Here is a 72,089-nt window from a genome sequence, read left to right as displayed (position 1 = left end):
GAGGTGATAGAATTGTGTCCCTCCTCTTCCTCCTCAGACAATTCCCCATCTTCCATCTCTAAAACAGATTGGGATTGGAAGCCCGTCACATCCTACTCATCTGAGGAATTTCCTGGGTATATTATTCTCCTTTCTTTGGTGTGTTCCTATGGCCACTAGAGGTTGCATGCCTCTCTGCACTGAGATGTGCTTGCTGTAAAATGGCGGTTTCCCACTTAGCGCCTTTTTTAGCCTTGTGCTTGCACGCAAAATGTTTCGGGGAAAATTTACCATGCCCCAACTGCAGTATGGCCAACTCGATGGATAAAGGTGATACCAGAGGAGGTGGTGATGATTCCCTGCCGTTGTGGCACTGGCCTGGCCTTTCCTCTCCCTTCCCTAGTGGTGGAAGGCAAGCTCGCTTAATCTGAGGTAGTCATTGACTGGGTCTGGATGGAGGCCTATACTTGCTGTCTCGAAATGGTGGTTGCCTGAAGCAAAGCTATCAAGCTAGTGAGCTCTGGGAGCAATAGTTCTCCTGCCAGGGGAACATTCAGCCCTCACTCTGTGGCTGTATCCCCTACTGCTCGCACCTGATTTTGGTATTGGTTTTTGCAGTGGCGCATCTTGCTGTACAGAGACAAGGGATATCTCTCCTCCAACTGCACTTTCTACAGAAAACAAAATGTAACAATTGGATCTCCATAAACAAATGCACTAAAAGAAATTGCTTTCCAACTAACCAATATTGAGTTAGTCAAGCTTAAAAACAATAAATCAAATGCTGTTTCAGATCTTGACTATAGGCCCTTTCACTTTATGTATTTGTTCACAGCATTTATACACATTCATAGTATTAGGATTTCACTTAAAATTGCCATGGCAAAATTCTGAGAATCCTGGAATTTGCAGTTTAGGGACGAGCCTTTAGACTTCTCACCCAGACAGTTCTAGTGCCTCTTACCCAGTTACAAAACCCAGGATTTCACAGAAAGCAGCCATGGCATTTAAGGTACAGTATAGGGTCCGATTAGTAGGAAGGCTGATCCTTGCTGTGACCTTTAATTGTGTGGTGTATGAAAAGGCCCTAACTTTCTGCAGACTCAGATGATATCCATGACACTTACTTGCAAATGGAGCTCTTTATCCAGCTGACTGATTCCTTGGGCAAGCTTTGCTAATTGTTCAGCTATAACAGCTTGATGAATCGATTGTGAAGTGTATGCCTTTACGTCAAAGTCTTCCCGTAAAAAATCTGCATAGCATTCTGAAAGAGGGATAAAATTAAACATTTAGTTTTCTTTTCTTCCATTACTATCAGACATGCAATGTGCTTTTCTGATCTTTGCACAAAATGAAAACCTCCACAGAACCAAACCAGATGAACCACAGTATTTCCCTAATACATCTATACTTTAGGGAGTGCATCTACACTGTAGAGATAATAATAATAATATTACCACAGCCCTTAAAACTGCCATGGCTTCATTTTACAGAATGTGATTTGTAGTTTGGTGAGGGCAATTTGGAATGTGTAGTTTGGTGAGAGTCAGTATGGCATAATGCTTTGAGTGTTGGGCTGTGACTTTGGGGACCAAGGTTTGATTTCTGGCTCAGTCATAGAAACCCCCTGGGTGACCTTGGGCAAGTCGCACTCTCTCAGCCTCAGAGGAAGGCAGTGGCAAATCCTCTGAACAAATCTTGCCAAGAAAACCCCTTAATAATCCACCTTAGAGAAGTTGGAAATCACTTGAAGGTAGCACACAAAAACAACAAGGCACCAGCACTCTTTGGTGTTCTAAAAGACTTTGTAAAACTACACACCCCAGGATCCCATAGGATGGAGCTACAGCACCTAAAGTAGTGTCAAACTACATTATTCCTACAGTGTAGATACACCCAAAGAGAATAACAATAATTTTCAACTAACTAAGGGGAACTAAGGGGGTCAGCCTTTAAAACAACTATTCTTATCCACCAAGGACAAGTAAAAACATGTCACAGATGGCAACAGAGAGTCCCTGACGAACCTCATGGATGATATAATCAATCTCTATCCGCCCGACCCCCATTTATCTTAGAAGAGGATCAAAGAATCATAGAGTTGGAAAAGACCCCAAGGGCCATCCAGTCCAACCCCATTCTGCCATGCAGGAACTCCCAATCAAAGCACCCCCAACAGATGCCCATCCAGCCTCTGTTTAAAGACCTCCAAAGATGGAGACTCCTCTATACTCCAAGGTAGTATGCCCCACTATCAAACAGCCCTTACTGCCAGGAGGTTCCTCCTAATGTTTAAGTGGAATCTCTTTTCCTGGAGCTTGCATCCATTGTTCCGGGTCCTAGTCTCTGGAGCAGCAGAAAACAAGTTTGCTCCCTCCTCAATATGACATCCCTTCAAGTATTTAAACAAGGCTATCATATCACCTCTTAACCTTCTCTCCTCCAGGCTAAACATCCCCAGCTCCCTAAGTCTCTCCTTTTAGGATCAGAGTGAGGACTGGTTTCCTTAACGAAGAGAGGTGTTTAAAGAGCATAAATAGTCTAGTTTTGAGACCCATTTTAAGTGCCATGGCTCAAGGCTAGGGGATTCTGGGCATTGCAGTTTGTTGTGGCACCTTGTGCCACAACAAACTGCAATGCCCAGAATCCCCTAGCCTTGAGCCATGGCACTTAAAATGGGTCTCAAAACTAGACTATTGCTACAAGGGTGGAACTATTGGGGAGAAAGGGAGTGACTCCAGAATTGTGCCTCCATGTCCTTCTCCATCTCCCCACACACCCCTCCCTGCCTTCCCTTTTACCGTCTCCCAGCAACTCCCCCATGGCTGGCTCCTGGGGGGCTGCCCTGCTTCCAGCCTCAGTGCCTCTCTTCCCTTCCATGCTGGCACTTAGTGGAGGAGAGACCAGTGACGTCATAACCCCGCGACAGCGCCGCCATTGCCCTGCTGCTGGCCGCTCTCTCCAGGGCAGCAACCATAGAGACATGTGTTCCACTGTAGAGCCCCTGCAGCTAGGCACCCCTTTAAGCACTGTGCTAGTCCCATCCTGGGATGTGTAGTTTTGGAAGGTCTTCCTCCTCCTCTGCCACAAAACTATCCATCCCAGGATCCTGTAGCTAATGTTACAGTGTTTAAAGTGGTGTCTATAGTGTAAAGAGAGGCACCCTGGTGTTGTGGTTTGAGTCTTGGGACTCTGAACCTGGAGACCTGGGTTTGAATCCCTCCTCAGCCCTATAAACCCACTGGATGACCTTGGGAGAGTCACACTCTCTCAGCCTTAGTGATCTAGATTAACTCTCAGCCTTAGTGATCTAGATTAACACACCTCTGTCTTTGAATTCTGCCTGAGATTTACTCTGTTCATCCATCTAAATAAAAAAAAGTTTCTGGTTTGGCTTTGTTTTTTGGAAAACAGATCTCTACTGAACATCTAAGAGCATACAAACACACACATATATGATTACATATCAGTGCTAACATCTGCTGTTTTTCCAAATCTCAGTGTCTTCCAATATCCACATAACATACATTTCCTCTTACTTTAACCTCCCATATTCCTTCTATATGAGAGGGAAAATGAGGAAGGAAAGGGAGTTGGGGAAAGAGTATAGAAAAATCATGGCTTTTATTTAAACTGTAGGAAACTAAAGCCATGAAGCACAAACGACTAAAAGACATTTAAAAACCAAAACCTAGTTGTGTGCAGAGTAAACAGTAACTTCCTCTGCTTCCTCATAGTGATAGGAGTTGAATTTTTCCAGCCAGTAGCTTTTTATTTTCAAAATGGAATAGAGATAAGAGTAATATTTCTTATATCTAGGGTTTAGGCATTCTCCTTCGGAAATAAACAAGGTGCTGCTCTAAGGAGATTACTATAGTGTTGCTATTTCGTTTTTACTGCTCTAGCTGCCTCCTGTTGCATTCTGGGTTTTGTAGTTCAGTGAGGCCTAGGATCTCTCTGGCTGAGAATTCTAAATGCTCCTCCCTAAACTGCAAATCCCAGAAAGCAACAGGGGGAAGCCAGAGCAGTAAAAGTGGAATAGCAGCACTATAATAAGAGAGTAGTGCTGTAATCTTCCAAGGCTGCATCTACACTGCAGGAATAATCCTGGTTTGACATCACTTTTAACTCCCATGGCTCAGTGCTATGGAATTCTGGGAGTTTGTTGAGACACCAGAGCAGAGCTGCACCCTTTGCATCCCATATTTGAAAAAAACAAACAGCAACATCAGGGTGTAACTGTGGAGTGAGGTGGCTACTCCTCCCCATATGAATTCTCCCCCCAGATGAAATTCAGTTCTCAAATTTCTAGTTTTTACATTGTAGAAATAATGCGGTTTGACACCATTTTAGGTGATGTTGTTGTTATTGTTTGCCTTCAAGTCATTTCTGATTTATGGTGACTCTATCATGGGGTTTTCTTGGCAGATGTTTTGAGAAGGGAGTTGCCATTGTCATCTGAGGCTGAGAGAGTGTGACTTGTCAGAGGTCACCTACTGCGTTTACATTGCCAAGCTGAGATTCAAACCCTCATCTCCAGAGTAATAGTACATTGCTCAAACCACTGCACTACACTGGCTCTATTTCAAGTGCAGTAGCTCCATCCTGTGGAATCCTGGGATTTGTAGGTTTACAAGCTCTTTAGCCAAAGAGTGTGGTACCTCACAAAACTACAAGATTCTGTAGGATGGACCACAGTTAAACCGGAGTCAAGCTGCATTACTTGAAAAGGGGATCGTTTTCAGACACATTAATCTGAAATTAACCCACACAGAAAGTGGCCAAATCTTGTGGGACAGTTTTCAGATGGATTGAGCATTTATCCAAAATTAACCCGTACAGAAAGTGAACAAATCCCTCCAAAGCGGGATCATTTTCAGGCACATCAGGGGCATTAATAATTAATCCAATATTAACCCGCAGAGAAAATGGACAAAATCAGCCGCTTTTTATTTTCAGGGTTTTCCTGAAAGTAAAAAGTGTCCGATTTTGTCCACTTTCTTTGCGGGTTAAAGTTGGATTAATGCTCAATGCCCCCAATGTGTCTGAAAACGATCCCAATTTTGCGGGATATTCCCAGAATTTAAATCCAGTTTCTGCATGGGATTTGGGCAATTATACTCCCGTGTGATAAACTCCTATGTGAATGTTTCTGATAGAAAAGGGCATATAAGTACTGTGCTTCCAGATCCAGCCTGAGCAAGACCATTAAAAACCACCCAATTTTGTTTCAAAATTGTTACTCCCAACCCTGAGGATCGTTTCTGAGGAAATTTAACAAGGGTTAATTTACACCATGATTGTGTTTTGAACATTGGCAATTACAAAAATATGGGGCCTCCCAAAATTAAAGGCCTCCTGAATGGAGTACATTAGGATTGTTTTCTGAATATTATCCCTCTCTGATGATTTGTCACCTAATAGAGGATCGGTGCTGAATACTGTAGCATGAACTGAGAATTCATGCCACCGTGGAATTTTAAATGATTAAGCCTCCCTCAAAAGAAATATTACACTATATGGAGAAATTTGCTCTATGTTGGGTTTTATGATTGTTTAATTTTGCAGGTTTGCTATATTTTAAATGTTAGACAGAATTCTGTTGGTGAATTACAGTGGCATCATTGCAACTCACCCTTTTTTGTCTTTGCAGAGGTTGGGAATCTATTCCAACTGTGCAACAACCAAAATCAAACCCCCCCCAAAAAAAATCTTGTAAGCACCACAGCCCCCACCCTTAAAAAACACATATCAGTGTCTCTGTTGTCAGAGAGTGGGAGGATCAACAAAGACATAGGACTTTATCACATTGGGAAAAGCGGGGGTTTAAACAGACATTATCCCGTAAAATGCACATGATCCCGGTGAAGATTTTCACACAATGTCGCGATTAAAGAGGACTTATCCTGGCAATAACCAGGTAATAGCCAGTAACAAATCATTCATGGGGAAATTACGTGAATGATTTATTGCTGGTTATTACTTGGTTATTGCCGAGATAAATCCTCTTTAATCATGATGTGTGTGAAAATCCTCACTGTGATTGCGTGATTTTAACAGAATAATGTCCGTTTAAACCCCCTCTTTCCCCGCGTGTAATAGTCTATAATCTACAAGGACCTCCCAAAGACCACCACCCCACACTGAGCTCTCCATGAATGGCTGTTACTGTGAATCCACCTAGAGGATCATAGCTGGATGTATCTCAACGTATTCCCCTTTCTCCACAACATGAAAATGTTCATGGTGCTGTTTGCAAAGTGGAGATATTTTTTTTAGAAGGTAGCACTGTAGGATTCAAGCCATTGTTTTAAACCTGATCACATATCTCCTTTTTTGTATGTGACTTAAAGAATTATCATTTTAATAAACTACAAAGTAAAACAAAAAGCACTGTGGGAGTTAAGGGATAACTATGGCTTTCCAAATTGGATTCTTATTGTATATTATTACAAAATATATAATTTTCTTCTATATTCAAGATTGGTGGGTTTTTTTAACAAAATAAATTCTTAGATGAAAATGAAAGATTAGAAATATAAAGAATTTTGGCAAACTTCATTTTGCAAATCTTTATTTTATAAAACTGATATTGTGAAGTTATGGAGAAACATACAAACAGTATCCCCTCGACATTCATTCTGTTAATGAATCTACCCAAATACCCATGATATCTTTTTTATATATATAATAAGGCACTAGTAAGACTAATAGTCTTTATCAGGTACACAAATGTCAGATCTTCCAAGAAAGCAATGGGTTTGGTGTGCAATAATTGATTTTATGGATGTATTTATAGTTAATATAAATACCATTCATATATTTTATCAATATTTTTATGTTCACAATGTCAAGATATTGTTTTTTCACTGAAGAATATAGTTTCTTTCTGTATAAAGTATTGCATTCCTATTAGTCATAAATAGTGTTGCCCTTCTGGCAGTAGCACCTAGAGGTACCCCTGAGAAATAAAGAAGTCACATTCGCGTTGGCAGTGTACAAAGAGTCTAGATTATCCTTGCAAGTCGTAACAAGTTCATTCTTTTTTTTCTTTTCTTCTCTCTCTTTCTTCCTCTTTACTTACTTGCTGGTTATATATGTGAAAGTAACACTGAGTGAGAAAGACAGTTACACATGTCTCCTTCTTCAGAAGCTAATCCGCATTTCTGCTGTAGTTATGATGAAATTGCTTTCCATTTTGCCAGGTTTGATTTGCCGGGTTTTGATTTTTGAGCAGGTTTATTAAATAATTTTAATCAGACATAATATGCAAACAGAGAAATTAGCATCAGACACATCTGTAGTATAAGTTAAATGTTTCTTTCTGGTGGAAAGTAAAACTGCTTCAAATAGCGTATGTTTGCCACAGAGTTCACAAATGTGATAATTTCAGTAGCCTTTCCTCATGAAGCAAGCCTTCGCATGGCCTAGTAAAAGAAAGTTTTAAAAGAAATGAAAAAAATTATTTCTGAAATTAAAACTCTTTATTTCAAAATCTTTGCAATTATGTCTTTATACAGTCAAGATAGCATGTTTTGATAAAAGTACACCCCTATTAGAACCACATATAAATAATGTATCAATTGGTATGATTTCCCCCAGAAAATCCTATTGAGTTTACTCTGATGAAAGTGCTGCTGTGTTGTTAGAGATCCTATTAAACCTTTTTAAAGTCTGTGGTTTGTAGATAAGCCTGGAATTACTTCAGCAGATGATTCATAGAAGTTACTGGAATATGTTGACCCACTGAGAAAAAATGGGCTATCTGAGAGACAGTGTAAGGCAGGAGCAATTTCCCTATATCAAAATTTCGTATTTGAGTAATGCATTTCTGTGAAGTGGGAAATCATTCAAGGTTATCCAGTCTGTTTGCAAATTAAACCTTGTACATTTTATATAATTTTAAAAAAAGAATTTAAAATTTAGGTATTTTAAACAAAATTACAGTGTATACTCATGTATAAGTCTAGACATTTTAGTCAAGAAATTGACCCAAAAAAAAAAATGGGTCAACTTATCCATGGATAAATATAACTGCTTCACTTTAACTCTTATCAAAAAAGGAATCATCCCCTTCTCTGAGTAGAGTTATAAAAAGTGAGACCTTAAAGGCTCGACAGATGGGGAGAAAGTGGCAGTGAGACGCCACCCCTTTCTGCCCCAAACAGAGGCCTCAGCAACCAAACGATGCGGCCTCCATGAGGCATAAAAATAACTTGCCATTGGAGACCATGCTCACACTGATGATGTACGTGCTGAACGACACCGTTTGGATGCTGCACCGTGCATACATCAACATGGTGGCCCCCGTGTGGATGGGGGCAAGCCATGATGGCGCTTGGACAGCGTGGTAGGGCCCGGGAGCGTGCGGACACTCCACTCTTCCAAGCCCTAAAATCAGCCCCAGGTCGGCACATAGCACCAGTCTGTACCAGGCCTTAGCCTGTCCCAAGAGTCCCTAAAAGAAGCATTGACCCTCTCTACTCTCTGCACCACTTTGACCTTTTTGAATGCCTGGGAAAATGACAGTGGTGGCAGCTCTTAGGTACTTTCCCTCAAATGAGTGCTGAGAGGAACTGGGGTTTAAAGGATTTGAATAAGACAGTTGTGTATGTCAACTTTTCTGAGTTAAAATCAGGCAAAATTATCAAATTAAAATTGAAGGCTATAATCATTACTAGCATTCAGTCACCACTTCATTCTTTTTGACGTGTGCATTTTTTTAGACCGTTTGTGCTTGGTCACCTGCCCCAACCATCACAAAGCCACCGTTTACTGTAGTTCTCTCCTCATCCATCCAGCCTTTAGGGTGAGCACAAACAGTTATGTCTACCATAGTTTTCTAAACTCTCTGGCATCATTTTCCCTTGCTTCATCCTTTACACCTTTGGTTACATGCCCCTATGTTTTACCCTTGACTTATCCATGGGTCATATCAAAATCCATAATTTTGGCCCTAAAACCTGTCCTGAACTTATGCATGAGGTCAACTTATAGTTGAGTTTATATGGTAAACCATACCTCTTCCTGAACATCAAGTTCTTCATGATGGGGTGTTTCTATTAATTCCATTGGTTCCTTTGACTCCTGCATCAGTGAAATCTGAACAAAATGGTTAAACATTGTTATAATTCTGTATACAGAAAGTGTACCATACTGCAGTAGTTGATAATGTATTGTTAAAGAGCCAAGTGTAATTATTGAGTTGTTTTTAATTGCAACTCTACTGTTACTCATTCTAAATATTAATTAAATAACTGTTGATATATGATATATATGGATAGATATTCTAATCCAAATAAAACCAATGATACTTTCAACTCTACTGTTACTCATTCTAAATATTAATTAAATAACTGTTGATATGATATATATATGGATAAATATATAGCCATAAATCTTATTGCTAATCCCAACTACAGTAGCCCCACTGAAGCAAAGGGATATGTTTCAGTGTTTCAAAATTCAGTGAATCTACTTGCAGCTAAAACTACCAATTGGATTTAGGCCACAGATTAGAAAATGTGACAAAAGGTGTGTCAAAATTATAAATTGTAATTACTTATCAGGCATCTAAAAAGAAAATTTTAGTACTGATGGAGGCTCTGTGTGTGTTTCCATCTTCAGAAGATGTACAACTTTATAACTTTCTACAAACAAGGTTGCATGATTTTTATTACTGCCAATTTACTTTTCCTACTGCCAGATCCTGGTCCAGATCCTACACTGTCACAAAGAATCCTCCAGTCTAAAGAAATCAGTGAGTAGGATGCACTAGGAAGGAGGGCTTGAGAAAGCATTGTTCAGTAAATGAAACTACTAAGTGGGGTAGAAGTTAGGCTTCAAGCTGTTATAAGCAAGTGAATAAAAACAAAACAATATTTGTGTCCCTACCTTTTCAAATATAGGGTCCTGGATGTCTCTGTGCATGATCTGATTCTGTATGTGGAGTACAGCATCATGGACAGTCAGGAAAAACATTTCTTTTTTAATATTATCATCAAAAAAGGCACAGTGTTCCAGTGTTTTGATAATGTGGTCTGAAGAGGGGGGAAATAAAGCAACATTTTAAAAATAGCAAAAACAATATGCACACAGACACACTACAGTTTATTAAGGCCAAAAGCAGACGGAGGAGAAAAGCTGGCTCACCCCGGGATTTCCCAAGTCACACTGAGAACCCACTGTACTGCCAGCTCCCACAGTGGGCCAACAATTGACACATGGTCCACACCATTCCCTTCCCGCTGCTTGGACAGACCTGCCATAACGAAGCAATCGCAGCTGTACTGTGCCATTATTTTTTCTGTTCTGCTGCAAACACATACATGAGTGTATGGATGCGCCATCAGTAGCAGCCAATCGTCTTCCTTGTCCTGCCCAAATGGCAGCCCACTGGATGGCCCACATGGCCATTTGCTCAACTGCATGATCCATTGACTGCCCATACGGCTCATCAATGTGCCCAGTGACACATTGGCACAGCACGCACCTGTCCAGCCATGACTCCCTCCCATAAATATTCCCTTTCCCCTATGGCCTCTTGTTGGACCAGCCAGTTTGTTAATGTTTTTAATGTTATTAAATCTAGTTTATTGTTAGTAATACATGTGGAAGATGGTTATGTTTCTATTCCATGAATGGTAAAAGCAACCTGAAAATCTTTTTAACTGGACATAACAAGAATGTCCACACTAAGGATTTGGTTTGTACTCCACTTTCTCCCATGCACTTTCTCTTCAGTTCTGAATGTGATCTGTTGTCCATTAGGGGTAGATATATATTTACCTAGGTGCGATGCAATGTATACTTTCACATCAATCCTCTCAAACTCCTTGAGGATCTGAAAAGAAAAGAATTGGGTTTATCTGAAATGTATTCTTAACCTACCTACCCTTTTTAATTTTTAATTTTTTTCAAATGTAAATTATATTACTGAAGTCACTACATCCATTTTGCTGAATTTAAACCTAGTGTAAAATCCTGTCTAAATGTATGATTTAAATTAACGTAAATAGGAAATATAAAAATACTAAATATAAATATACTGGCTTTGCTTTAATCATGAATAAATGTCTATTCTGGTTGAAATAGAGGGTATGGATTACTCTAGATATTCAGTTCACTTCTTGTTTGAAAAAAGAACTTTCCTAGAGCTAAAATGGTATTTTTTGCCTAAGAAGCAAAAAAATTGCAAAATTGTCCCTCATACTCTCTAGGATGTATAGGAAGCCACTTTGGGCAACTCAAAATTAACCTAGAGAACTAATGCAGATTTTTTGGCAGGGGACATGCTAGACATGCCGCTATTAATGTTAGACTCTCAAACTGTGGGGCAGGACACCTGGGGGGCATGAGAGTGGCTCAAGGGGGGGGGGCAAAATAAGGCTCTGATCCCCTCTCCTTTTCCTCTTCTTCTCAGTTTTTTTCTCCTGGAAGGGGGGAGTGAAATGCAAGAGGGGTGTTTGGAACCTCTGCCTTGGAAAGGATGAGAAGGAGGATAAGGAGAGCTATTTCCTTATAAAATGTTAAAATATGAATATACATGGACATGTGAATGAGAATCTGTACTCTAAACAAACAAAGTATTTTTATTCATATACTAAGTTGGGAGAGGCATGATGTCCCAAAGTAGATGTAAAGGGGAGTCACAAGGGTAAAAAAAAAATGTGAACCACCATTTTAGAAGGATTTAGTCTTCCATTTCCCTGACCCTCCCTGCAGTCTCAATCCCAGTCAAACACCTGCAGTTGGGAAGAAAAGGTTCCACTGCTGCAAATGGAGGTTTGATCTCCAATGTCAATGAAAACCATGGAAGAGAATTGCAATCCAGATTAAACTCCTATACCCCTTATCATGTCCCTAGTCAGCTTTAATGGTACAGTGGAACCTTGTTGTGCAATGGGGTTTGGTTCCAGCACCCCCCGTGAATAACAAAATCTGTGGATGCTCAAGTCTCATTAAATACAATGGCATAATAAAATAATGTCCCTTATATAAAATGAAAAATCAAGGTTTGCTAATTGGAATTTATACTTTTTTGGAATATTCTCAAGATGTGGATGCTTGAATCCGTGGATAAAAAATCCATGGATAAGAAGAGCAAACTGTATTAACAAGAGAGAAATAGCACATTAATTTACTGCTTACATGAAGAATATTACATGTACCATAACTTCCATTTCAGAGTGCTAATAGAAAGGCATTTCAATGTTTACTATATATTTTGACTGAAGTGCATGCATGCTTTTGTTGTCCATCAATTACAGGATTCCATAAATGCTGGCTAGATTTGTTCTCACTATGGCTATGGTGAAATAGGCTTACCGTTTTTATTACTCTCACTGCTACTACATCCAAAAAGGATACCGCTCCAAAATCAAAAATTAAACTGTGAAGAGGCACTTTGGGGACATTGACTTTGACTGGGAGTTCTGAATTCCAGTCCACTTGGATTTCTACTTCCTTAGTTGGAATGTCAAAATCAGTAGGATCTTCTGGGTCCTCATCAGGTTCAAAAGCTTCATTGGTAGTACCAAAATCACTGATGATACCATTCTAATCAGAACATAGACATAATATATTCAGTTTATTAGTTATTAACCAAGAAATAAAGTTGTGAATTTTTTCTGATGATAAAATGTTTTTAATAAGCTTTCTGGAAACTAACCTTTCATATTTTATCTGTGCCCTGATTTCACACGCACTAACTTCATTAGAAATAAGATTAAGGCCAATTGTTCAGTTGTCTAATAGTGCAATTTAGGCACATAGCACAGAAAATATAAATATATGAAGTGCATATAAGAAATACATTTACTGTAATATATTTAATTCTATTAGGCAGAAAGAAAAGGGATCGGGGCCTCAAATTACACTGAGTGTAAGTTTTATGAGCTTGCATAAGCAGTTATCCAATGTTTCCTTATGCACTCTCTGCAGTTAATATGAGTTTTCGGAACCAGTTGCTCCATGCTTACTATATTATCTCCTTCCAACTTTTCCAGCCCTTGCAAAGACTTCTTTCTGGCTCTTCTGTCCAAACTCTATCTTGTCTTGAAAGGAAGATGAAGCTCACACAAATATGTGTGATATAAAGTTTTCCTTCAGAAAATCTCTTTGACTGTCACAGACAGATAATCTTCCTCTTACAGCACTACTTTTTAATACAAGCAATGAAAAATGCTAGTATATATATTATCCTAACCATATAGTACACTACAGACATGTACAAAATTCTGATTTGTCACTTCCTGATCAGATTTTCTGTATGCTACAAGCAGTAGTAATATATTGCTACATACTTCATTGTAAAAGAAAATAAAATTAGATGTGGATCTCATGTATACAGTATGTATTGAAATAAAAGTGTTTCTCAAAGGTGAGTAGAATAGAAACGGGAAACTGATACATTACCTTTGTTGCCCTTAATTTTCCCTTCTTGATCAGTTTTTGTATCTTTCGCAGAGCTTTAAGCCTTTTGTTATAGACCCGCATGGCATCAAATCCAACCTGCAGATAATAGATTTGAAAAAAGGTATTCTACTATTGGTTTTCCAGGTTTCTGCAAGAAGAAACATACTGGCCATAGTCAGTTAATATCAATGGGATTGAGTCCACTGTCATTTATTTATAATACTGTAATCATATTCTTTCTTCCATCATGGAATTCAAGGATGCATAGATGGAGTTCTCAGGCAATTTCCCATCCAGGGACTGGTGAGAAGCACATTTGGCAGACTTCACTGCCTCCTGTGCCTGGGGGTTGCACACTATTGTAGATTGTAGATAGTATAAACCACAAATATTCTGAAATATCATAAATTACTCACAGTTGATTTGAGACTGCTTCTCAAGCCATCAATGTTAGCATAAAAAATAGGACTTGAAAATCTGAGAATCTTCACTCCTTCTGGTTCAGTAACCTATTGTGAAAATCATTTTCAGTTGAAATAAGCATGAATTTTGTGGATGTTCTTGCCATTCTGTCTATTATGGATTGCTAAACCAGCTCTCTTCCCATCTTGATCCTGTTTAGCCACCCTGATTGATACACAAATCTTTTTCACTTGATGTCTTCCCTGACAGCTCTTATGTCCACAAGTCTCCCATTTCAGTTATATACTTAAAACAGTTACCTTCCTCTCACTCTAAGATTAAATACAGGGTGAGGTATAACACAGTCAGAAAAGCTATTGTCATTTATCTCATAGAATTCACATGACAGAGACTCAGAATAGCAATTCTTTCAGAATGCATTTACTGATGCAGCAAAGGCATGTAGAAATGAATTAATTGTAGCTAATGAATTAATTGTAGCTACTTCAATAATGGGTTCTTATAACAGAAACTAAAAAAATCATAGCACTGTGGCATGCTTCATGCTGCAGTTAATTCCACTCTGGCCAAAATGTCTTCTTTGTGACCGTTGTAAAAAACTAAGAAATTAGCCTATAGACAATTTTGCCCTTCAAATGCATTTCAGCCAACTTTGGATGAAACCTTAATGCAATACTCTGTGTGTGTGTTTGTGTGAAATATTAACTTGTTGTAAAGTCTTACATGTTTGTATTCTTTGATGCTTTTATATAGGTCTGTCCCAGGAATGCTGCCAAGGCTACCCCAGGAGGGACTGGCAAAAAAACCAAAAGGACATAATTGGTTAAAGTACAAGTACAATCTTAAATTATACAGAACAATTTGTTACAAGCCAGTGTTAGCTGAGCTGTGATTAATCTTACGACCTGTGAACCAGATAATAAAGAACAGAGAAGGCTAATTGGTTTCTATTGTGCTAATTGTCAAGAGATTAATTCAGAAGCAGAATGGTCCTTAAACTTGCTTGATTGGAGGACCACTAATCTAAGTTGCTTGTTCTTTGTGGCCCACCGCATTCGCTTATCTTGTGGTCAGCCATGAGAAAAGATATTTGAAATACCTCAGCATTAAAGGTTAACTTTTGCCTTCTGTATTTATGATATAAGTCATACATACAAAGCAGGGAGAATCATCCATTCGTTCCTTGACCCTTTTTCATCTCAGTGTATTAGTTTATGCACATAACAGAATCAATGAATAAAGTTTTCCCTAGACTGTCTTGTTCCCTTCCAGACTAGAATTCTGCCTCATAAAAAAGTAGGATGTCAGGCTGAACATCTTTATTTCTGGCACATTACTTTTCTGTATGTAAATAAATGGAAGAAATGTGTACGTAACGTATGTCTGTATCTAAGCATCAGAGCATGTAGTTCATAAAAGTACTGTTTCTAAGCTCTGGTAAATATGGGGGGGGGGGGAGATGCAATTCTAAGGTCCAAATGGATTAACCCATATAAATCTTTCCAAAGAAACAGAGGGATGACTGTGATTCAACTGAACACCTGTACAATTCCATTGTGAACATGTCAGAGCTGGCCTAGCTGAAGAAGCCTTATGTTTTTCATTTTAAACTGAGAAGTGGAATGCCTATATATGATACAATAGAAACATCAGAGAAACATCTGATGCTTCAACATTATTCTCTCTCTCTCTCTCTCTCTCTCTCTCTTGTGATAGCAAGGAATCCCCAGAACAACTATTGGACTAGTTATGTTTAAATATTAACCACAAAACTGATTATACTGATCACAATCAGGGGTGAGTCTAGTACTCATTATTATACTCTGGCTCTCAATATTAGTTTATTGTGATTTTAAGTGTTTTAAAATGTGGTGGTCTCATTTTATCCAAAGCCAGCATGGTTTATTGGCTTGAATGACTCATAATGGATATAATTACAGGCTGATGCGGTCATGAAGTAATTGTGGCTCTGCATGTTCATATAATAGGAGAACCCTAAAACCTTGAGTGAATCCTTTAATTTTATTTATGTATTTTACTGGCATGTAAAAATTCAGAAACTGACTTGTGTCTGTGATACTTACAATTGAACCCTCAATACAACAGTTAGCAACGCAAACACCAGTCCAGCAAGTAATCCCAAATCCAGTCCAAGGATAATGGATGCTATACATGTGAATACCCAGATCATCTGGAAAATGAGTAACAAGAAAAGGAGAAACTGTTTGATGGGTCTCACAGAATGTAGCCTTATTCCTACTGAGATGGTAAACATGTGCCTGACTGAGGTGTACTGCTCCTTACAGCAGCAGATCTGCCTATGATTAAAATCTCTTTCATAGGCTTGGCAGAACCAGGAGGAATGGTCAGATGGTTGCCCCCAGCCCTCTTGAGACTGCCTTTCCTCTTCTATTAATCATGCACATGGCTCTTCCCATTGTTAGAGGTAACCAACACAACAAGCATATTGTTTTATTACTATGGTTATTATAGTATAAAAATATACTTAAAGTTGAAAAATGGCAAGCAAAACCCCCAAACCTCCCCAATGTCTCCCAACATTTTATAAGTAACAAATAATTATTTATCTCACTAAAAATCCAACAAGTTTAAAGGCAGTTACACCACTGTTCAAAATTAATATCACTGTCCCACACCATTACCCCTCAAAGTAAGAAGAAATGTTATTTCAAAGTGGTGGTAGTAACACTACTTTCTCCTCTTTCAAACTTGTTTGCGGGGAGGCCCTATCCAGACTGAGCTTTATCACACTAGCGAGATCCCACAAGAAAATGGGAGTTAAATGAGAGTTCAGTTAAATTCAAATTTAAAAAGAACTTGCTAATTTGGAAAGTTTATCGCACTAATTGCTGCTAAAACAAAATAATGTGAAGTTAATCTGCAGTTAGAGTGGAGGAAACCAGTAGCTTTTTAAAATTGGTTTGTTCCCAATTTAAAAAGCTGCTGGTTTCCTCTGTTTTAACTGCAGATTAATTTTACATTATTTCATGTTAATTGTGACGTTGTGTGATAAACTTTGGGCATTTCTGGGTTATCTTCACATTATATCGTGTTTAACTCCTGTTTTCCCACAGGATCTCACTAGTGTGATAAACTCCTCTGACAGAAGACATTTATAGGACAAAAAAGAGGATTTGAGATTGCTGTCACTGATTGTATGGAGGAGTGGCCCACACTTGAGGACAAAGATAAGCCTGAACCTGCCCTTTTCTACAAAAACAAAACAGAAAAATCCCGTCATGTACAAATCTAGCATGTTGCAAAATGAATTCTAATCTAGCCATCTTCCTAGCATGCTACTTTCAATGTGCAAAGAGGTGCAGTGGCATCACTAGAATCGGCGTCACCCAGTGTGGTAACTCATGGTGTCACCCCCCCGACTGACGTCCTCCCATCCCACACCATACAAAAGTAATGTATTTTGTACTAATGTTACTTATAAATCATAATTCCCATATTTCAATGAATGTAATGGCAATAGATGTGAGATAAACAACTAAAAAAGTAAAACTATGCTTTTAAATTGTAATATCATAAGCACAACCTAAATGTATTTACATGTACATTATTTCATGTTGTTAAAATTAAAATTTATTAATATGTGTTGTTTTTAAATAAAAATTTTAAATAATTTTTTAAAATTTAAAATATAAAATAAAAAATCAGTTATTTTTAAATTTTAAAACCGCCACAATCATATCAGCTGTCCACCTAAACTTTCACATTTTGCAAACAAAATAAGTGCCAAGTACACTGGAAGGCCACATTAGAAAAAGCCAGAATATGTCCATCATTTCAACAAAGCAACAAGAAACTCTTTTTGACACCTCTATTTCTTGGATCTTCAGTGGTCAGAAACTTTCTCTAATAATCAATAATGATAGCCTTGTAGATGGCTGAACTTGTTCAGTACAACAGATTACTTCCCCGCACCCAGTTACCTGAGGATCTCATCTATTATTTATTAAATGAAATGAAAGGGAGATGATAGGGTTGAGCTAATTTAAAATATCAATAATCTGCAGATTTATGAATAAAAACATTAAAGAACTCACAGCATCTGCCTTGCTTTGCCTCCACAAGCGAGGGACATCAAATATTTGCATGAACATCCCTTTCAAGTTGGCAATAACCACAGCGGCCAAGACAGACTGCAAACAGAGAAAGAGGCATAAACTGCATTATTCAAGGAGGAAAGCTCCAAAGTACTGTATGCATATTTGTATGTCACCCCATTTGGGAGAAGAGAGACAGGAAGAGAAAAGAGGTTTTTTTTCTTTATGAGCAAGAAATCTAAGTAGGCAGTGAAAAATGAAGTGACCTCAGTACTGTGAAAAACAACAACGATAACAATAACAACAGTACCTTTTGCAAAGGTTCCAGCAGTTTTCCTAAAGCAACAATGGCAATGAGTACAATTGCAGCTGAAATAATTCCAGCAATCTGAAAAAGAGATGTATTGGATAATAAAGGGGAAAAGTTAAAAACCTGCATTAGACTATTTTCAGTGTAGACAAACTCATCAGAAGCAACTTGTATAAAACCCAAGTAGCACAGTGTTAATTTAAAAATGTGTGGATATTTTAATTAGCTTTCAAGTGGCTGGGGCATATTCTTATGTGCTTTTTAATTCTCTGCCTGTTGAAAACACAACAAAGATATACTGTCCAATTTCCCTTGAGAGGCATTTCCACATTTGGGTGCTGCTACAGAATATGCCCTGTCTCGTAATAATAATAATAATAATAATAATAATAATAATAATAATAATAATTATTATTATTATTATTATTATTTATTTCTATTTACCGCCTCTGCCTACAGATTGAGGTGGGATCACAACAAAATTACATACAATCATACAAATTCCAACCATTAAAGTTCTCTTAAAATAACCCTCCTATAACACAATAACACAATATAATACAATACAATATCCACTGATATAAATTCTCAAGGTGGTGGGACACACAACAGAACCTCCTCTGCAGATTACAAATTCCAGGCAAGGTCACATATATCCTGGCTCCTGGTCACATAGAGCACTATAGATCAAAGCCAGGAATGTGTTTCCTACCTACCTGTCTACCTACTTGCAATTGTCCCCCCCCCCCTTTTTTTTTTTTTTTTTTTTTTTTTTTTTTTTTTTTTTTTGGCAATGATTACTGAATAGGAAGGTATTAATGTGGTCTGAGCACTCCTTTCAAAAGCCCAGGTCCACACTTGGTCTTGTCCCTGTTGTAAGCTTATACAATACACAATTGTTACTCTCAACTAGAGTAGCATACCCTCCAACTGCCCCAGTTTGGGAGGGACAGCCCCAGTTAATCTTCTGCTGCCCTACTTTCTCAGCTGCCTTTAAACTGTTCCAGTTTCTCTCTCCTTCTCCCACTTTCATTCTTTCTCTTCAGTTTATTTCAATTTCTACATAATTTACACTGAATTAACTCAGCAGGCAGAAAAGAAGAGGAGGAAATACAGTCTTGCCCTAAACTCAGTGCATAAATTCCAGGTTTACTATGCTTAAAACTGTAGTTTTGTGTTCATCCTCTTTTCTAACTTTTGCCTCTTGTTTCCTGACCATATCCTTTTCTTCCCACTCTGATGTGGCCTCATATGTCCCAGTTTTTATCTGTGAAATACTGGACAGTATGAAGTAGATCTAATGAACCAGTAGGAATCTGGTAAGTTGGGACATATTTGCCTTCCATTGAGTGAACAGCTCTATTCTAGTCAAGATAAACAATTGGTTTGAGGTCTCAGATTTTGAATTTTTAGTAAAACATTCACATTACTACCTCAAAATCTCTCTTGATGTAGAGCTCTGACATATAGGTTACTGCAAACACAAAATAGGCTCCAATAGATATGTCTCTCTCTGTGTGTGTAAGTGCCTTCAAGTTAACTCTTTACATATAGAGAAACTATTGCATTTTCTTGGGCAAAGAATAGTCACAGGTAGTTTGCCATTGCCTTCCCCTGAAATATAGCTTACAGCACCTAGTATTCTTTGGCAGTCCCTCATCCAAATACTAACCAGGCTTGACCCTGCAAGCAGTCCTACATGACATGAAAAGAAACAGCCACTTCAAATTAGAGATTCTGGCTGCTGTTAAGAGTACCAGAATAACAGGAAAGATAATGGTGGCTGGGGAATTCTTGGAGTTATAGTGCCAAAAGAGTAATTTTTCCAAGCTCTGCATAGCCAGATATAAGCCAAGAGGCACAATGCAGCAAGTTTTCCTGTGAAGGCCCTATTTACATGAATTAAGACAGCTCCAGTTTATTTAAACAAGGCTTGCCAATGATAACTTTCTGGTTGGTTGTTCCCCATATTATTCAGTGCACCTTGGGTGCTATTTTGATTTTCTACAAACATGGCTCAGTAGATTTTGACCTTTTCAGTCAGTTCATAGGAGGTTGCTTTTGTTCTCTCTTCCATCCTCTGACAATTGCTTGCATATTACAAATGGGGCATCTGGGTCATTATCTCTCAAAACTACATTTTATTTCATAGATCAATGCATGCTATTTTGGTGTGGATCAGGTGATGGTGTGCAACAGGAATAGGGGACATGGTTCTCTGGAAGCTGTTGGGTTGTAACTTCTTCTTCTTTGTTGTTTTCGGTCTTGTTAATAGCTAACAAGTCAGACTCAGATTATGGTGACCCTATGAATGCGAGACCTCCAAGATGCCCTGTTATCAACAGCCTTGCTCAGGTCTTTCACACTCAGGGCTGTAGATTTCTTGAGTTTACTTATCTGGAATGTAGTCTTCCTCTTTTCCTACTACCTTCTACCTTAGTAAAAATTAATGCCTTTTCTAGTGAGTCATGTCTTTTCATGGTATGGCCAAAGCACAATAGTCTAGTTTAGTCATCTAGGGAGAGTTCAGGCTTGATTTGCTTTGGGACGCATTCATTTGTCTTTTTAGCTGTCCACAGTATCCATAGAACTCTTCTCCAGCACCACATTTCAAATGAGTTGACTTTCTTCCTACCAGATTTCACCACAGTCCAGCTTTCACAACCATACATAAAAGCTGGAAATACAGTGGCATGGATAATGCTAACTTCAGTATTCAGTAATAGATCTTGGCATGTTAGGATCTTGTCTACTTCCTTTGCAACTGCCCTTCCAAGTCCTGGTCTTCTTTTGAATTCTTGACAGCAGTTTCTATTCTCATTAATGACTGAGCTAAGGTACAGAAAATCTTTAACTATTTCCATGACATCATTATCTACTTTAAAGTTATATAAGTTGTCGGTGGTCACTGTTTTTACTTTCTTATTGTTCAACTGTAAATCTGCCTTTGCACTTTCTTCCTTGACTTTCTTCAATAATTCTTCCAAATCTTTGCTATTTCCTGCTAGTAGTATGATGCCATCTGCCTATTTTAAATTGTTGATGTTCCTTCCTCCAATTTTTATGCCTCCTGAGTCTAATCCAGCTTTACGTATGATACATTCAACATACAAGTTAAACAAACAGGTTAATAAAATACAGCCTTGTCTGATGAAACCATTCTTTTTCTCTGTATTGTATCCTGATGCCTCTTGTCCTGAGTACAGGTTACACATCAGGACAGTCAAATATTGTGGCACATCTATTCCTTTAAGAGCGATACATAGTTTTTCATGATCAACACAATCAAAGGCTCTGATATAATCTGAAAAGCACAGGCTGATTTTCTTTTGAAATTCTTTGATGTTCTACATTATCCATTGTATTTTTGCAATATGATCCCTGGTGCCTCTTCCTTTTTCAAACCCAGTTGGACATCTGGCATTTCTCATTTCATATATGTTAAAATTATTTGTTGTAGAAATAAATGTAAGCATCACTTTGTTTGCATGGGAGATTAATGCAATATGCCTGTGGTTACTGCAATCCCTTTTTGGGGGACTGGAATATATGGTCCACAAAAATCTGTGGGGCATTATTTTGTTTTCTATATTTATTGACAGATTTTAGTTAGAACTAGTGCAGATTCTGTCTCTGTAGTGTTTTCTGAAACCCATGTCATTTGGAAATAATTCTATTTCTCCATCTTCTAACCTGATGGTAACCTCTTGGCCTTAGTAGAGGTTATGCAACAGGGCAACCAAATGTTGTGTTGCATCCATATCTTTTAAAACAATTCATAGTTTTTCAGGATCTACAGAATCAAAGGCTTTGCTATAATCTATAAAGCACAGACTGATTCTCTTCTGAAATTCTTTGGTGCACTCCATCATCCAATGTATGTTTGAAACTTCTATCCTCCCTTGTAATTGCCTTGGCCAGCTGGGGCAATGAGAGCTGCAGTCCAATAGTATTGGGAGGATTACATATCCCTCACACTGATCTTTTTTCAGCAGCATACTTTTACATTATTTTTGTTTGTTTGTTTGTTTGTTTGATATCCTTCATAGGACCCAAGACAGCTAATCAATAAAATAAATAAATAGATAGATAGATAGATAGATACATTTCTTCTTAAAAGTAATGTTGACAGAGGTCCAATAAACACTGCAGAAATAATCCAGTTTGAGACTGCTTCAATTTTTATGGCTCAGTGCTAGGGAATTCTGGGAACTGTAGCTTTATGAGATATTGAGCCTTCTCCATCAAAGAGCTCTGATGCTACAATAAACTACAATTCTTAGGATTCCCTAGCACTAAGACAGGGCGCTTAAAGCGGTCTCAAACTGGATTATTTCTGCAGTGTATTTTGGACCAGAGACTAACACATTAAAATCAGCTAAATGATGGATTAAAATGTAAAATTGATAACAAAAAGGACAATTTAATTACATTTATTTCTTAATGAATGTGACTGACTCAGTCTGAATAGTGTATTCCTATTAACGTTTCTCCAGAATTAAATTCTTAAGAGTCAAGTAATTTTACATTACTCGGTTAATTTTTAAATCAAAGCCTAGTTTTCTTGGATTTTTAAAAAATCTAATTTAAGGACATGCAGTTACAAGGAGTAACAGCAGCTTGGAAGAGTGGTGATCTTCTTTGTATCCAGAAGGGCCTATTTTGTTTTATACTGAATGACAGAGGCTTCTCATCTGTTCCAGAAAACTAAATTTCAAAGTTCTTAATTCTGAGACATTTGCTGTAATCCATGTGAAAATCATTAAACTAAAGGAAATGGCAGGATGAGGGGATAGGAATACAAGGGAGGGAGAAAGAGCTTTTTGCAAGTGAATGAGAAATGGGGTTTTCAAAAATGCATGCAGCTGTTTCTTTTCTCCAAACTGAAAACAGAGGCATGAGAGGATAGGATTTTTCACCTTTTTCTGCTAAGGCTTTTAGTATAGAAATATAATGTGAATATAAAGACAAACATAAAATGAACATGCTTAAAAGTCTCCCTTTCAATTTAATTGTAATTGAATTTGATTTTTTAAAAAACTCATTAACAATTGATTTGATATGTTACTGTTAACACTAGGTTTCCCATTTCTAAGAAGTAAGTTTTGTTGAGTTCAGCAGGGCTCTGGTATTGCAGCCATAGGCAGGCTGATGGAATAAAACCGTTCTCTATGAATGCAACAGTTATGTCCACTGGACCTTATGTTAGTACTGGAAATATGAACTCTAATCCAGTCAAACTGCAGTTGTAAATAAAGAGGTACGTAACATGGGAAGACTAAACAGAACTAACAGCTCAATCTCATATATCTGTAAATCTCGTTGTGTATAATAAGGGATCTTCCTCCTCAATATGGGAGTTTAAAAATGCAGTCCAAAAGGGTGATAGGAAAGAGGTAACGCCTATCCTTTCTTAAGAGATTCAAATAATGGAGTTGTTACTGCCTGATAAGTGATAGTACTTAGTGAGGAAGTTTTATCTCTTTTTAAGTTTCTCACTCGTTAGATTTTAGGCCAAACAAGAAATAACCTAATTAGATTTGAGCCCTTTTGCCCCAAAATGTCAGCAACAACATTGGTTATAGGGAGATTTCACAGAAAGGCTGTATGAGTGATCTTTTAATTCTTGGCTAAGTGAGTTACCTGGGTTTTTCCACCAGTGCTTTCCTGGACTGCTGTGCGAGACAGAGCAGTAGTTGCAGCAAAACATGAAAAAGCTCCTGAAAAAAGATTACTGATCCCAAAGGCAATAAACTCCTAGAAGATTAGAAATTGGTGTGATAAAAAAAATTAAAAATGCAACAAGTAAATTATATATTACATATAAATAAATACTATTTCCTCAGAGAAGTTCTGCAAGAAATTTTTAAAGCTGAATAAAAGAAGGAACTGTGGCTGGGCAGTGAATGTGATCTCAAGTAAAAAAAATCCTATGAAACAAATTTTATTTTAAGAGTATACATAGAATAGACTAGGAGCACATCACGATTGTCCAAGAAAGTCCCAGATTTTGTTCCTGCCTTTTCTGATTTTATTTTGGAGAGCCATACACATTTTATTCATCCCAGAATATTTTCTGTTGGATCTCAGTACTATCAGACACATTTTATACCCGCTCCCTAGGCCAGTTTATTTTAACTGCCATTTAAAATTAGAAAGAACAAGAACAAAATCTAGGACTTCTTGGATGCACTCCAAATTAAACCATATTAAAACAAACTGTACTTACTTATTCTCAAAATAATGAGCAATGTTTACTTTATTCCTCTCTCCCCAAAAACCTTACTCACTCATTGCTTCTTCTTTATCCAGCATCAGTTTACACTTACTTGTCATTCCGTCATTATCATCAACAATAATACTGTTAGAAACCTGTGTAGTTCTAGTCTATTTCTAGGTCTAACATCCTCCACAACCAGATCATCACCACATATTACAGTCACATTACCATAATTATGAAAGCAAGCAATGTTTAGTGTGTAAGACACACAATCATAATGCTTTACACATACAATACATTGCATTTTAGAATATTGTATTAACTATAAGAACAATCCCTTGTAGCAGTACCTGGCAATCTTAGCTTGTTATATTCACTGTTTCTTTTCTTACAAACATGAAACACAAATTTGGGATTGATGATTCCAAAAACAGCCACCCTTTTTGTTTCCTTGCTGTCCTTGTACTATTTAGTTTGGGAAATACATGATATGATACATAATCCCCTCAGCAACCAATCAATAAAACAGAATTGGGAAATGAGACTCACAGAAATGGTATCATGCAATATATTTCCTTAACTTCATATATTGTATGTACAGCGCTGTGTAAATTTACAGCGCTTTATAAATAAAGGTTAATAATAATAATAATAATAATAATAATAGTGAAGTGGTAGAGGAAGGGCTCAACACAGGTCTATTTACTATTGTTACTGGCAGCATAAAACGATTGTTCTTACGTCTAGTTGTGCCCTTGCTTTGAAATGGTTTAGTTTTTGCTTGAAACAAATGACTACACTGACTCTTTCCTGTCTCAGTACATGAACTATGTGACCTCAGATACAAGCATTCATATGACAGCTGACAAGCAGTATAATGCATGCTTGTCTCCATAGATATAATATTTAATTTACACCACTGTTGTTCAGAAAGAGCTTAGTCACACATACCTGGTTTCCATCAATAGCATAGTCATATTTGGTTGCATACACTTTACCTACGGACACAGCTATTGCATAAGCAACAATAGCAATGGAAAAGGCTGATGCTATCATGTCTCCAAACATGCTCACATCTGGAGGTGCAGGAGGCAGAAATCTTTAAAAGAAATTTAAGAACAGTATGAATTTACATGAGTTTGCATGTTTTCAGTAAATGCTATAGATATCGGCATTCTGAGCAAATTATTATTCTGTTCTTTTAGAGCATGTTCGTTCTTCACAATATAGGTGAAAAGTGTATTCAGTAGCCTTTCTCCCTGTGTTTATTTTTTGTTATTGCGAAAATCCCATTTTTTAATTTAGTGGGAGATAATGGAAGACAATAGTCACTTTTTGCCTTAAAAAATCCAGACAATGCACATGCTTTACTGTTTTATAATAGGAGCAGCATGATTTTAACTGTTCACCTAACACTCAGGCCTATCTAGCCTGACCTGCATGTGTTTGCCATATCATCTAAAACACAGTGTGGAAATATGTTGACTCCTATATGAAAACACTCAATAGCAATATCCCCACCCCCAAACTGCCAAATCTGCCTCCAACGGGCTTACTTCATACATAATATTACGCCAACACTATGTACATACTGTATATGTATAGGAAAATACATGACAGAATGGAATCTGGGTCTGTTCTCTCATTTACAGTCATTGGGCAAATCTGCCAAATGGCATTTTCCAACACATTGTTGTTGTTATGTGCTTTCAAGTCAAACCTAACTTGTAGTGACCTTATCATAGGGTTTCCTTGGCAAGATTTAATCAAAGGGTTGCACCCTTCTTCTAAGGGTGAGAGGGTGAAATTTGCCCAAGGTCACCCAGGGGATTTCTATAACTGAGCGGAGATTCAAACCCTGATCTCCTGAGTCCTTGTCTAATGCTCAGACCACTATACCACACTAGTTCTGTTTTTGCCCACCCTCACGAATGCTCATGTAGATAAACTATAATTAGTCAAATGGTCTTACTAGCAAAGCAGATTCTGCCATGGAAGCTCCTGATCCACCTGCAGAACCCTTGTTTGGTTTTCATTAATACCAGCTAGCATGAAGCCCTTGGATAAGTCATTCTGGGGTGTGTGGTGGCAGAAACAAGTCATATTAGAATCCATGGGATCTCAGGTTTCTCCATTGCCCCTGACATGATCCAGACCTGTCAGCTACCTCTATCTAGAGCTGACATAACTAATTTCTCCCCATTGCTTTCAGTAAATACAATCAACTGGAGAATCAAGCTGAATGATTCCAGATAAATCTGAACCTTGCTGGCACAAGCCAACACTATTTGGGATGCTGCAAAGGATCTACTACCCCATTCCTTCCTAGCCCCTGTTAGGATTGCTTTATGAACCATGCATTAGAACTTAAAATGTGGCTCTGCTCATCCATTTATTTTAATTAAGAGCATATACATAACAATCAATACTTACCCACTAGGAATACTTTTAACAATGCCTGCATTGTATTTTTTCTCCAGATCAGCTCCATATGAAATGCCAGTGGCTATTATTGTCTGGAATAAAAATAATTAACACTACGGATACAGAAGACAGGCATTGTCCTTCTGCCAGTTTGCTCCCTTGAGTTGCTTAAAGTTGTTGGCTTACCACAATCACTTCTATGGGAATAGGAACAGGGATCTTGTGTCTGAATCTATCATTTATTTCTTTTACCACCATACAGATGAAAATGGTCAGCAGCCCAGCAATAAGATCAGCAATGTTGGTCATTCCAATATTTTGAAATATTTCTATAAGGGTCTAAAAGGGGAAAATAAAAGAAATAGAAAAGACGATCTTTTCAAAGACACATACGTAAATATTGATATAGATAAGCTCAGAAAGTAATCTCTGCCCATTTATTGAGTTTATACTGCAGTCACATAGATTAGCCTAGTCCAACTTGGTGCCCTTCAACTATCCCTAACCAGCATTCAGGAAGTATATGAATAATAATCTAAAACAGGCAACAGGTGAGGAAAGCACAACAGAACCATTGGGCTCAAATAACAGGAAAAGGGATTTGGACCAAATCCTGTTTAGACATTTGCAGTATGCTAACTTGGGAGGGTTTTGGCCTTATTTTATAAACAACCAATTGCTTTCCAATGTTCAGACCTTTAACATATAAATAATTTTGCAGCTATGAATTCCAAAAAAAGAACCATTCACACACACACACACACAAAAAAGGTTTTGAGAAATCCCAAGATTTGTAAGCACAGTGTTTTTAAGGGAAGATGTCTATAAGGCAGAGAATCCCCAAACACCTCAGTGAAGATTGACAATGCTCTGTGGACACAGAATGCTAGTTGATTGTTGGGAAGATGGAAATGTAAAATAAAGGAGAGGGAAGGGAATTGAATATCTTGTAAGGGGCACAGCTACCTGCTTGAAATAGGAGCATTTCACTGCAATATTGTTAAGGGTTCCTCTTTTTCTAATAGTGAATTTGAGTGCTGAGTTATCATAACTTTATAGATAAAATGGGGCTATTGACAAGAGGTAATTAGGAGAATGTTTAGGGGAACCCCAAGGTTTACAGAAGTTGGAAAATATTTAGGGGAAATCCATGGGGGTGGCTCAACAAATAGTCCAATGAAGACTGGGCATGCTCAATGGCCACACACTGCTGACTGATAATTAGTTGGATGAGTCAGGACTCAGAAATGGAATGGAGTCATCCTCCTTTTCCAGGATATGCCCTACATTTCCACTTTCTATCCAGGAGGAGTTCCAAACTGTCCTCCATTTTGAGAATGACTAAATAGCATCTATGAGTATTTTCAGCTTTTATTTTGTGGTGCCTTGTTTCCATTGAGGTCAGGACATCTGGACACTCCAAATGGAGCATCCCCCCCAAAAAAGCCATGATTGGCTGGCTGGAACAATGAAAAGGAGCACTCCATGCTGCAACATTTTCTTGCAGGTTCCAATGACATATAAAATGATACACAAAGACACATGTAATTCATTTAATGTAAAATTAAGTTTCTTTGGGGCAATTCATATTATCTGAAGTTGTAGGTTGTTTGCTTTGTCTGACTTTGGCTGTATCTGCACTGCAGAAATAAACCAGTTTGACACTGCTTTCATGGGAGGGGTGGGAACATCAGTCAACTGCTTCCTGATTGACAGGTGAACAGAACCCTGTTGATTGTGGCAACTTCTGTATGTGCAGGGATTGTGAATATATAACAGCCATGGTTGTGCAACTGCCATTGAAGATTCCAATTTATATCTTTTAAATACAAAAGAGGCATTTGCACGTAGGGTTTTTGTTTTGTTTTAAAAGTAGTATTGTTGTTGTCATCATTGTGTTTTATTATTTATTATTTTATTTTTTAAAAAAGCTTTATTAATAATAAAACAGAAAAAATATTATTTTAATATAAAAGGGTTGCGTGACAGCCTAAGTTTTGTAATTTTGGCTTCCAGGGAGATTTCTAGCTTGATCTGTTCTAGGAGCCAATTGTTTTGTCTTTTTGGCTGTCCACAGTATCCTCAGCACTCTTCCCCAGCACCACATCTCAAATGATTTGATTTTGTTCCTATCTTGTTTCTTAACTGTCCAGCTCTCACATCCATACATGGTAATAGGGAATACAATGGCTTGTATAATTCTAACTTTCATGCTCAGTTGTATATCATTGCATTTTAGGATTGTTTCTAGTTCTTTCATTCACTCACCATTCTTAATCTCCAGTTAACAACAACAACAACAACAACAACAACATATATATATATATAATTTCATTGACTAGGGTGGATTTGCCTTGGGTCTAAACTGCACTGCAAAAATAATGCAGTTTGATACTGCTTTAACTGCCATAGCTTGGTGCTGTGGAATCCTGAGATTTGTACATTTGTTGTGGCACCAGAGCTCTCTGACAGAGAAGGCCAAATATTTCACAAAACTCCCAGAATTCCATAACACTAAGACATGGCAGTTAAAGTGATGACAAACTACGCTATTTCTCCAGTGCAGATTGGACCTCAAAAACTTGGTCCATATATATTGAGATAAATAATTAAGGGCTGATTGGGGTTAGGTTCTCCTGCCTACCTACAGTCCCCAATCCCCACCCCCATTAGCAATGGAGTGTAATGAAGTTTTCTAATAGGTCCCTAAATAATTTATCAACACATTAAATATTAATGGATCAATAATCTGTTTCATGGCCCCTCTGTTCCTCAATAGACCAGCAATATTAAGATTGACAGCCAACTACATGAAGGCTGTATGTTCTCCAACTGCTGTACATTACAGGTTGGATTAGGATAATTTTTATATATTAAATGTATGTAATTAGTGACCGAATAATTAGCATCTAGATTGTCTTCATCCCTATATGATTTCATGCATTGCATACAGTACAAAAGTTAGGAATCTGTAGTCCTATAATCTCCTATAGATCTTTTCTATATGAAATTGTTGAATTAGCTGGTAGAATGAAAGCTAAATGATTAAATGTCAGATAACAATTCTCAGTTTACAGCATACTTACATATATTATGGAAAGAACTCCATTGTAATTTGCAGTTGGAACATTTAAGACTATTTTCAGTTGTGAAACAAACACTTGGAATGCAGCTGCAGTTGTAAAACCTCCAACCAGCGGGTCAGCAAGATACCTCACAATGAAGCCAATCTGGAATACCCCAAACACCAGCTGGGGGAAAAAGAAGATGCATCAGGTGATCTCTTGAACAGTTATTGAAGCACACCTTTTTAATAGTTCAAAACTGAGACCTTTTACCACATAGTGATGCCAGATAATATTGTCTTTTTTCCTGGTATTCTGTTTGCCTCTCAGGACCAACTTAAATTTCACCATTGTGTATCTTATCAAGTTCCCAACAAAGTGTATGTGTGTGGGCAAGTCACACTCTCTCAGTTTCAGAGGATGGCAATGGCAAACCCCCTCTATAGAAACTTGCCACAAAAAGCCCATGATAGATTCACCTTAGATTTGTCATAAGTCGGAAAATGACTTCAAGGCACAAGACAACAACTACAAATGACCAGAAAGGCCTCCTAGGCCCTAAAAAAAGCGGCAGGTGAAATGCGGGCCCCTGCAACCCTGTTATTGTTGATGTGTACTTTCAAGTCATTTCCAATTTATGGCAACCATAAGGCAAACCTATCACAGGGTTTCCTTGGCAAAATTTGATCAAAGGAGGTTGCCATTGCTTTCCTCTGAGGCTGAGACAGTGTGATTTGCCCAAGGTCACTTAGTTGGTTTCCATGGCCAAGCTGGAAGTCAAACCCTGGTCTCCAGAGTCATAGTCCAAAGCTCAAACCCACTGCACCGCATTGGCTCCTGGCAACCCTAGAAGGCATAAGTCAGATTTTTATAACTGGAGTTTCAAAAGGACATGCATGTGCTGAGGGGCACACTGGGGCTCTTGGAGAGTCGCACTGGCCACACTCTGATGCCCTCCATATAGATTTAAAAAGTTGGAGGCAGGATGGAGACCCCTGCTCTGTGCCTAGGACTGAATGGAAGCCACCATGCACTACTTTCTAGAATCAGCTATTGAAGCACAGTGCCTCCCACTCTCAGCCAAGAGAACCAATTTGAAAGGATATTATGGTTGAAGGCACTGAAGGCTGCCATCAACCATGATCCAGAATAATTAGAGAGCTATACAGTCACCATCCTAACATAAACCATTCACCATACTTGAAAACATATGGAAATTGATCCTTCTAATCAGCATCCTTTAGGATTGCCTACAGCTGAAAGCCTTTGTCCATAAGGGAATAGTGGTGACCAACCAATATCTATTACTATCCTTGGGGCATTATAAGCAATATCACAGCCATCAGTTTATAAGGCTGTCAGGCTGGGTGCCCTCTTCTAAAACAATACTCACCATGTTCTGGAACTAATTGGTCAACCCTGTCTTGCTATACGCTATTAAGGAATAATATTTTGGGGTGAAATGTGGGAAATAAATCTAAAAAATAAAATCAACCAAGCAAAGAGATGGTAGGCGGCTCGTTTCCAAATAACATGTCCATGCCATTAGGCGTCAACAAATGAAGTGCATCCAACAAATATGGATCAGACAGAGATCCAGATACAACTCTAGACTGAACTATAGGATTAGTTCTATCCAGGTCAAGTCGGATACTAATAATAATAATAACTTTATTGCGGCCATTTGGCCAGCACAGTTGGATACTAGAAAAACATAATATTTTCCAAACATAAAAGAATATATAAGTGGAATTACTGAACTATGCAACATTGTGAACATGAATCAAGTAACATTAGTTCTAATGTATACTTTAAATTCTATTTGAGCATTACATGGATTATTATGACGCTGTTTTCTTCCTTTGTGTTATAGTTTTTTCAGTTATATAACAAATTATAAAACAACAAGACAGTTTTATCAAGTTGCCTTACCTGGATTATTCCCACCAAAAAGGTTACAGTACTTGAAATCAGTACTCTCTGTGCATCTCTGGATTCAGTGTCTATAAATGTTTTGTTCAGTCCTGTCAAGTTGCTGCTAACCACACGGAAATTTTCATCAGGTGCCATGCCCAATACTACTGAGCCCACCATTAAGCTGACCACAGGAAAAGGCCCTGTTGAAAGGAATTGCATATAAATGTGTGTGTATGTATGTACACATTTAAAATGCACACATTACTGTAGGCTGAATCTAGACTTAGATGCATGCAGCTGGACTGGCGGAAGCAGATTTACCCATGCTGCCCATCTGTGGATCCCATCCAGCCCTATTAAGTTACTACACAGACAGTGCTATTGAATGTGTCAGACTTTGACATAAGGAGGGTTGAATAGGAAGGGATCATGGGGGATCATGGGTGGGTGGCGGTGGCACTAGAGGGGCTACCAAGGAGCAGAGGGTGCAAGGAAAACTGCCTGGGCGTAAAATCTACATTCAACCCAATTTACTTAAAATGGCTAATGATAAAATAACTGTTTTTAAAAAGCATCTTGTGAGTTAAACATCACAGCTTCACAGGATACATTAATTAAATTCCATTTTGCCATACTTGTCAGAACCCGATGTTAGCTCGAGTTTCTGCATTCCATTTTCCTTGCTGTCTTATTATAATGATTGCACTCTTTCTCCAGCTGTCTGTAAACCTGAGTCATGCAGGCAATATGTAATAGTTGTTACTCAAAGATAGTAGCACCCTACTATTATTTTTGGGCCGAATAGCAGTGGACCAGATACTGTGTAAGTGTTCCAAAGTTCTAGCACTACCAAAAGAACCAGTCAAATATAGATATGTTTATGGATGCAGGCTATTTCGGGACATTCTCTGTGGAAAGATATAGACAAACAGGGGAGCTGCACAAAAAGACTACAACAATGTAAAAACCTACTAGAGCTATCTGGGTCTCCAGAAATAACTACCACAAAAAATACTAATCATGCTACAAGAAACAACTTAATATTAGTTAAAATGAAAAGTATACAATTACCAACTGAGATGTGTCGGGATGTTCCCAAGAAGAAATACGTCAAGATAGGGAAAAAAGCAGAGTACAGGCCATAACCAATTGGAACTCCAACGAGTAATGCATATGCCAAGCCTAAAAATACAAAATCAAAATACTCATTAATCTCCTAATGACTTTATAAGAGTTGACGTTCAGCTGTAATTAATAATTAAAAGTACACTTAGCTTTCTACACATGGATAATTCACATTTGTGTTTCACATCTGAGGTTTATTCACACATAGAAATCTGAATAGTCAGATTTTCAGCCTGATTTGATTAATTCATAATGAGAACTGAGTCCCCATCCTAACATCTTTAGGATTGCAAGTATGAAAATAAATTAGTCAAATAATTAAATATGGGCAATAAGAGCCAGCATGATGTATTGGTTTGAGAGTTGGTCTAGGACTCTGGAAGACCAAGGTTCAAATCTCCACTGGGCCGTAGAAACCCACTGGATAACCTTAGGCAAGTCACACACTCTCAGCCTCAAAAGAAAACAATGGCAAGCCCCCTCTGAACAAATCTTGCCAAGGAAACCCTGTGATAAGTTTGTCTTAGAGTTGCCATAAGTCAGACACGCCTTGAAGGTGCACAATAACAACAAAGCTGGGCAATCTTTAATGGCTAAGAAATGCCCAAGTGGTTGCCAAGTAGCCATGTTAGTCTGTTGAAAGGAAATCACTTTAAAAACTGACAAGTTTATTTGGCACAACCTTTTTTTGTATCCTTGTCCACTTCATCAGATGTATTGTACAATGAATGGGCTGCAGTTTTTGCACCTGACAAAGTATGGCTGGTGTTCAAGAAAACATACCCTGAATAAAACTTGTGAGTCTTTAAGACACTACAAGGATCTTTTATGTTTCTGTCCATGTGTTTTCACCTTTCTGGAGTGTGTTAATGAAAAAGTATGCATTGTTTATACTGTGGCAATGACCCATAACTGTAAAACATATTTTATATATCCATGACATAGTCTTATTTATTTCCTCTGTAAAACTAGATCAGTAGGATTAAAAAAAAAAAAGCTATATTTGGATCTCACTTACCTTGTAAAGTAGCCACAAGTCCAGTACTGACCCCAGATATTACATCGCTGAGAAGCCATTCTTTGACCCTGTACTTGGGCAGCCACTCCAGAATAGGAAAGAAGGTCTTGGTTATCTGAATGGCTTTCCTTCTTGAACAGCTGCCAAAGGACAAAATGTGACATTGCTAGTGTTACACCGTGAAATTGCTCCTGTTCCCCTACTATGGCCCACCTCTATTTGAGGCAAGATTCTTTCCATTGTGGACGAGGCTCTCCTTTCTCACCAGAAAGGTGTTGCCTGCCAGCCATTCACCTGCACGTTTTCTGGACTCGTTCCCGGAGTGTTTTGGGCACCACCAGTCTCCTTTCATTCTCCTCTTGGAAGTTCACCTCATTGTAGATCGGCCGGGCCACCACATAGCGACTGAAGTCCGGGAGGGCTCCCTCGGGCCCCCCACCTGCTGCCATGCTCCTGATCTAGCTGCAGGTGAAAACAATGAAGAAGGGCAACATTTGCAAAGGACACAGCCTCCAAAAGGCAGCCAGCCATCAAGTACAGCATGCCCTCTGAATTTAGCCTACACCTGGAGAGTCCAGGAGAGTTCAGCAGATGGCAAGGGCACCTACTGCCAACTTCTTCCCACACCAGGGGCTTGCTGCGCTGACAGTCAAGTCCTTCTCCTTTAATATATATTCAAGGTCCAATTCAGATGTTACAGAGCCTTTTCTTTATTCTACTGAAGGACTGGACTGTCAAGTCTCATTTTAAAACCCTTCTCACCAGGAAGCCTATGGCCAGTTGCTTTGTCCAAATCAAAGGGTCCCTTGTTAGCTTTTTTGCTGTTTTGAGTACCCTCTGCCAGCCAAACACTCTGCCCCCAAAAAACTTAGTGCAGACCCTCAGATTTCACCTTCTAGCTCTCAAGAGTAAAATGAGAACCCTAAGATTTTACATTGTGGCTCTCTAGGATAAAATGGGGACCCTAAGATTTCACATTGTGTGTCTCAAAGGTATGGATGCTTTCCTTTTGCCACTCCAGCACCTGCTAACTGCAGAAGCAGAAGAACATCTGGAGGAAAAGCTTTCTTGGCATGGACAGGGTCTGCATCCGCACTGCAGAAACAACCCAGTTGGACCCCATGCTATGGAGTTTGGGGGACTTGCAGTTGGTGGCTTGAGTGCTGGAGAACAGGGTTTGAATCCCAGCTGGGCCATGGAAGTTGGGTGAAGTTGGGCCGGTCACACTCTCTCAGCCTCAGAGGATGGACAGGGCAAAACCTCCTCAGAACGAAACTTGTCAAGAAAACCCCAGGGAGAGGGTTGCCTTAGGGTTGCCATAAGTAGTCGGAAACACACAACAACACACACACAAAGCATCTGAGGAAGTAGACCGAAGCCTATATTGTATTTTAACATTATTCTGTTTTTTGTAACCCGCCTCAATCTGCAGGGAGAGGCAGGCTATTAATAATAATAATAATAATAATAATAATAATTGTTGTTGTATTAGGAAAGCTCCTGCTGCCCACTTTCTTTCTTTCAGTGGGTCTCCAAGGGGCTCCAAGAGTTCTCCACACACAGAGAAACAAAGTTTTGTGAGACTTTGAGAGAGCTTTCTGTGTCAGAGCTGGCAAATCCCAGGGTTTCCTTGGCATGGCAGTGTCAAAGTGGGCTGTTAGTATGTGTCAAAGTGGGGATGCAGCTAGGGAGAACTAGTTCCCCTGACCCTCCTCCTCACAGACCACTGTGAAGGGAAAGAGGGGGGAAATGGGGGGTACCCCAGTTTTATGCTGTGTCTCTCCCACCAAGCCCCTCTGGGAGCCAGTCAGGGGTCTACCCAGACCCCCAGCTACCCACATAGATACCCCCCTGGGCTCACCTGCCTCAGAGTTGTTCTTCTTTGTCTTCTTCTTCTTCCTCCTCCTCCTCCTCTTCTTCTTTTTGGGGTCTACCTCTGGCTTTCCGCCTTTTGCGCTGTCCTGGTCCTGAAGTGGTGCCTGTGGATCCCTCTTTCTCTCTCAGCCCAAGAGGAGGACGACAGAGGGCTTGCCTGCCTCCCTTGGGCCCTTCCTTGCCTCCTCAGCCCCAGACTGGGGTGACCCCAACCCAGGCAGCCTTTATACTGGCCCTCTTCCCTTCTGTTTACAGCCAAACACTGGCATCCGCTTGGGCTGCTGCAAGGGATGGAGGCTGACACCTGCCTCCTGCCTCCTCCTCCTTCCCTGCCTTGCCTTGCCTTGCCCTCCTCAGTTGTCCCTTTCTCTGCAATGGGTCCAAGGCAGTAAGCAGCCTGCCCAAGGGGTGGGAAGGCAGGAGGAGACCCTTCCTTAGGAAGGAATGCAGACCAGCTCTCTCTTATCTCTTGCCTGGCTGGGGGTGCCTGACAGGGTGCCATAGAAACATAGAATCTAAGAGTTGGAAGAGACCCAAGGGCCATCCAGTCCAACCCCATTCTGCCATGCAGGAACTCTCCATCAAAGCACCCCCGACAGATGGCAATCCAGCCTCTGTTGAAAGACCTCCAGGGAGGAGACTCCACCATACTCCGAGGGTGTCCAGCTAGGTCCTCACTGCCCAGGTGGAGAGTGTGGAGGGCGTCCAAGAAGGAAATGGAGGACATGTTTCCCTGCCAACGTCTTGGCAAGCAAGAGAGCTTCTCTCAGCAGGGCTTGTTGTGCCAAACATAGGATGGAGGACACCTGGCTTATGGAGACTACATATGAAGGGAATACAGGAGTCCTAGTAGACCACAAATTGAACAGGAGCCAGCAGTGCAATGCGACCGCTAAAAAGGCCAATGTGATTCTAGTCTGCATCCACAGAAGTATAGTGTCTAGATCAAGGGAAGTAATAGTGCCACTCCATTCTGCTTTGGTCAGGCCCCACCTGCAATATTGATTCCAGCTCAACATTAGGAGGAACTTCCTGACAGTAAGGACTGTTGGACAGTGGAACACACTCCCTTGGAGTGTAGTAGAGTCTCTTTCTTTGGAGGTCTTTAAGCAGAGGCTGGATGGCCATCTGTCGGGGATGCTTTGATTTAGATTTCCTGCATGGCAGAATGGGGCTGGACTGGATGGCCCTTGCGGTCTCTTCCAACCCTATGATTCTGTGATTCTATGACCAAATAAAACCTAAAACAATCCTAGAAATATCAATTCATGCTCAAAAGGGAGGACACTTTGGAATTCCTCCTGGACAGAAGGTGGAAATGTAGGATGTGACCTGGAAAAGGACGATGTTTGGTCAGCCTGGTGTATGTTTCCTATTGACTTAGGATCCTAGAGTTGGAAGAGAGACCAAAGGTCATCCAGTCCGACCCATTCTACCATGAAGAAAAACAAAATCAAAGCACCCTCAACAGGTGGCCATCCAGCCTCTGTTTAAAGACCTCCAATGAAGGAGACTCCACTACACTCCAAGGGAGTGCGTCCCACTGTCGAACAGCCCTTACTCTCAGGAAGTTCCTCCTAATGTTAAGGTGGAATTTCTTTTCCTGGAGCTTGCATCCATTCTTCCAGGTCCCTGGAGCAGCAGAAAACAAACTTGCTCCATCCTCAGTGTGACGCCCCTCCAAATATTTAAACATAGCTAGCATATCACCTCAACCTTCTCTTCTCCAGGCTAAACATACCTATGACAACTCCATGAATTTCACAGGGTTTTCTTAGGGAAGGAATGCTCAGAGCTGGCTTCTTAGGCAAGGGATACTCAAAGGTGGTTTTGCCAGTTCCTTCCTCTGAAATATATCCTATATCACCTGGTATTCATTGGTGGCCTCCCATCCAAATATTATGTAGCTTCCAAGATCAGCCAGGATCTGATGTCTTTGGGGTATTCCATCCCTTTCCTGACTCCCACTGATACAAAGCTAAATAGACAGCCACAATGAAGAATTTAATTTTATAAACTGTGCCAAGCCCCCCCCCCCCAAAAAAAAGCCCAATTGCTTTCTTTTCATCTGGGACTCAGAAACTGTCCCATTTTAGTCCACAAGTAAATTCAAATTAGAAATGCATCTCTCTATGTGTTTTCGGATATGTTTTCGGATCCCAGGATCTAAGCTGAGGACAGAACCCTCCGAACTGAAGTGGTAGTTTGAAATTTAGTATATATATATATATATATAATTTTATTTTATTATAATTTGAATGCCACCTTTTTCCCAGAAGGTACCCAAGGAGGCTCACAGATAAAAAACCATAAGGTATATAAACTATATCGTACAGCCTCTGATTATAAATAAACCTCTTTTCCTTTATTTTTCTTAACAAAAATTCAAGTTTTGTTACACTGGGAGGGGTAATGTTCTGAGGTCTCTTAAACTTGACACACTTAAGGACATCCAGATTTCTTCATCTGACCTTGGATAAAGAACATTGTTTTAAGGGAAAACAGAGCTACAGCAAGCACAACTGAAATCTGGCAGAAAGAGAGAAAACCAGCAGGATACAGTTGTCTCTGGATTCTATAGGAATGACAAAAAATATCACGCTGAAGGTGGAAAAGGTGGCATTATTCAGTTCATCAAGGAGAGTATGGTGTCAAACAAACTGGAAAACCTTGAAAGGAGACGATTCCTCTAGAGAACTGCTGTGAGTAACAATACCAGACCCCCCCCCAAATATTTTTGTATGGGGAGATATTATCTATCTCCCTCCTGAGCAAAACACTCAAGGTAACACTGAGACAGGATAAAATTCGGGTGCCATCCAATGCCAGTAGTGTTGCAATCATTGTTGACTTTATTTAAAGTCATCCTGACTGGATAAATACATATTCTCATCCAACAAGGAGATAAATTTCAGATCATGATAGTGCAGCTAGTCATAGAACTGATCACAGAGAAGGCTATCCTAAGTAGGGCTACCTAGGGCCTATTAGATGTAGGTGAACCAAACGGAAACAGTAGCATCATGCTACCAAATTAAATTTATATTTAAGTTTTAAAAGTGTGAACATCTCCAATACAGTTATATGTTCTTTCAAAATAGGAAACTTCCAGAAAATGAGGGACCTGTTAAAACTGAAGTTGGAAAGAAAAGTCAGAAAGGTCAGATGTCTTCCAAAAGCTTGGGAAATAACCTGAATCAAACCAAAAAAATTGTCACCTAGTCTGCTCAAGAAAGAAAGACAGTATAGTGTTCAAGAGGTCATAAATGTGGCTGACAAGGAATATAAAAACAAGAGCAAAGACTTTAATTGCATCTTCAAAACCAACAATTTTTTTTATTAGGACTAGGTTTTTGTGGACTGCAGGTTACTTGCATCAGATGAAGTGGCCTGCAGTCAGTGTTGGCAACAAGCCTCAAGATATTCCCCAGAATGTTTTACCAAAATCCAAAATCCCCGGAATTCCCCAATATTTACCGGAATATTCAGCCAACAGACTTGGATTATAGTAATAAACAAGTCTATTTTTTTTAAAAATAAAATTTAAACAAATTTCATTACATATAGAAAGATACTCAATTTACTACTCAGAGGCGGGTTATAGACTGCCGCTTTGAGGCGGTCTCCCGCCGGCGCCATTTGCTCCGTGAGGGAGCCACAGCAGCCACACCGCACGGCTCCCGCGTGGAGCAAAAAAGAAGCTCCATTTTGGAGCTTCTTTTTGCGGCGCCTCTATGACGTTGCGAGACGCCTGGAGCGGACTCACGACATCATAGACGCCGTGTGACGTCCGGACGCACAGCGTCCGATACGTAAAGATGGCGGCGCCCGTATGAACAGGGCGCCGCCATCTTGTACATATTCTATACGTACTAGGGTTAGGGGGGTGCGGAAGCACCACCCCTTTCTAACCCTAGTACGTATAGAATACGTACTAAATGGCGGTGTGTAACCCGCCAGAAGTACATCCACTGAATTAAATAGGGCTGCCAAGTTCACAAAATTATAGCAGGATTTAGATGTTCTCATCTTCTGCCTGTCACTTTCCTATGTTGCTTTCTATAACTGTTCCTTTTTTATTTCTTTCTATTACTATAATCCAGTGATGGCAAACCTATGGCACGCGTGCCAGAGGTGGCACTCAGAGCCCTCTCTGTGGGCACATGTGCTGTCGCCCCAGGACAGAGTTTGCCAGAGTTTGTTACTAGAAAGCCAGAGGGACATGGCACTTTGCAATAAATAAGTGGGTTTTGGGTTGCACTTTGGGCACTCAGCTTCTAAAAGGTTCACCATCACTGCTATAATCCAAGTCTGTTACCAATTATATATTTGGACATATCTCATGTATATTTTCATTCATCTATCTAGTGTATCCTGCAGGAGATAAGTAAATTCATCTATAATAAGCAAAGCAAAGCTAAACAAGACATAAGAGTCAATTAATGATATCTGAGCGACTAATGTCACCCCTCCTGTCATGTGTATACCTTGAATATTGGAAGGAACACTATGCTCATATAGTTGTACATGGAAAGGCAGCCACACAACAGGGAATCCCAATTGTGTGGGTTTAATTCACATGGAGACTTCATGTGTACAGCTTTACAAAAGAAGTATCTATATATATAGGTATATATATATTGCCATACAGGTAGACATCTGAGGGCAAAGCTAACTGATGCAGCCACACTCCAAGCTCAGACACTGATTCACTCTACTTGTTTAACGCACACAGAAAATATCCTATGAAGAGCAGGTTTAGACTTAGAAGGTGGAGTGAAGACAGGTGGAAAGAACATGAGCAACCTAAGATATGTGAATGACACCATGCTTCTGTCAGAAAACATCAAAGACTTAGAACAATTTCTAAGGAAGGTCAAAGAAGAAAGTGCAAAGGCAGGATTGTTACTGAACATAAAGAAAACAAAACTAATGATCATGGAGGATCCACATAAATCTAATCTAGACAATGAGGAAATTGAAATAGTTGAAGGTTTTCAAACACTGATTCAAATGGAGACTGCAGTGAAGAATAAGAAGACAAGAAATGGGGAGTTATGAAAGAACTAGATAAGATCTTATGAAAGAACTAGACATCCCAACCCAAGCCAATTGGCTCCTCAAAATGTACAACCCGGTAAACATGGATAAGCTAACCTGTTTAATAAGAGGGGTCAACAAGCTTCTCCAAAGATTGTAAAGCCTTAACAGACTACAATGAGGCCTCAGGATCTGTGGACTTGGCATTCTGCAGATGGCAAGCCCGCATTATCCCGTTGTCCCCAGTGGCACCTCATTGTTGTCTTTCTTGCCACCTTTTGGGGTTCCTTAGGCAAGCAGGGTGACCAGGCATCCACTTTTCCCGGACACATTCTACATCCCAGCCTTCTGTCCAGGAGGGATTTCCAAGTGTCCTCTATTTGGACCAGGACTGAGAAGCATTGAGTTTAAATTTCTATGAGCCTGAGCTTTTATTTGGTTTATGTCCTGCCTTTTGTGGTGCCTCATCCTCTTTGGCAGTGTTAGAGGACATTCCTGGTCACCTTGAATGCAGCAACAGCAGCCTCAGTGGGGCACCAAAGAGATCCCCAGCTCCTTGAAGCCTCCGCTCTGCCTCTGATACAGACCGAGGCGGCAGGGCTGTTGTTTAGCCAGAGCACACCAAGGACGCCTTCCTGACACTCTCCGCCTTGCACTGTTTCGCTTTTTCTCTAAGGAGAGGCCTGGCTTCTCTAAGGGACCCTCAGGCCTGGCTACAGGGATGCTGGGAGGTGGAGCAGACCTGGATTCCACTCAGCAAATTACATCTCTCCACCACCCCATTCTTTAAAAGGGTCATGTTGGGATCATTTAATAGTTTGGCTATGATGCCTGAATCATTTTAGCGCCACCTGAAGTCATGTTGTCCCTAATGGCGGCACAGACTTGTGCACACACTACCATTAGGGACAATGTGGGCTTGAGCATCTGTGGATTTTGGTATCTTTGAGGGGGGGGATCCATAACGGATCCCTTGCAGATACTGAGGTCCCACTGTATTTAAATCAAAATTATGGGGAATTATATACAATTGGCTTCAGATTAAATTGGTGGTATTGAGATGTCCAACTTATATATACTAAAGGTAAAGGTTTCCCCTTTGATAAGGTTGCCTAGTCATGTCCAGCTGTAGGGGACAGTGCTCACCTCCCTAAAACAAGGGAGCCAGCTTTGTCAAAGATGATCCCATGGTCATGTGGCCAGCATGACTAAATTAATTAATTAAGACTAATTAAGAATTTTATTTTCTGGTGTGGGATCAGAAGTTTGGAAACTGAAAGACATGTTGAGTAGTGTAAAGCCAATATCCAGATGGGAGGAAGTCAGTAAATAAATAAACTTCCTACTATCTGGATATTGGCTTTACTTAACTCAACCTGTCTTTCAGTTTCCGAACTTCCGATCCCACACCAGAAAATAAAATTCCTAATCCTCATTATAGCACCATGATATTCTATAATCTCATTAAAACTACCTTTTACCTCAATAGTTTTATTATTCACTAGTTTAAGGGACATGGTGGCTTGTAGAAATGGAGAGTACTAATGTATTCTAATGTATAGTTTTTTGGTGGGTTTTTTGGGCTGTGTAGCAATGTTCTAGAAGGGTTTCTCCCTGATGTTTCACCATCATCTGTGGCTGGCATCTTCAGAGTATATGTATGTGTAAAACAAACAAACAAACAAACAAACACAACTAGACAAGATCCTAAATAATAAATATATACAACTGAGCTCTAAATTTAGAACCATCCAATTCATTGTATTCCTGATCAACATTTATGGATGTGAGAGCTAGACAGCGAAGACAGCAGACAGAAAGAAAATAAACTCATTTGAGATATGATGCTGGAGAAGAGTGCTGAGGATATCGTAGATGGCCAAAAATACAAATAGGTCCTTGAACAGATCAAGTCTGAGTTCTCCCTGGACCTCAAGATGATCAACTGAGGCAATTGTACTTCAATACATCATGAGAAGGCATAAGTCATTAGAAAAGACAATAAAGCTAGGGAAGACAGAAGGTAGTAGAAAGAGGAAGACTGCATGCCAGATAGATAGACTCTATTAAGGTCATAGGTATGAATGTACAGAAACTGAGCAGAACAGTGGAGGACAGGGGGTCTTGGAGATGTCTCAACCATAGGGTTGCCATGAGTGGGGCTTGGCTTGAGGGCAGTTAACAACTGGTTCTTTAATAGCTCTCCTCATGATGTATATTCTGTATTTTGGTTGACCAATAAAGGTATCACCGTTTTTTTGGATTTGCTTTTTGGGTTTTTTTTAAACAAAGAAGTTATTCAGTAAGTGAGTCTGAATCAGACATGAGAATCACAGACTTGCAAATTAAATTATCTGGAATTAAAAGTGGACAAAAGTATGCATACACTCCAGTATCCCATATTCATCACCACCCAGTGAACATCAGTAATGAGCGACAGCTTTTAACATCCAGTTTTAATGGGTAAACTTGGGATTGATACAAGAAAGGCAGGCAGGCTTCATTGATGGTGGAACATTTATATTCAGATCCTCAGTCATCTTATTTTCAGCCCAGTGCATGTTACAGAAAACACAGCTGGATACTATAATGTAAAGATTTAAAACATCTATTGACATTTTGCAAGCACCAAAAAATAGGCTGAAAATTTCCTCCAATGTATTTAATGGGCTAGTTTTTGACAGCAAAGGTCACAACAAGTAGGCTAAATGCCCTATCATTGACCATGTAGTTTACATTTTTCATAAACAGTGGTTTAATATTATCTTAGTTTCTAAGTATTTTAAAACAAATCATTCAAATGCCAGATGAATGCAAGGGCTCAATTTAGACATAATTATACCCAAGGCAGTTTTGTAATTACAACTAAATCTGAATTATTTCAATGAGTTTATACTCAATTCAAACTAGAATGCTGAGTGCCTGTCCTCTATAAAGGTAATGCTTAGTATAACTGCCAAAGCATGTAAGACCAGTTTATTTGTGTGTTACCTAGTATGAAAACAGCAAACATCTGGGTGTAGGTTTTCAAGAATTTATCAATGAAAATTTCAATTAACCAAAACCCCAAAATCTTGAATTCACTGATATAAGTATTTTCCCTAATAAATCCAGAAGCATGAAATTCTGGATATGCAAGGCACTTTAAGTATCAGTATACAGAAACTGAATTCCAAATATGTTCATTTTTATTTTAAAACTTACATAACGAATATTGGCAGATGAATTAACCCAAACTTTGTATCAAGCTAGTTTTATGCCCCCATCCTCAAATTCCAGTGTTAATATTTCAGTGTTGCATGAACAAAAGAAAAACAGCCATTGGAATTTAAAATCCCATTTTTGGCAGTCATACATGTAAGTCAAACAAAGCTTAAACAGTATTTTTATTAACAAATGAACATCCAAATAAAATGCACAAAAAAGATAATCTTTCAGCAGCAAATAATGTAGATTTTAAGGGGATTTTAAGGGCCTCCAGAACACGGTGGGGAGGGAGGGAAAGGGAATGCGCCAAAATCACTGCCTTGTCCTCTATCTCCACTAGGAAACCCTTTCTGAATTCTTATTCCTTCTCTGTTCATGAAGGGTGTGTTTGGATTTAATCTAATATAATGCTGTATAACGCTTGTATATAACTTACAAAGCAGGATATTACAAGCATCCTACTTTGTAAGTTGTATACAAATGTTTTTGCAAGTATCATCCATTATATAAAGAAAATACAATGACACAGGGAAGTTTTTAATGCACGTAAACAAAAATATGAGGTATAATGAACATTTAAACTGAGAAGAACACACAAAACTATACTCATCTATGCAACCAGATGTGTGAACTTAAAGCTAGTTTTCAGTTTAAAGAGAGTAGTCTGCTCTAGGTGGGTCTAGCAACTGGATTTAAACCAGTGCCCATAAACTCTATTTTAATACTTTTATTGATTGTCAGATTATTTATCCATATGGAAACGCCATGCTCAACTATGTTTACTCATCTAGCAGCCAGGTTTGATTCCTGATGAACACTAATGGATTGGTTGACTATAATTTCATAGTTTGATGTAACCTGTAAGGTCTATAACATAATCAATAGTTGGCGTAGAATTATCATCCTTTTTTTGTTTCAGTGGTGGATAGGAAATGAATGGTTACTTTAACAATTTCTATTTCAAACTGATTTATTATGTGTCTTGCAGCAATAAAAGATATATTGCAGTGGACTTCTGATACTTCACTTACTGGTATGGATCCAAATAATGACACAGATGTTTCTGTTCACCCAAGTGAGGTGTGGACTTTTTTGAACAACATTTGTAAATCAAATCTCTTTTGTAACTAGATGCAATTTGTGATAAGCCAGAAGTCTGCTGCATGCCATGCAATGTGTGATATGCCATAGGCATTTTTAAAACCAAGAAGAGAAAACAATTCCCTGCCCTCAGCCATGACTAAAGTAGATTTCATATTTTTGGTACTGGTTTCATTGCAAAATAATGTATTTTTGGCAACCAACAACTATATGAATGCAGCATTTTCCTTGAAAGAAGACAACCTTTTCGGCCACATAACTTTGAAGTGTAAAGCTGGGAACAAGTGACAACTCACACTGATGCACATCTATTAAAAGCCAGTGTCCTTGTAAGGCATTTATTGGGATTTTTCCTTATGTTTTTCATTCAGACTGCCCTGTAAAATTAAGGAAAAAGACATGAAAGAAAAACATAGTTAAAATTGTCATTATGCATTGTAACCTGCACTTCACTCACAAAAGGCAATTTGCATCCTGGTGAAATCAGAAAGGTATGAAAAATGCTTTTGCTTGTAAGATCAGGGGCTTTGCTTGTAAATTCAAACTCTATGTAACCACTCTCTATGTAACCAAACCAAACTCTATGTAAGTTTTTTCTGTCAGAAAGTAGAATGAATGGTATATAAATGGGACCTGAAACAAAATTCTGCCAAGTATCTCCACCTTCTTGGAAATATCCTTGCTTTGGGCTCCTGCTAAGCTGGAGCAGGAACCTTGCAACACTCTGTGGTAGGTAAGAGGGAGGATGAGAAAGGGAGGCAAAGGAAGGGAAACAAACATCCTGCCCCAATACCTCTCCTTGCTGTGCTATATATGAATAAGAATGTCACCATTGGTAGCAGTGCAGCCATTGGTGGTGATGGGTCCAATGTAGCCCCCTTCCTTTGAAAAATTGCTTAACCACAGGTTAAGAGCTTGAACCAGGGAATTCAGCTGTTTCTTCCCTCTTCATTATCTTCTTTCCATTAAGCTAGGACCTTAACATAACTGTGTCTCAACTGCTTCTAACCGTAGACATATCTAAATCGATACATTTTCAGTCAGTCAGATTTCTAATTCCAGAGGTAGGCCATGTGTGAACTCCCTGGTGTTGTCAGACTGCAACTCCCAGAATTCCTCACCAGTGGTACTATGTAATCCAACATCTGAAAAGCCATGCTTTATCTACCCCTGCTTTAGACCTGATTTGCCATCCCCGTGGCAGAAGTGAAAGCTACCTCACAGAAAACAATGAAGAAATGCATGATTTTAGGGTTGTTATTAGTAAAAGGTGCACCTCCTAAAATAAAAGTGAGACAATACAATCAAAGGGCTGTAATAAAGTTAGCATTAGGTAGGATCACCTTCCTGATAAAGAAAATTGGGAGTTACCATTAGGGGACATAAAACAATCATTTATGTTGTACAGGACAGAATAAGTCTTTCCCCAAGAATCAATGAAAAATCATTGTTACAACCGGACCTATGAAAATACACGAAACAGTGATTAAACATCGCCCAAGATTCATTTCCCAATTCACACAACCTGGTTCTCAAGCATTCTCAGAAAATAAAATAAAATAAAAATAGTAAGGAAACAGGCTCTTTTAAGTTTTACCCTTTTCCTCCTCTGCATTACCATTCTAGGAACATCATGTTAATCAAATATTCTTGATAAAATAATTCGGTTTTCTTTTAAAACAAAGTAGGCTCCATTCCAACAAGTGCTCTGTGGAAGTTTAGAGCTTAAGTATTCTCATTATTCTGAAAAAACATGTCCAAACAAACACAAAATTAAAGATTGTTGTTTGATAAATTCTCTTTGGATTCAACATGCACACACACAAATCATTACTGGCTTGATTTCAAGATGTTCTGCTTGAGTAAATCAGCTGTCTTGGCCACCTACCTTCATTTTTTGGTGTTCTTCTGTGAGGTTATCATACTCTTTTTTAAGGTCTTCACTTTGTTTTTTAACTGCAGTCATTTCAGCTGCACTCTTGGTGAGAGCTGTTAAGACACAGGAATAGATTATTCAACACCTGTCATCACATTTGGACAGAATATTTTTTGCATTAAATGGGTTTTTAAAGTCTTTTTTGTTTTGTTTTATGTTTTTAACAAAAAGCTAAAAACTGACTGCTGGCTGTTACATGCCTGAGAGTCTTTGTCAGCACATGAATTATTTTGATCTAATTGTATATTCAAAACATTCTAATTACTCAGGAGGAAATAACTAAATATTGTCAAACAAATCAGTTTATGAGATGAAAGTGAAATGCCAGTTCAGATGGGAGGATGTTTACAGGGCTTTGAGACATGAGGAGCTTCTGCTGCAAGAAGAAACACAATGGACAGGGAAAGTAACTTCAGAAGTGGAACAAAAATGGCATCAACTTACTACATTCATTTTATGAAGTTTGTGTTATTGTGAAGAGTATGGATTTGCACATTAGCATACACTTAGGACATACTTGCTGTTGTTAACTGCCTTTGGGGCGACACCAACTCATGCTGACCCTGTGGATGAGACATCTCCAAGACTCCCTATCCCCTATTGCTCTGCTTAGGTCCTGTAAATTCATAGCTGTGACTTCACTCCTAATTGAGACTAGTTATCTAATGCCCAGTCTTGCTCTCGTTCTACTTCTTTCTATCTTTTCTAGAATTATTTTCTAATGAGTCATGCCTTCTCATGATGTGTTCAAAGTATGACAGCCTCAGTTTGATTATCTTGGCTTTCAGGGAGATTTCAGCCTTGATCTTTCAAAGACAGCATTCTTCTCCAGCACCACATCTCAAATGAACTGATTTTCTCCTTATCCTCTTTCCTTACTGTCCAGCTCTTGCATCCATACATGGTGATAGGGAATACAATAGCTTATATGACTCTAACTTTAGTGCTCAGTTTTATATCTTTACTCTTTAGAAACTTGTCTAGTTCTTTCATGGTTGCCTTTCCCATTCCTAGTCTTCTTTTCATTTCTTGACTGCAGTCTCCTTCTTGATTGATATATCCAAGGTACAGTAATTCTTTTACTATTTCAATCTCTTCTTTGTCTAGGTTGACTATATTTTATGCAGACATATTAAGGTTATATAAATGAACCTGCCTTGTTCCAGAATATCTTCCAAAAATAAGAATAAAACAGTTGGAAGAGACCACAAGGACCATCCAGTCCAACCCCGCGCCATGCAGGAATACTCAAAGTGCCCCAACAGGTGGTCATCCAGCTGCTGTTTAAAAACCTCCGAAGAAGGAGACTCCATCACAGTCTGAGACAGCTAACAGCTCTTACCATCAGGATGTATTCCCTAATATTTAGGTAGAATCTCTTTTCCTGTAACTTGAATCCACTTCTCTGTGTCCTAGTGGAGCAGCAGAAAACAAGCTAGCTCCATCCCTTCAAATATTTAAACATGCTATCATGCCACCTCTTAAACTTCTCTTCTCCAGGCTAAACATACCCAACTCCCTAAACCATTCCTCACAGGGCTTCCAGACTTTTCACCATTTTTATCTCTCTCCTCTGGACACATTGATGAGGCCTGACCAAAGCAGAATAGAGTGGTACTGTTACTTCTCACTAGACTCCTACTGATGCAATTTACAATCCCATAGGCTTTTTTTTTAGTGCTACATCACACTGTTGGCTCATGTTCAGCCTGTGGTCTACTAAGACTCCCAGATCCCTTTCACATGTACTGTTGTCAAGCCAGATGTCACCCATCCTATATCTATGCATTTCATTTTTTCTGCCTAAATGTAGCACAGAATACTTCTCCCTGTTGAAATTCATTTTGTTAGTTTTGGCTCAAGTTTCTCATCTATTAAGGTCATTTTGAATTTTGATCCTATCCTCTGGTATATTAGCTACTCCTCTTAATTTGGTGTCATCTGCAAATGTGATAAGCATGCCCTCTATCCCATCATACAGGTAATTAATAAAGATGTTAAATAGTACTGGTGGTGCAGTGATTAAATGCCGGTACTGCAGCTACTCACTCACAAACCACAAGGCTGTGAGTTCAATCCCAGCCAGGGGCTCAGGGTCAACTCAGCCTGGTATCCTTCTGAGGTTGCTAAAAGGAGTACCCAGCTTGTTGGGAGCAATTAGTTTATAAACCATTCAGAGTGATATAAAGTGGTATATAAATGAAGCTGCTATTGCTACTGGGCCCATGACAAATCCCTCTGGCGCCCCACTAGTACCTTCTCTCCAGAATAAAGAAGAGCCAATGGTGAACATCTTTTGGGTTCAGTGGATCAACAAATTACAAATCCATCTAATACCTAAACTATGTAGCCCACATTTTACTAGCTTATTTGCTAGAGTATCTGGGGGACTTTGTGACAGGCCTTACTGAAATCAAAATATGCTACGTCCACAGCATTGTCTTCATCTACTGAGCCTGTAATATGTACACTTTAGAACACTTACCTAGTTTTAGGATACATTATGGATTATTCCAGCAGATACCAAGGGCCTACTACACAATTAATCTTGGAAACAATTCAGGATTTCAAGAGAAGCCATACTTTACTTACATACTTATACATACTTTATAGCACATGTTTATGCTAAAGACAGAAACATGATATTTGGCTGCAAAATCATCTTTTTGGTAATTTGATCCAGAAGAAAGTAACTACTGTCTGTTTTATGGAAGACGGGCAAAGCATTTTGGTTGTAACTAAAAACAATCCTATTGCTAAACATAACTAAGATATCTAGAGATATTTGTAGGTGAGGAAATAAAAACATTCATTGCATTGTTACTATGTTTTGACAAAAATATACTGGACAGGATGAGGGAGTTCTAAGCAGAATGTCAAGGTCCAAGGATATGAAAAACTTTCCTCAGTCCTGGGTTAGAGCTGTAACTCTGAAGAAGTTAGTGGGTGTGGGTTGGGTATGAAAGAACTGCACTAAATCATGCATATATAAGATGTTTAGGGATGGTGTCTCCAAAAAGAACAGTTCCTAGGAAAGAATATATTTGTTTCTACAGCACTCATGTCAGCCTCACTTCAGCATGTTTTAACACAGTATTAAAATGACACAGTTGGCCCTCCATATCCATGGATTCTGCATCTATGCATTTAACCCTCCATGGCTTAATTTAAAAAAAAAATCTCAAAAGCAAACCTTGATTTTGCCATTTTATATAAGGGATACCATTTTACTACATCATTGTGTATAACGGGACTTGAGTATTCCCAGATTTTGGTATCCTTCAGCGACCTTGGAATCAAATCTCAGCATATACCAAGGGCCCACTGTATTTAAAATTCCCCCAAATGGTTGGAACACCCAAATATATTAATGCTAATATAGAATTACTTTTTCCTGAATTAAAACAAGGTCATATCAGGTAAAATTTCCTATTCTCTCTTCCAATTCATGACAGGTTCATTGAAATGATGCAGAACTGCTATGAAAACTTTACTTCAATTTCAAAATGTTTCCATTATATGAGGTGTAAGCCGGAATTCTGAAGCTACTCAGACCTTAACAGATTAACTGTATTTTACTGAGTGGAACAACTAAATTAATAGCACATAACACATTTTGCCAAATAAAATAAATGCTCTTCAGAAGGGGTTGGACTGGATGGTCCTTGTGGTCTCTTCCAACTCTATGATTATATGAACTTAGCTGAAGATAAAACAAAAGGAAGCTGTTCAGCAGCAGTACCTGGAGCATGGCATCCAAAGGCGGCAGTGAAGGGGACAGTCTGGGACTTTGGAGGTAAAATACTTTTGTTCTTTCTACTTTTGCTTAAAATGGGAACACTGGTTGGCAGATAAATGCCATTATAAACACTTGCCAGTACAGTGGTCCTTCCACATTTGCTAGGGTTAGGGGTGAAAGACCCCCGAGAATGTGGAAAAATCACAAGTAAATAAACTATTCTTTTAACCTGAGAGAACATCTCTCTAGGAAACTCCACATCCTCCAGTGCAACTCTACGATCAACATCTGCTAGAAGCTGATCACAGAATCATGCTGGAGGACCTATAAAGGTCTAGAGATGTGTTTTTTCTAGGAACCTTTAGGTTCTCCAGCATGACCCTATGGTCAACTTCTGGCAGAGTTGCACTGCAGGACTTAGAGATTCCTAGAGAGAACATATGAATCAAAATGGCAAACCCACAAGTCAAAGCCGCAAATGTGGAGGGTCAACTGTACAAGCATTTATTATCTATTATTAGATAATAAATTATTATTATTATTATTATTATTATTATTATTATTATTATTTAGGCTGTCCAAACAACTGAGAAATTGTGCCATTTCATATAAGGGACACCATTTTACTATGTCACTGTATTTAATGAGACTTGAGTATCCATAATATCCACAGATACAAGGGCAGTTTAAAACTGGGTTATTAATATTATTTATATGATTATAAACTGGAGTGTGTGTGTGTGTGTGTGTGTGTGTGTGTTTTGGACCTGACTTGGTAACTGACTGTAGTTTGTATTTGTGGTAAGGCTTCCCCAAAACAAAACAAAAAGGGGAGAGGTGACCCTGGGCAAGTGACACTCTCAGCCTCAAGGGAAGGCCATAATGACAACCCCCCCCCCTTGAAGAAACCTGCAAAGAAAAACCCTATGGTTCCAAACACAGTGCAGAAATCACCCTCAGTTTGAGACAGGGCTCAATGCTAAGGAATATTGAGGGATGTAATCTTGCCAGGAAAACCCCATGATAGATTCACCTCAGGGTCGCCATAAGTCAGAAACAACTTGAAGGCACAAAACAACAACAACAACAAAGGGTAAAGACTGTGTGTCTGGAATTCAAGACATCATGAATCTATAAACTTGCAATTTCAAGTATAACAACCTGGTCTTCAGCATTCAACGTCTATCATAAGTCAAAGTATAAGGAAGAACCTTATTTTATATTCCTTTTGAAATTTATTTTCTTTTATCATGAAATAAATCTTGGGTTAGTTAACAGCTCTTAGCTATGCTCTTGGATTATTCCCTCCAAGAAAGGAAAAAAACAAGAGTAGAGTAGCCAATTGAAAATCTCTGTTTGATTACCTTCAGGAATCCGTAGAGATAGGATAAATAAAAAGGGAAAAGACTAACTACCATCTAAGGTTTGTAAAAAAAAATCCTGATGGCCAAGATCCATGTATAAGAATTAAAATGTCACCCTGGAATCTACCAGTAATACCTTGGGGATGTCAGATGCCTGCATGTTATTTCAGTATTTAGGCTACAAGTCTTCTCCCTCTGCCGAACTCAAGAAGAAAAGCAATACATATGGCGGTGACAATGAAAAACAAGATGTACTCCTCGGTGGGTACTGAAACTTCTTGGACTTCTGTCGACTTGGTTTTATTTCTTTTCCAAGTAACTCCTGTTATAAAGTACAGATGAGTAAAGCAAGCAAGAAGGGACCTTAGGAAAGCCATGCTTATCCCATCTCTGTAGGCAGTCACTGAATTTCTATGAAATGTTTAACTATCTATTTATGTCATACATGCGTTGCATAGCAACCATGAATGAGTCATCAACAAACCATATGATGGCCTCCAGTGCAACTCTATGATCAACATCTGCTAGACATTGAATACAGAATCATGTTGGAGGACCTATAAATGTCTAGAGATGTGTTTTCTCTAGGAACCTTTAGGTTCTCCAGCAGAACTCTATGGTCAACTTCTGGCAGAGTTGCACTGCAGGACTTAGAGATTCCTAGAGAGAACATATGAATCAAAATGGCAAATAATCAAACCCACAAGAGTCAAAACTGCAAATGTGGAGGGTCAACTGTACAGGCATTTATTAGCTATCTATCAAACAACTGAGCACTTCTGCATCTCAAATAATTTTATGGTGGTGTAGAAAGCCAAATCTCTGACTTAGAAAACAAGGGTTTCTACTGAAAAGGCAATATGAGCAAAGCAGTTACCAATTTTGCTAAGACTTAGGATGAAATCCAGAGTGTTTAGATCCAGGGTGCCAGAGATATTGTGCAATATAAGCTATAATATGTTGATTATATATAAAGAAGGAATGAATTTGGTATTTTATTTGCAATGCTGGGTTCCACAGAGGAGTATATTTGCTTGAAATTATTAAAAAAAATAAATCCAAAAAGCAAATCTTGATTTTGCCATTTCATATAAGGGACACCATTTTACTATGTCACTGTATTAATGGGACTTAAGTATCCATAGATTTTGGTATCCACGGGATGTGGGGAAGTCCTGTGGATAACAAGGGCCCACTATATATATAGGTACTAGAGGTCTCCAGACAAGATTTTGGTTAATAATATCTATGAACAAATAAAATGCTGTATTAGCAGTAAATCCCCCACATCTGTTTCCTGTCTTTCATTCCCCAGCACAATCCATAAGTCCATTCTTTCCTCACTCTTCTACCCCACATCCTATTCCTATCTTCATTTCCCCCCCTTGTGGTTACCACTGTAGAAGAAGGAGCTGGGCAAGCCTGGTTCAAGTCAGCCAACCAAAGCTCAGGGAATGCTGTGAAGGGTGGGGTGGGGGACTAAGGGGAGAATGAATACAAAACCGAGGCTTCTCTCTGACAAGGCAAACAGGGATTAAACAGTTCAGAGGTTAATGTGTGATCTAAATGTGTATTAATAAAGTTCTGCTTGTTTATTCTTTTTTACAACTGTTATCTGGCTGTTCCTATTAAATTTTGATAGTCTGGTCATGCTTAGCAAAGTAAATCCACTGAATAGCACTTCTGCTGGTCCATATAAGGATCACTTTGAGGCCCAAGTGCCCAATTCAGGGAGGGATTTTGAGGGGAATGGGGGCAAGGTAAATGAAAGCAGTCCAAGTGTTGGAATAGCAGGGCCAGCCTGGAGAAGGGATCGCTCACATCCACTGCCCCTCTCTCTTGTCTCTCTTCTGAAAGATGGATGGTCTCAGTGTCTGTGTATCCTTTGAGGATTTCACTGACTGTAGACAAGTCATACAGCTTGAACCTCAGAAAAATGAAAGATATAGAATGAGCCCTGAAAAACAGCATTTCACAACTCTATTCTTTTATGACAACACTGATGCAGAATTGATTAAAAAAACCTCTCCTTGTCTGTTACTTTTCACATTTTCCAAAACAATTTTCAGAATCTGGCCATAATAATAGCTACTTTGTTGCAACATTATAGGTTAAATTGTTTCATTTTTAAGCCAGCACAGAGAAACTCTATGGTAAGGAGTTCATCTAGGAGAACAATGTTCTTTCTATGTTTATTTTGTATACAAACCATGTCTGTTTATAAGAGTTGGCAAACATTGTGTAAACTTTCCCTCCTCATTCTGAATGTCATCATCTTTTTGAGAACACCTTACGTATACAGAAGTATGTATTCAAAACTTACATAGGTTTATTTTTAAAATATATCTCCAATATGAAAATGAACAGAGACACAAATGAAGCACTACTACTTTTAAACATTTCCATCAGATATTCAAATATTTGCATACACAAAATGTCAGGAATCGTTTTTAAAAGCTCAGTACTACAAGGCCAATATTATTCCCTTACTTCAGGTGACAGAGGGAAAGAAATAGTTTGCCTAAAGCCATTTAATGATTTAATAGCTGAAGAGACAATTGAATTCAGAACTTTTTAACATACAGATTAACCATTATAACCACTGTGTTACGTCCGCTTTCATCCCTGCTTATATGTTTCTGTAAGATATAGTTCTGCAGTATTACAGATATCGCTCTAATGTATGTCAGGCAAACGGAGCATATTATCAGGTTTGGGGGCTAAAATGATGGATTTTAATATGACACATGAATAAGTCGAGGGTAAAACTTAGGGGCGTGTAAATGAAGGATGTAAAGGATGAAGCAAAGGAAAACAAAGCCAAAGAACTTACAAAATTCCATTAGACATTACTATTTGCCCTCATAAAGTTGGATGGATGAGCAAGTGGAAGGAGGTAAGAGCTTTCAGGGCAGATTAAACTCTTGCCTTTCACCAACGGTGATATATATGTATATGTGTGCATGTGTGTATGATTTAAAGTGCAGTATTTACAGTGACTCATGGATAAGTCGGCTCAGATTTTTCGGGTCAATTTTTTAACCTAAATTTCTAGACATATATATGAGTATATACAGTACTGAGGAAAGAGTATTATTGGGCTCACTAATATATGTATTACATTTAAACATATGTACAATTAATATTGCTGATCTGTCTTACACCATGTTGCATAAATTTCAAAATTACATTTATCAAGTTCTTACTTGTGAAAATTAATGCCAGGGTAAAGAAATAGCACAGGGGGGGGGGGGGGGAAGAACCTCACTACACACATGCCACTTTCCTCACATTCCACCTCCTGTACGCTAAGCCTCATATGTCAGAACCTGGCAGGAAGTGCTTTCTTTCAACCTAGGCTTCACTCTAGGTAGAAGTGCTAACTTCCCATTTCCTAGTGGCAGGAAAAGGAAGGCTGTGGAGCTCCCCAAATTAAGAGCACTAGATGGTGAAAGAATGCTTTCATTCAAATCAAGCCCACCTTGTAAACATACCCTACACCCCTCCTGCTTCATATGCAGTGTCATAACTAATATCTAGAGTTGGGCCTGTTTCACAATGACCTGCAGAAATTAGAAGTTATATACATGTTGTAGTTTATCTTAGTTTGACTGGAGGAGATCCAGAGGCCTAGATAAAACTAAGATAAACACTACATGAGTTGCTGATCTCCTCGTTCCTGCCCCAAAAGTGTTTTGCATTTCCGTTCAAAGCAATCAGTGACTATGCCCTTTGTTCTACCTTGTGACAATGTACCAATTCACCCTTGCCATCAGCCGTTCAAATCCTTGTGTCAGTCCCATAGGAAAGCCATTAAAGCATTTGTCATACTGAATATAACACAAAACACCTCTTGAGGGTATGAAATAGGGTATAAATATCCACCCCAGCCCTAGACCAGGGCTCCTTCTGTGCAACCCTCAGATGTGGTCACTCCAAGCTTCATGAACCCCTCTGGATCGTGCTGGAGAAGCACTGCATTTTCCAATGACCTCTCTTCAGGACCAGCAATTATCCTCCTCTTCAATCCCCAACTTTTCTCTATCCAACCTTCCACACTTTCCTTCAATAGCCTTGTATGATTCTTAAGGTTGCCTTAGTTCTGTTTGTGTGCACCCTTAAACATTTCTAAATAAAACACTTTATTTACTAAAACTGGAGCACTCTCTGTAGTTATTAATGGTATATACAGGCAAAAAGTCCCTTGCACGTATCCTCCTCTCACAGGTGTCCTCTGAAATCCCCCCCCCCCCAAATTTCAAAGAGATGCTGACATTACCACCTTTTAGGTGTCCCCCTACCTTTTAGGGCAAAAACCTCAGTCATGAAGACATGCCTGTCTCCTGTCAATGGGAACTGAGAGGAAGAACCATTTAGCACATTCCCCAATAAGGGGGGAAGAGTTGGTGAGCTGTGTTGACTTTCATAAAATGTTGCATATGGCTGGAGGAATACGAGCAGTTGTTTGAATCTCTTCAACCTAACTGGAATGTCTTGGGAGCAGTGGCACCTGGTACTATGCACTCTGTTGGCTGCCTAGGAACACATGCATGTAACTTCCTTCTGTTACTCCAGTTCAAGAGGGAAGAAGCTTGGGGCCATTCCATTTTTCAGCAAACAAAATCCCTGGCTTTCATAGGAACGACTGGCTATACTGACAAATTCCACAAATTTGTGTGGACTATTAACTATAGTGAATTCTAACTATTTTACTTATTAAGATAAAAACACCTAATGTCAAAATTGGAATTCATGATATAAAAAGCTGCATAACTTCCTACGATTAATAGGCTTTATTTTTAAAATGAGACTTGTGGATTAAGTCAATCAAAATGACAACTGGTACAAAACCAAGGTACTGTAGCTGAAATTACAGCCTCCTTCTTTATGTGAAATAATAATGCAACTACATAAGGACTGCACATTTTGAATATCTACAAAGCTTGAACAAGGGAATATATAATCAGCTGAGAAGTTCACCAGGAGCTAAGAAGTCACTCTTTCAGGTGAACATATATTGGATTGCTGAGAGGCTGAAAGAGCACTTAGCATTTGCTGAATAAATAACAGGATACAAACTTTTAATAGTTTATTATTTTTAAGCTACCCCATAAGTTTGAATAATCAGAGTTACTCATGCCAAATAATTGTAATATTCCATTGGCTTGAGAATATTCAGTAAAGCCAGTAAAGGAGAGAACTATTTTAGTTTGTTCTTTGAACCTTAGATGTATTAATAAGTTTCCCTTCAAAATACAACATGGTTATGCAACATTCTGTACATAGTCAAAGATCTTTATATTTCTTGTCTGATTGTCACAAGGTCAGAAGTAATGTTATTCAAGACATTCATTTCAGCCCAGGAAATACTAAGAAGTGCAACAAATCTCGCAAGATCCAGAATGAACGTAAATAATCAAGAAAACTCTGCTTTCATCTCAGTGTTGTTTCATCAAGACAGCCCAAGTCAAACAGAGAAACTAATAACAAGGGGGACCATGTTACAAGAAAAAAGGCACCATAATCATTTAGACTATCTTTTGTTTCTACTAAAGCAAACATACCTGTGATACAAAGAATTTTGAACAGTTTCTTATGGTGTACATAGCAAAACTGACCTCTTAATTCTAGCACAAGTAACCAATCCCAGATCCAACAGTCTGCATTTCTAGCTTTTCTGTACTGTTGGTTTCTTTGTGCTATGGCACAACACAGCTGAAAGCCATCAAGTAACATTATATTGGAAAAAGAGCTGATGAACATATAAAGAGCTATGCCCCTTCCTTTTTTTAAAAAAAGAAGGTATATTGTGTTTTAATGGCTAATGAAGAAAACTATATGACTGTACCTGCCAATCACTTTAATCATCGCTGCACAAGTCCCAACTGAAGGAAGAAGGCCAGGCTGTTATGATACTTACTGTGACTCACAGACCAATTTTAATGTGAAAAGCCTATGCAAATAATATTTTTTTGCATAGTATATTTTGCTGCAGTGTGGAATAGCAAAACACATACCATGTGAATATTTCTTTAATTCTGCTCTCAGCATTTTCACTTCTTGTTTCAGTTCTTCATTTACTTCATCAGACAAACTTTCACCGTCACAATACCTTTTTTTTTTCAGTGCCTGGAAAGAAAATAAAATCCACGTTTTCCATGTTGTTTCCAGGTCAACACATTTCAGTACATATAACTGCACTTATACCTACCTCTTGCCCCCCCTTACCTGTTCCATCCTTGTGTTCTGTCTATTATTAAACTTTATATTATGTACTTTGATAAAAATCTGTAATTGTGTGGTGAAATGCCATTTACACTCATGTGCACTACATAAGTGCTAAAGAACAGCATGGTGTATTCCTTCTTTACTTGGGGGGGGGGAAATCACATGAACGTTCTCAAAAATCCCCACAGTTCTAGTTCAGAGAATCTATGAATGAATTTGATGCTACTTCATAAACAACAACTGTTGTTGTTGTTGTTACTATTATTGTTAATATCCACCTTCCTCCCAGTATGGACTCAAGGCAGCTAAGTTCCCCCCATGGTTTGCAGTATCTGTATAAAAAGCTGAAGAATGATGAAGAAGTATAGCCTCATTCCTTCTTTGTGGACTTTAGACAAATTGATGCAGTCCTCAAACATAGTCTTTAAAAATGGGCTGTTCACAGGGTCTAATTCACAGAACTGTTTGAGATAACCAAGACTTGTTTAAGATTACGTGTTGATATGAACAGACAGGACTGATCCAAGTCAGGAATCACAGTAGATTGCCTAAGCTTTCTGGTGCAAGCAAAGGAGTCCTCTGGATCCAAGCCACAGTGTTGAAATGCACATATAAACAAAACAAAAAACAAATTTAACTATGCAACATACTTTCTGCAGTTTTTCATTCTCTTCCAAGTATTTCTTAGCAACTTCACTGGCGTTTGCTACTTCTGTTTCTAGAGCCACCTGGGTTCTCATCTCCTTTGCCAACATAGTGATGAGGAAAATGGTACGTCTCAGTACACTGTGAGAAGTTTTTTAAAAAGGCATAAATTCATGTGGGAAAAACAGCATTATTAATATAGGCATAATTATAATTGGGGTTTTCTCCCCAAAGTCTTTACTTTTTCATTTTAAACATTTAAAATTCTGTGTTTTTTAATTGAGTACTAAGCTTAAAGGTGCCCTGTGTTGAAAAGTCAATTGTTTTTAGCTTTTGCCGTGGATAACATTACACTGTGAAGTTTAAGTAAGATCCTAGACTGGACAGGTGTTCAGAAACACAGTTATTTCACTGTTGCAACTTAAAACACCAAATGTGAGTTTGAATTGTATTGCAATATTTTTGTCATTATTAAGAAACTAAAAATAATTTGTGACAATTCTACAAGTGCATCATGTTTACAGCCTCTCTTTATCTCTGGTCTATTGGCAAAACTATTTTACTACAAAAAGTAAAATGCATTTGTCACTAGAGGTAGCTTAGCATTAAATTAAACCAACAGAGAAACCCTATACCTATATTATGCCAGGATCAGAGATATGCTGTGGCTGTACTGGTGGAAATAGTGCCATGGTTATGCGGATTCTCCCCAAGACTGGGAAAACACACATGAAGGTGTATAAAGCCACTGTAAAAGTAACAAAACATAGTTGTAGATTGAAAGGGGAATAGGAACAGCATATTGGTATGTAACTCCTCTATGCTTCCCCCTTTTCACCAAAGTCCCCACCTGTACATCTTCACTGACAAGAGTGGCTCCATCAACAGAGCATTTTGTCATCATAATAGCACATTTCGTGTTCTGCCAATGTAGCTGAACTTTACTGAATTATAGAATCTCAAAAAGCAGCCCTTTAGTACAGAACTGGCCCATGAAAATCTTGTAGAAACCATACAGGTTTGAGAAACTCCATATGGGGTAGTGCCATCTTTTTTCAGGTGGGAGAAGGAATTCTGGAACAATCAAATCTACTATAGGCTTTCTGAGATACTGCAGGCTTGTGAAAAGACTTTTAGTCTGGAAGATGATATCTTTAGAGCAAGAGTTAAGAGTCTGATTTCTCTCTTCTATTTTACTTCCATGTAACCCACTTACATAGTCTTCTATATTTCTCAAGCATTTATAAGCAATAGCTTCAATAAAATTTGCACATTTTATTGTGCCTATAAGACTTCAGGCACAATCCATTCTCTTTTCATTCTAGGCTGAGTTTTTTACAAGGAAGCACAGAATAGATTTTTAAAAACACAATACTTACAGCCAAAGAAAAAGTGAGAATCCTGAGAGATAAAGATTCCGTTGTGCTCTAAATAGTTTCATTTGAATATGATCAAATGCATTGGGCATGGTGTGTGACGTTTTCTCACTTGATTGAAGACTGGAGTACTTCCTCACATCTCTTACTGCATCTGTGAATAAAAGAATAAATATTGGTTTCATTTGTTTTTTAATGGCTTCTTTTATCTTCTAATTCAGTATTACGTGCAACACGCTTTGCATATTACTTTTTCTTAAAGACAGTGTCAAATAATACACCTGAATGATATAACAGCGAAACGGGAGCCGGAAACAAGATTGTGAGAAAGTTGATATATACAAATAGGGAAGTGTAGTATAAAATGTGGGGAGAGGTGGATCAGCTGGAAAGGTCTTATGGCAAGCTAGGATCTGAAGTGAGGAGCTGGCGGTTTTAGCAAGACAGACGATTGTGGGGAGAAAGGAGAGCAGAACAGAGTGGGGGGGGGGGGTGGATCAGTAAGAAAGGTCTTGAGAATGAGGCTGAAGGATTGTGATGGCAAGCAGGGATCCAGAGTGAGGGGCTGGTGGTTTTAGCAGGACAGGAGATTGTGAGGAGAAGAGGAGCAGAGAGAGTGAGGAGTAAGAGGTGGATTGACAGGAGGTGTCTTAAGAATGAGGCTGAGGGATCATGGTGGCAAACTGAAAAAAGGAGATAAGAACTGGAGACTGTTAGCAGGAAAGGAGTCTATTGTAGTCATGTTGGTGGGGGCGCTTATGATATTCATAGTTTTTCTACTTTTGTGGGGGTGCTCCACCCCAACCCCTATGAATGTGGAGAGTGAACTGTAATATCACACAGAAAGGACAGGGAAATTAGAACATCTTTTTTAGAATTCAAAGACATAGCTATGTTAGTCTGGTATGCACAGGGATTTTTGCACCTTTGAGACTGAGAAAAAGAAGTTGGTAGCATAAGCTTTTAGAGGCTACATCAGATACATTGAGTGATGTATCTAGGAATAGAGCTTTATAGCTGTGAATGAGCAGGTTGTATGTGTGCATAGCAACAGAAATGCAAAACTTGTGGGTATGGTGTTGAGTTTCAAGAATGGTCATTGAGAGGCAAAGGCAGGAGAAAATATGTTGCCTAAAGCATCTAAAGGGGCATATATAAAAAAGGCCTTGTTTTCTTTAAAGTAGGGAACTATATACTTGGGAGAGGTTTCTGGGACAATTTGTTGTTGTTATGTGCCCTTCAAGTTATTTCTGACTTATGGCAACCCTATCATGGGGTTTTCTTTGCAATATTAGTTTGCGAAGTATGGCATGGCCTTCCTCTCAGGCTGAGAGTGTGACTTGCCCAAGGTCACCCAGTGGATTTCTGTTTATCGTTGAATGGGGAGGGGGGGGAGGATTTGAACCCTGGTCTCCAGAGACTTAGTCCAACACTGAAACCATGCAAGCTCTCTTTCTGGGAGCATATCCCTGCTTTAAAACATGGCTCACACTCCCCACAAACTTCTGCCAACCCCAACTTAAAAGGAATGGCTTTTTGTAATACATGCTTAATAGAATCACTTCACCAATACAGGCTCTTATAGCAGAAAGGAAACAGTACAACTAACATTATAATGAAAACACAGCTTGGTATTTAGCAATACTTTGGAAAGAACATGGCATTTTCTCCTTCCCCAATATAAAATCCAACCAAGGATGTCAAAGACTTTGTTGCAATTCTTCTAAAGTGCAATTCTCCAATATGGCAATAAATATGAAGGTATTTAGGTATACATCTTCTACCATGCCCGATCTCTCACCATACCCAAAAACATCTGAAGGACATCAGACTGGAGGAAAATAATCAATATCATAATTGTGGCTGTTGAGAATTTTTGACTTCAACCCTGGAAATCCCAAGCGGTATAGCAAAGAGCAAGTGATGATGGGAACTGTCATCCAAAACTGTCACCTAAACAGAATGCAAAACATTTCCCATCCCTGTTCTACAGAAACTAATTTCCAGAAACCATACTGCCCAGTTGTTTGCTTAACTGTATTAATTTGAGTAACTTTAGCTGGCATAAAAACTCCAAAAGCACTAGATCCCATCTACTCTTGGGGGCTAAACAGGTGTCAGCTCTGGTTAGTACTTGAATGGGAGACCACCAACTAATACCAAATGCTGCAGACTATATTTCAGAGGAAGGAACTGACAAAACCACCTCTGAATATTCCTTACCTAAGAAAACACTATGAAATCCATGGAGTTGCCATAAGTCAAGAGGTGACTTGGAGGTACACACACACAGCCACAGTACTGGCTGAAAGCCACATAGGGATACATGGAACAAGACTGCTTTAGTATTTCCTAAAATAGACAAAGATGTATAAAGGGAAATAGTGCCACCTGTTGATTCTTTTAAAATCACCTCTTGCTACAGGTAATCAGTAGGTTCTCTTGCCAAATCTTAAACTTGTTTTGTGATTTGATGAAAATGCATGTTTTTTCTGTGGCTCAGTTGATTCTGCAGCAAAAGCTTTTTGGTTTTTTGGCTTTCCTTCCATGTGCGCCAAAATCAAACAACTGCCCGAGCATACATGTTTAATTTGTTAGTTACCATGTATTCAGTGCACGTTAATGCTAATAGTGAAAAACAGTTTTCATACTTACCAAGAAATAAAACAATTAATAGAACTATAATAGTAAGGAATGCCTTGTTCCAAATGTTTGCAAGTCTACTCCACACAGTGATCGAAAAAACCTTCTGCCATCTGTAAAACAGAAATTGCAATGTTTCAAAGAAGTTTAACATGTGAGAAGAGATCTATGTAAACCTTTTCATGGCCACAGCAAGATGTGATGAATTATTTTTCAGCAGTTCTTTAAATTATAGTAAAGCTTACTATTAGAATATAATTTTCACAGTTTTAAATAAACAAGAATATTCTGAAATAAATATACACTCTATTTATTCAACCTTTACACAGAAAATATTGTATGCAGAGCAGGCTTAGACTCAGAGGCAGGAGGAGCTAAGATTGGAGGAAGGAACATTAGCAACCTTAGATACACAGATGACACAATACTACTAGCAGAAACCAACAAAGACCTGGAGTATCTATTGAAGAAGATCAAGGAGGAAAGTGCCAAGGTTGGCTTAAACATCAAGAAAACAAAAATAATGGCCAAGGAAGATCTATAAGAACTCATCCTAGAAAATGAGAAAATTGCAATAGGTAAAGGTAGTCCCTTGACATGAATGTCTAGTCATAACTGACTATAGGGGGCAGTGCTCATCTCCATTTCTAAGCCTAAGGGCCAGTATTGTCTGAGGACTGCTTGGTGGTCATGTGACCAGCATGACTCCACTGAATGCTGTTATCTTCCCACTTAAATGGTACCTATCCATCTACTTGAATTTGCATGCTTTCGAACTGCTAGGTTGGCAAAAGCTGGGACTAGTCATAGAAGCTCACCCCACCATGCAGCACTTGGGCCTCGAACTCCCAACCTTCTGATCTTGCGATCATAAGAATTGGCATCTTAACCACTAAGCCACCACATCCATATGTTGTTTCCATACAGTGAACCAAATATTCACTGGAATGGAGACTGCAGTCAAGAAATTAGAACAAGGCTGGGATTGGGAAGGGCAGCAATGAAAGAACCGGGCAAGACCCTGAAGTGTAGATATAATTCTGAACACCAAAGCAAGGTTTGTCCAAGCCATTGCATTCTTCCTCATTATATATCCATGTGAGAGCTGGACAGTGAAGAATGCCAACAGAAAGAAAATAAACTCATGTGGTGCTGGAGGAGAGTGCTGAGGATATCATGGACAGCCAAAACAACAAACAAATGGTTTGTACAACAGATCAAGCCTAAACTCTCCCTGGAAGCCAGGATGACTAAACTGAGGTGTTCATACTTTGGACACAACATGACAAGGAATGAATCTTTAGAAAATACAATAATCCTAGGAAATATAGACAGTAATAAAAAGAGAGGGAGACCACATGCCAAATGGTTGGAATCAATCAGAGAGATCTAAAGTCGAAGACTTTCATGGCTGGCATCCATAGTTTTTTGTGGGTTTTTCAGGCTATATGGCCATGTTCTAGCAGAGTTTCTTTCTGACGTTTCGCCAGCATCTGTGGCTGGCCAGCCATCAACACAGAACAATACACATGCAAATCACTCCTGCATTCCCAGGCTCACACAGTATATATATACACCCAATTTTTCCAGGCAAAGCATTCTCTGAAGATGCCAGTCACAGATGCTGGTGAAACATCAGAAAGAAACTCTGCTAGAAATGGCCACATGGCCCGAAAAACCCACAAAAAACTAACAGAGAGACCATAGTCCTGAGCCTGCAGGATGTGAGCTGAGCGGTGGGGAATAGGGTTAGACATCTCAAAGAATCGTGATCAACTCAAGGGCAGTTAACAACAAGAGATAGGTTTACTGCACCAGTGGAGGCTCCAGTATCTTCTAAATCTGCATAGAAGAGATGGGTACAGCTTTGCCTATCACATTACAGCTGTACTAATGAGAAAAGGCATACCTTGTAGATTCAAAGGCAATGAATTCCAACCCTGTTTGTATCTAACGAGACTAGGTGTCTTTAGCATCTACGTTTAATGAGACTAAGTTGCTGCTTTCAGATCCTCTTAAAGTGTTATTCTGAAGACAACAATCCCTTCATGTCTGTATTTAGATCACACCTTTGATTATCTTGTTAGTAAAATGATCACAGTAACATCAAAGAATAATCCTTACCCTTGTAACATTAACTTGAGCCAAAAGAGTTCATGCAGCTGTATCCCAAGCACATCAAAGGAAATTAAGTGTTGTATGAAAATGTAGTTGGGACTAAGTATGAATAAACCCATTAGGATTTATTTCTAGTAGTAGTGGTACTAATAATAATACTAGTGGTAACCAAAGAACTGCAAGTGCAAGTTTAAACTGTATGCTTTTAAACTGATAAATGATTTAATATATTTTAGTTCACACTCTCTCAGGCTCAGAGGATGGCAATGGCAAATGCCCTCTGAAGAAATTTTCCAAGAAAACCCTAAAATAGGTTTGCCTTAGAGTCACCATTAGTCAAAAATGACTTGGAGTCAACAACAAATAACAAAGTTTCTTTACATTATTTTCATTATTTATTGTTTTACTTGATTTTATTGTAGCCTGCCCTGAGATTTTCAGCTATAGAATGGGATAGTAATATATAATATTAATCTGCAATATATAATATAAGTGATAAGTAATATAAGTTATACCTGTCAAACTCCTTTTTTTATGTCAGGGGTAGGAATTATTTGGGTTTCTTTATAATGTTTGCATGGTTGATTTGGGATGGCTGGTTGACAGCTGATTTAAGATTTTGTCTTCTTAGAACAGGGGTTGGTCAGCCTCAGTCTTAGGGCCCATACAGACAGGCCAAAATAAAACTGCTTCAGGTCACTTTGAGGTATGCTGTTTAAATGCTGCATGTGTCCTAAGAGGCCGGAAGCTGCACCAAAGCCATGCTCCAATCCTAAAGACTGGAGTTATGCTTTGACGTAGCTTCTGACCTCATAAGATGCGTGTGTCATTTAAACAGCATGCCTCCAAAGTGACTCAAAGCAGCTTTATTTTGGCCTGCTTGTTCGGGCCCTCAGTCTCTGGGACCAGATGAACTACATCCAAGGGTATTAAAAGAACTGGCAAATGTAATATCGGAGCCGTTGGCAATAATCTTTGAGAACTCGTGGAGAACAGGAGAAGTCCCAGCAGACTGGAGGAGGGCATACATTGTACCCATCTTCAGAAAGGAAAAAAAGAGGATCCTAACAATTATCATTCAGTTAGTCTGACATCAATGCCAGGAAAGATTCTAGAACAGATCATTAAACAGAAAGTCTGTGCGCATTTAGAGGGCAACGTCACAATCACAAAAAGTCAGCATGCATTTCTGAAAAACAAGTCATGTCAGACTAATCTGATCCCTCCTTTCTGATAAAATTATCAGTTTGGTACATAAAGGGAATGTTGTAGATATAGCATATCATGATTTCAGTGAGGCCTTTAACAAGGTTCCCCACTATATTCTGGCAAACAAGGAAGTAAAATGTGAGCTGGACAATGCAAATGTGAAATGTATTTGGAATTGGCTGCAGCAGCTAACAATCCCAATGAGATTCTAGGCTGCATCAATAGAAGTATAGTGTCTAGATTGAGGTAAGTAATAGTACCACTCTATTCTGCCTTGGTCAGGCCTCACCAGGATGATTGTGTCTAGGTCTGAACACCACAATTCAAAAAGGATGTTGAAAAGCTGCAGCGTGTCCAGAGGAGCACAACCCAAATGGTAAAGGATCTGTAAACAATGTCCTATGAGGAGAGACTTAAGAAACTAGGTATATTTAGCCTTGAGAAGAGAAGGTTATGATATAATAGCCTTGTTTAAATGTTTGAAGGGATGTCATATTGAGGAGAGAGCAAGCTTGTTTTCTGCTGTTCCAGAGAATAGGACCCAGAACAATGGATGCAAGCTACAGGCAAAGAGATTCCACTTAAACATTAGGAGGAATTTCCTGACAGTAAGAGTTGTTCAATAGTGGAACATACACCCTCAGATAATGGTGGAGTCCCCTTCTTTGGAGGTCTTTAAGCTGAGGCTGGATGGCCATCTGTCAGGGGTGCTTTGATTGTGCAAAATTGTGTAGAATGCAAAATAGTTCTGCATGGAAGGGGGTTGGACTGGATGGCCCTTGTGGTCTCTTTCAACTCTATGATTCTATGATCTCTCACCACTGGCTACATTAGCAAGGACCTCTAAGAGCCACAGTCCAGCAATAACCAGAGCACCACACATTTCTCACCCATTTTATATAGAAATCTGGTTCACCCAATAGTCTATACTCTTCCTCTATCTCCAAAAAAAGCATCTTCATTCATGCAGCTGCTGATGGGCAATGAGCAGCTACTGCCTTCTGCAAGTATTATGTTGTTTTGCTGTAAAGTTGTAAGGGGGCAATCCTATGCTCATTTTACTAGAAATAAGCCCCACTGAACTTATTGAGATTTATGTCTGAGTAGATGTGTACAGGATTGCAGTGTCTGGCAAACTGTTTCTTTCCTTTTTCACCTATTCACCTGGTCCACATTTACTGTAAGAGACAGCTTGTCACACCAGTTATTTTTGTTTTACCTGTACTTTAAATTCTACTGATTAGTAACACTGATATTATATCGTGTCTTATTACATTCTGTTAGGAGTCTATATACAAACAAGCACAGTAGCTGATGGCAGCTGCATTACTGTGATTCAAGAGAAACCACTAGTCAAGCTGCTGATGCACCAAAGTGCTCCCTGTTAACTTCTCTGAATAGCCTAATGGAATTTTGCTTACCATACACTTTCAGATTTTTCCAAAAATATTGTGGCATACTGTGTATGCTTTGAAGAAGTGGAATACGATTGTTGTGTGCCTTCAAATGGTTTCCGATTTATGGAAACGGCTTTTTTTTACAAGATTCATTCAGAGGGGTCTTGCCTTTGCCCTCCTCTAACACTGAGAGACTGACTTGCTAAGGCCACCCAGTGGGTTTCCATGGCCAAATAGGATTCTGTTGTTGTTGATGTGTGCCTTTAAGTTGTTTCTGACTTATGGTGACCCTATAACGGGGTTTTCTTGGCAAGATTTGTTCAGCAGAGGTTTTGTCAATGACATCCCCTGAGGCTGAGAGCATGTGACTTGCCCAAGATCACCCAGTGGATTTTGTGTCCAAGCTGGGAATTCAACCCTGGCCTACAGAGTCACAGTCCAACACTCAAACCACTGCAATGCTCTAAATCCAATTGTCAGTCCCAACTAGAGTAGACTCAATACACAGAAACCTGGCCATTCACAGTTAGGCAAGTTTCATAGATTTTTAACCCATAGACCAAGTCATATTTGGGGTTAAAAACTAGATTTGACCATAGATTCAAATTAAAAAACAAAAACAAACCATGAGTGTTTGCACATCTCCAGTGGCATTAGAACAAAGGCTTAGTCACACTTGAAAGTGACCATTATTTTAATTAACTGTTTTCAGAAGACCCAGCTCTTTTCTCTCTCACTCAGAGATCAAAAGATGGGTAATTATGGGCAGGTACTGTCATTGTTTTAGTATGTCCTATTTTGCACTGCAGCTCCCCGAATTCCTGATTACTGGCCCAGCTGACTGGGGCTTTTGTAGCCCAAACGTTACCCAAACTCTCCAGAAGCACGAAGGTGGGATCGTCCATCATGCTTCCGAAACGTTACTGAAGTGCTCTCGTTTTTCTTCCGTCAACCAATCGTTCATGGAGAAGACATTTTTGTAATAACAGGATCTTCCGTTATTATAAAAATGGCTTCTCTGTAAACGGTCAACAGAAGAACAGCAGAATGCCTCAATTACGTTTCAGAAGTGCAACAGACGATCCCACCTCCACACTTCTGCAGTGTTTGGCCAACGTTTGGGCTACGATTACCGCACGGTAAGTCCCTCATGTGATAGAGTCCTATGTTCTTCAGTGCGACTTTTGGTTAAAGTTGCCCACAGAATTGTGTTGGAGGACCTAGAAATTCCTAGAGAGATGTTCTCTCAAGTATTCCTAGGGAGAACATATTAATAATATCTGTGAATAATCAAAGCTGCAACTGTGGAGGGACGAGTGTGTTTTCAGTTGTTAAGTGGTAGTTCTCACAGCCAAAACTCAACTATACAACACATCTCTTTTATAAAACACAAACACACACAAAACAAGGCAGCCATTTCACAGGCCACAGCACACTCTTACCTCAGAGGAGAGATAATAGGGATGCAGAGGAATAACAAGATCACTATTTCTGCATACAGGAAGCCTGCGACGGCTGTCCACTGGAAGGTCATCTTGTTTGTGAGGGCCCTGCGGAGAGAAGGAAGCTCCATTAGCTCACCATGGTTTCAAAACAGAACCCCAGCAAAGAGGAAGAAAGGAACACAGAACTCCTTTACCCGGACGCGTCCTACATCCCCACCTTTCTGCCCAAGGAGGAGCTCCAAAACGTCCTCCATTTTGAACATTCCTAAGAGGCACCCATTGACATTGCACAGGAGTAGATTGTAAACTATGGGATCGTTCCCACTGTCACAAGCTCCGAACCCTGGACTGATTTATATGCCCCTAGTTCCCACTGGAAATCGGTTCTCATCCTCATTTGATCGATTCCAATGGGAAAAAAGTGGGGCAGACGCCAAAAGCCCGAGGTATTTTGGTAGCCACTTTTTAGCGGTTCTTCTGCTAAGAATCGATCCCGACCTGGATAAGGAATCCAGGGAATTGTTTTATCGTGGCACCAGATCTCTCTCTCTTTCTCTGAGAGGAGGCTCAAATGACTCCCAAACACTACAGTTAGTTCCCAGAATTCCCTAGGGCAGTTAAAAGCGGTCTTCAAAATGGATTATTTCTGCAGTGTGTTTTGGACCTTAGAAGCGGTATAGAAATGTCAGTGCTTTGCAGTTAAAAGCAGTCCTCAAACTGGATCATTTCTGCAGTGCGTTTTGGACCTAAGAAGAGTCCTTATGATATGAATGAAGTGGTAGAGACACATCAATCATTTTTAGTCCTCCATTTTGTCTTGCCTTTTGCTGGTCACCGTGTGCCAACAACAAACCTGTTTCCAAAACAGGCTTGTTGACACACTGCTTTAACTGCTGTGGCTCAATGCTATGGAATTCTGGGAACTGTAGTTTCTTGTGGCACTAAAGAGGTGCCAAACCAGGTTATGTCTGCATCCACACTGGAGAAAGAACCTGGTTTGGCACTGCTTTAAGTGTCTTGGCTCAAGGCTATGCAATTCTGGGAGTTGGAGCTTTTTGGGCCCACAACAAACTCCAACTCCCAGAATTCCATAGCCTTGAGCCAAAGAAAGAGTTAAAGCGGTGCCAAACCGGGTTATTTCTCCAGTGTGGATGCAGCAATGAGAGTTTAATCCGATTTCTCATACAAAGCCCCTTCACATCTTTTTTACTGACATCTCCCCCCTTCCTTCCTTCCTTCCTCCTTCTTCAGTGGGTCGTGGGGAGAGGCAAACACGGGTTGCTTCCACACGCGAACCCTCTCCTCGAGCCCCCATTTCTGAGGGGAGCCGTTGAGGCCTCCTCCTCCTCCGAGGCGCCTCTAGCCTTTACCGCGTTGCCTCACAGGTGCTCCCCTTCTAGGTCTGGCCTTCCTTCCTCATCCCCCGGCCACCGGCTCCGTCCCCCAATTTTTCGGCGAGACGATGGCGGTGGCGGAAGCGACGAAGCGAGAGGAGGAGGAGGAGGAGGAGGAGGGGAGCCAGGCCTTCCTTCCCGGGCTCCCAAAAAAGGCGGGCGGCGGAGGCCCTTCCGAAGGGGAGGGAAGGAGGGAGAGAAGGAAACCATGGCGGAGAAAGAAAGGGGTGTGTTTGTGTTTCTGAGGGGGTTCATTTTCCCCTCACCTTCAGTTAAAACTCTGAATATGTCTAACACACAAAGGGGTCTCTGGGACGAGCTGAAAGAGGGAAGTCGGTAGCCTTATTAGGCTGCATCCACACTGGAGGAATAACCCGGTTTGGCCCCGCTTTAACTTTCTTTTTGGCTCAAGGCTATGGCATCCTGGCAGTTGGAGTTTGTTGTAGAGCCCACAACAAACCTCAACTCCCAGAATTCCATAGCCTTCAGCCAGGCAAAGAGTTAAAGCGGTGCCAAACCGGGTTGTTTCTCCTGTGTGGATGCAGCCCGAGAGGGTGAGCAGGTGTCCCAGCTCCAAAGGAGGACAAGGCACAGGCATTTCAAGGCATTTCAAGGGGGAAAAAATGGAGGACATGACCAAATAAAAGCTAAAACACTCAGGGTGAGCAGGTGTCTTAACTGCAAAGGAGGACAAGGCACTGTAAGATGTAGGGCATTCAAAGAAAAAAGGAGGACATGACCATATAAAAGCTAACAACTCAGGGTGTCTTAACTTCAAACTTACAATAACCCAGTTGGAAAGTAAGAAAACATTTCCAGGGGCAGCCGTGTTGTCCATACAGCAAAGTACAACAACATTCAAAACCCACAAAATTGAGATAACTTTATCGAACCAAACAATATCACCGTTTTGTGGATTTTGAATGTTATTGAACCTTGTAAGCTAAATCAGTGTTCAATTCTGTAACAAAACTAAAACGAAACAAAAACAGCAAGAGCATTTAGTTCCTATGTAATTTGGCTGAAACTACACCTTTTGCAATGATTTAATTACAATTTAATTACAGCTTCCCCCATGCAAGAGCATGTTGACTATATATCTCACATCCAGTTTAAGCTGAAATCTGGCTCTTCAAAACTTATAGACTACTTAAAACAATAGTTACATTATCCAGTTTCCAGCTACCATAGTCAAGCAACAGCAACTATATGCCCAATGTATATAGTTGCTTTTCATCCTCCATTTTTGTCCTGCTTTACGGCTTTCTATATTCTGCCCCTTTCTGCCTTGAACTATTTCCTAGAACAAACAGAACCAGTTTCTTTCAGATTTCATACTTTATGATGAAATGCAATTGAGCAATGCTCTTCTCTTCTTACAACAGGACTTAAGACC

The 72,089-nt window shown here is 39.3% G+C and overlaps 3 protein-coding genes across 5 annotated transcripts in view; all 3 read right to left on the bottom strand.

Moving 5' to 3' along the window:
* The window catches only part of COG5 (component of oligomeric golgi complex 5), a 183,190-nt gene extending 180,216 nt beyond the window's left edge, over positions 1 to 2,974 (bottom strand). The window contains exons 1-2 of the mRNA XM_042470844.1: positions 2,784 to 2,974; positions 1,107 to 1,246 (exon numbers count right to left, since the gene is read on the bottom strand). Of these exons, the coding sequence (XP_042326778.1) occupies positions 1,107 to 1,246; positions 2,784 to 2,967 (324 nt within the window). The 5' untranslated portion in view covers positions 2,968 to 2,974. The remainder of the gene's footprint in view (positions 1 to 1,106; positions 1,247 to 2,783) is intronic.
* A 3,608-nt stretch (positions 2,975 to 6,582) lies between these two features.
* Positions 6,583 to 34,430, bottom strand: SLC26A4 (solute carrier family 26 member 4). Its single transcript, XM_042468679.1, has 20 exons — positions 34,271 to 34,430; positions 33,977 to 34,116; positions 32,905 to 33,015; positions 31,849 to 32,033; positions 29,938 to 30,102; positions 27,038 to 27,190; positions 26,861 to 26,943; positions 25,379 to 25,526; positions 23,851 to 23,964; positions 18,208 to 18,285; positions 17,898 to 17,993; positions 15,906 to 16,012; positions 14,545 to 14,614; positions 13,815 to 13,907; positions 13,399 to 13,494; positions 12,310 to 12,540; positions 10,771 to 10,825; positions 9,877 to 10,022; positions 9,004 to 9,084; positions 6,583 to 7,409 (listed from the first exon to the last, which is right to left on the bottom strand). Exons 1-20 carry the CDS (start codon positions 34,423 to 34,425, stop codon positions 7,386 to 7,388), a joined length of 2,331 nt encoding a protein of 776 aa, XP_042324613.1. The 5' UTR covers positions 34,426 to 34,430; the 3' UTR covers positions 6,583 to 7,385.
* An 8,902-nt stretch (positions 34,431 to 43,332) lies between these two features.
* On the bottom strand, positions 43,333 to 70,840 carry LOC121931017 (B-cell receptor-associated protein 29-like). 3 transcript variants are annotated; one of them, XM_042468158.1, is made up of 9 exons: positions 70,514 to 70,663; positions 69,297 to 69,404; positions 63,143 to 63,243; positions 60,491 to 60,641; positions 59,117 to 59,252; positions 58,256 to 58,367; positions 47,088 to 47,188; positions 45,496 to 45,576; positions 43,333 to 43,475 (listed from the first exon to the last, which is right to left on the bottom strand). In XM_042468158.1, exons 1-8 carry the CDS (start codon positions 70,612 to 70,614, stop codon positions 45,538 to 45,540), a joined length of 849 nt encoding a protein of 282 aa, XP_042324092.1. In that variant the 5' UTR covers positions 70,615 to 70,663; the 3' UTR covers positions 43,333 to 43,475; positions 45,496 to 45,537. The 3 variants fall into 3 exon arrangements, with proteins under 3 accessions (XP_042324092.1, XP_042324093.1, XP_042324090.1); XM_042468159.1 differs by lacking the exon at positions 70,514 to 70,663 and adding an exon at positions 70,670 to 70,840 and having other exon boundaries at positions 43,333 to 45,576; XM_042468156.1 differs by having other exon boundaries at positions 43,333 to 45,576.
* Positions 70,841 to 72,089: the final 1,249 nt, after the last annotated feature.

This window comes from Sceloporus undulatus, chromosome 5, assembly GCF_019175285.1.
Source record: "Sceloporus undulatus isolate JIND9_A2432 ecotype Alabama chromosome 5, SceUnd_v1.1, whole genome shotgun sequence".
Taxonomy (NCBI): Eukaryota; Metazoa; Chordata; class Lepidosauria; order Squamata; family Phrynosomatidae; genus Sceloporus; species Sceloporus undulatus.
The sequence above is the reverse complement of the archived record's forward strand: the minus strand, read 5'-3'. Positions and strand labels throughout refer to the sequence as shown.

Excerpts from the sequence above, each read along its gene's own strand:
- SLC26A4 (XM_042468679.1), bottom strand. The coding sequence starts at position 34,425 with ATGGCAGCAGGTGGGGGGCCCGAGGGAGCCCTCCCGGACTTCAGTCGC. Across the intron at positions 33,016-33,976 it reads ACTTGTGGCTACTTTACAAG|GCTTGGCATATGCATTACTC; the intron begins GTAAGTGAGATC and ends TTGTATTTTTAG. Across the intron at positions 17,994-18,207 it reads TGCTGGAACCTTTGCAAAAG|TCTGTCTTGGCCGCTGTGGT; the intron begins GTACTGTTGTTA and ends CTCTGTTTGCAG.
- LOC121931017 (XM_042468156.1), bottom strand. The coding sequence starts at position 70,614 with ATGGGGGCTCGAGGAGAGGGTTCGCGTGTGGAAGCAACCCGTGTTTGC. Across the intron at positions 58,368-59,116 it reads AGAATGAAAAACTGCAGAAA|GCACTGAAAAAAAAAAGGTA; the intron begins GTATGTTGCATA and ends TTTTCTTTCCAG. Across the intron at positions 47,189-58,255 it reads ATTAAAGAAATATTCACATG|CTCTCACCAAGAGTGCAGCT; the intron begins GTATGTGTTTTG and ends GTGTCTTAACAG.